The sequence below is a fragment of the Acipenser ruthenus genome, chromosome 24 (assembly GCF_902713425.1).
Source record: "Acipenser ruthenus chromosome 24, fAciRut3.2 maternal haplotype, whole genome shotgun sequence".
In the NCBI taxonomy this organism is placed as follows: domain Eukaryota; kingdom Metazoa; phylum Chordata; class Actinopteri; order Acipenseriformes; family Acipenseridae; genus Acipenser; species Acipenser ruthenus.
This window is the reverse complement of record NC_081212.1, coordinates 19,667,815-19,728,762: the sequence shown is the minus strand read 5'-3', so window position 1 is coordinate 19,728,762 and position 60,948 is coordinate 19,667,815. Positions and strand designations below refer to the sequence as shown.

Below are 60,948 nucleotides of genomic sequence, written 5' to 3'. Positions count from 1 at the left end.
TTAGCAGTTATTTAAATTTCAAAGTTTGTATTTACTGAAAATGCATAGTATAACCCAACCCCATCCCTAAGATAGTTCCCTTAAAAGCTTCCAGACCATGTTAACTTGGCTAAGGTAGTCCAAAATTGCTACTTTAATTACTTGTCCTAGGTTAGTGTTTCTTAAGGCTAAAAGGGTTAAAAACATTAAAAGTATGAGTCAAAAGCACAAAAACAACAACAAATGCTTGTTTCAAAACACTGTTTAATGGACATAAGAACCAACCATAGCTGCAGGTTTACAAAAAGAATTGCATATAGAATGTACTTTGTCAATAAATAAGGAACATGTAGGCAATAATAAAAAAAAAGACAGATAGTCACAGTCCATTAAAGGCATGAGGACAAGAATTGTTTTGCTGTTCAAAACAAAATGACAGACATTCAAAAAGGTCCACACAGGAGTTGCTTATTTCACAGATATATAGTGGAATTTGTAAATGAGACCCATAGACATGCATTGATGCAAGTGAGCCAGCAAACTGGTTTTATTAATAAAGCAGCAAGGAATCTTAGTCCTGATCCCGTACCCTGCGACAGATTTCATTTGTGAATTCTGAACATTTTGCATTTCCTCCAAGATCTTTGGTCCGCACCTAGAAAAAAATAAATAAATAAAAAGGTCAATGTTAATACAAATTTCAACCAATCAGAAAAGTGAAGAGCACGACCTAACTAAAATAGCCAGGACATACTGTTTCGCTCTCAATGGTATCATAGCAGGCCTTCTCAATTTTCTTGGCATGGTCGTGGAGTCCCATGTGGCGTAGCATCATAACAGCACTCAATAGGAGAGCAGTGGGGTTAGCAAGGTCCTTCCCTGCGATGTCCGGGGCTGTTCCATGCACCTTTAAAGAACAGCAGGTACAAGACATCACTGTGGTACTTCTTTTACACATAACAAAACCAAAAATGACATTTACAGAACTGCTTCACAGTAATCTGAATGCAAAGTTAAACTACACAGTATGATATGCATCAGAAATACAAGATATGACACTCCTGGGCTCCGTATGATGTGCAATATCATCTCGTAGTCCTTTTTTTCTACAGCATTCAAGCATGCAAGGTCTAATTTTGAGTTGACGACCTGTAGGACCACCGTAATTCCACCTACTGTGAAATACTATTTCACATACACTATTCCTTTTAGCGTGCCTTTCAACTTACCGATTCAAATATGGCAACTCCGTTGGCGCCAATGTTACCACTGGGTGTCACTCCAAGACCTCCAATCAAGCCAGCACACAAATCACTGCAATGAAAAAAGCCGTTTTAACACCCAAGACCAATTAATTTAGATTTTCACTCATGTGGCCGTCTAAATCTCAGCAGCATTTTTAGTGTGCTAACATAGTGTCTTCCTGAAAACATTTGAAGTTCCCTTATTAAAATTATTGTATTAAATAACAATGCATGCAATTGTATTGCTGTTTCTAAACATTCCATTTAAATGTGTAATGTAAAATATATATTTGGCAGTAGTAATCTCTTCAGTTTACCTTTTCACTGCTGTTTAAAAATTTCTGTGCATAAAGTATGCTTACATAGGATCCTCTAGTACCACAGAGTGATAATGGAATAACCCTTAGTGATGGCAGGTGTTTTATACTAACCTAAGGATATCGCCATACAAATTTGGCATTACAAGTACATCAAAACTAGTTGGGTCTTGCACCATCTAAGAGAGAAAAAAAAAGTATATTAGGAACATACATCCCCATCTTTGTTTTAAACACAAACTTAACAAAAAAAAAAAATTAAATCACTAACCATTATCTAGATCCCCCAAATGGACATGAAAACTACTCTCAATTACTTGTGGTAAAGAATGCTGGATAATGCAAGTGTGACACAGTAATAACAATTTGGCACAAGTGGCAGCCTCCCCCTGGGAGACTGAAGGCCAAAACGAGAGAAGGTTTCATTGTGCCAGTGTAACAAGGCGAAGGCTAGGCACGAACTGGCAACCCTGCGCACTGCAGATGAGTGTCTTAACCACAATGCAGAAGAGCCAGGCTTGTATGCATCCCTGGTTTTAAAGCGTTTAACCTCATCTCCCCTGACTGACAAGGGACATGACAGAATCACACAGCACTGCCCGTTACACCTGTCAGAATCATGCCTGATTGTAGGTAATGTCATTGTCTTTTCATGAATGCTAAATTCCCATGCACTAAATTGAAATATAACAAAGTTAATAATACTCACATTCAGACATACTGTGTCCAGGTACATTTCAGTGAATTTAATATCTTTGTAATTTTCAGCTACGTCCCGGCATTTTCTTAGAAAAAGACCATCTGACATGCGCCTGCAAAAAAAGTGCACAGTTAAAGCTGAAATTAAATATATAAGCATCTCATTACTGGCACAAAAAACGATTTACACCATTAACAATTTTTCTGCTGAATTGCTTGATTTTCTGAACTGTGTAAAATACTATATGTAATGGTTAGAAAAATGTCAAAATGACGCTTACATAATGTTAGCCTTGTGAACAGCTGTAACTGTGCTTCTTTGGTTGTTTCTGGCATACTCAAATGCAAACTGAGCTATACGCTGGCTGGCATTTTCAGTAATCAGTTTTATACTCTGAACCACTCCGTCAACAATCTGAAACAGGAATAAAAATAAAACAACACATGTTAGTAACTTAGAGAGTATACTGTATAGCCACCGTTATAAAAACATTTAATGTCAGTTCTACTATAAAAAATAAAAAAGTAGTGCTTTTCTAATTGATTTTGCACTTTGGGTGGATACAAAGACTGATGCAAATAAACAACCACAAACTTTTCACTGCAGAAATTAAGCGACAGCAAGCAAGGCACGACAAGGACATTTTGAGAAATGTTGTTTTACTTCAATATTATTTTAATACCAGAGAATGGGAGAGGGAAAGCAATTCAACTCATGATTCGATGGTACAGGAAACTATTCTAAAACTTGCTATATCGTATGATGCATACCACATGTTCAATCCCACTGTACTCTCCCTCTGTGTTCTCTCGAATTGTGACAAGGTCCACATCAGTGTAGGGGGTCTTGTAGCCTTCGATCGACACACAGGGACGAACGTTTGCATAAAGGTCAAAGGTTTTACGAAGCAACAGATTCATTGAAGGGTGGCCTGCAGCAATTGGCGTCTTCAAAGGTCCTTAAAGCATAAATAAATACAATCCATTACTGGGTGATTTTGAAGACTTTTCTTTATGATATTCCAATACAAAATGCAGTTGTGCCCAAGGATGAGCAAGAAATGCCAAAGTCTGAATCTTGAAAGTTAATATTTGTGTGTAATTAGCGTTACGGTCGCTCAGTCCATGTCCCTACCTTTCAATCCGATTTTGCTTTTATCCATAGATTCCTTAGCTTCTGGAGGAATCATCCACTTTCCACCTGGTCCTTTAATAGCCGTTACATTCCGCTCCTCCCAATGAATTGGAACCTTGAGTCGACAAAAAGCCATTAAAAATACACCACCTTTAAGACCCCATTGCTTATACAAAACCTAGAATTTATGTTTAGATATTAAAAGGTCATAAATAAAGGTCATATCCACACATTTGTCTAATCCACAGTAATTTGGGAATTTGGCAATGGTTTTCTTATTGTAAGTAGCTGGATTTATTGTGTACATTCAGAGAACTGTGAAATGGAATACACCTCACCCTTGGATTAGATATACTTCTAATATGACAGAACTTTCTGGGTCACCAAATCACAGACTCTATTGGGTAATGATTACACATTCTGACTTGCCTTAAGAGTTCCTTAATTTAACCCTTCAAAATCACGGTGCATTTTTTAATGTACAAGTGTGTACAGCTGAATCATTATCTTGACTACTGTCTTGAAATTATTCCTTACCTGAGCAGAATCAAAGATCTTTATAACAGCATCAGAAATCTCTGGTCCAATTCCATCTCCAGGGATAATGGTAACTGTCTGTATCTACAGAAAACAAAACAAAACAAAACAAGAATGAAACAGACTTATTAGGTAAGGCCCTCTGATAACCTGCGTGGCATTTAATAAGGGCATTCAGCTAAAATAATAATTTAAAAAAAAATTATATATCTATCTATCTATCTATCTATCTACACATACATACAGTAACAGGAATTGAAGCTTTACCCTTTACAACACAATACTAGCAGATTGAGAAATCTAAAATGCACTCTCTTCCTACTTCTAGAGCCCTCCTCATGACATTCTTAAAGATGACCTTTCTGAAAGTCACAGAGCTAATGTTGTTCTACAGACACACAGTGAAAAGAAGCGACTTACCCCACCAGCAAATCCTCTTGTGACTGACGTCTGGTTTTTCACAGCTCCCAGTACACGAGATACCTAAATAAAAAGGACAGAATTATCAGGCACATTAATACAATTGTTTTTTTAATACATGCCTAAAAAATGAAGTCTGCAAGTCCCGTTTGGCAGCAAATAGCTTCCTTTAGATTTATTTAACTAGGCTTTTGATGGTCCCAAACAGCATGTACAAAATATATATTTTGCTTAAAATATATTATGCATTAACTGTGCAAAAGATTTACTTTCAATAAGAGGCAACCATGGATTAATCTACATTTTTAACTATGAAACCATTTTCTTATGAAGTACAGGCAATGCATCACAGCCATAGTGTCTTCAGCTGACCCACCCACATGAAAACAAGTTCACATTTCTGATATTCAATGTTGTGTTTCTAGTCAAATGTAATTCCAACCATCTAGAACCATTTACATTAAACTAATATCAAACATATTACAAAATGTCAATCTGGTGTTTGAAGATTATGTTGTCATTGTTTTTTATTGCTGGTATTCCAAGCTCTCAGCTTCTGGGTGTTGTGGTTTATAAATACAATTACACGTTTTTAATATACACTATATAATGCCATGTGGTTTATTAAAATGGCCTTAACATAATGTATGTAGCAATATACCTATAGGACTTCTTATTTCTTACAAAAGAAAGTTGATTAATCCTTGGTACAACCAGCAATATGGGAGGCAATGAAAAACAGATATATAAATGCAATTCAGAACAGTATCCTTTCTCAGTCAGTGCCTTTACTTGTTTTTTCACCTGGTATTCATGTGTAATGTATACTACCCTTGGATAAAACCATTTAAAAAAATACATGGGGTTTGTTATGTTTACTACCAAAATGCACTGTAGCCAATTAGTTATGGCATAGGTGCTGCTTGCACCTAGGGCTGTACTATAGGTTTTCAATGATAACTTTTTTGTTAATACTAGGTGTTTAACCTTCAAAAAAGCTTCTCCTTTGCTTTTGCTCTGAAGAAGCATATTGACATAATTATTAATATTATTATCTTCCGTGTCAATTTGTAAACTACTGTATAATGTTACCATGACCATGGTAAGCTAAACCTTGTTTTTTCTAACGCGCATTCAAAATGTTAGTAGGCAAGTGTCTTTGCAGATACAACAATTCTTAAAATAAGGACACAAGTGACCTTGGAATAAAAAAAAAAAACAGCTATTCCTTACAGCAACCACAATTTATGAAACGTGACAGTAATCCACACAAAACAAGTTCAATACTAGCTTAAATTGACACTGGTGCCTGACATTTTTGGTGACCCTGATGAAACAAGGATACGGTACTGAATCTTTCCAAATCTTAAAATGACCAGTTTGACAGTTAGTAAACCTCTTACTTCCTGGGGCTGCGGTTTTTCCTTGCCAGCAAGCCATAACCCATATTTCCCCAATAGGTTTTGGATCTGCAAAAATGTCAGTGAAAACTCCGATAAGTAATTTTATAACACTGGTGCTGCTAGACATGCTAACACAGGCACAATCTGTGTCCAATATATATAGTATTGCGACATGATGAGGTACACATGGCAACCATTACGGACAAACGACTTGCCCTTGGCATAGGTCCGGCCGCACGACTACCTGCAACACCACCGGTATTGATATACCGTATCTGCGTAAGATTGATTCAGATCAAGGGCATCGCGCAAAGGCCTCTGCAGCCTCAGGGGTTTCTCACTCCACCAGAACGCATCCCTTGACTTTCTGATACATGTTAAGAAACAGCATCTTTAAAAGATGTAAAGGTTACTGTACTGCCGATAATGGTGGTGTACGTCTCTTACCGTTGACCTCCACGCGTTTCCAGCCATTCTCTTTCTAGTAGTAAAAACCCCTCTACTCAATCTCCAATGCTTTCTTGCGTCCTGTCTGTCACTCTGCCAAAGAAGCACCTCCTCCAAAAGGATATAGAATACAATTGAACAGTACTAGATGTTCCACTAGCGATATACAAAGACTGCGGGGAGTTATGGGATTGAAGAGACTCGAAATCACGAGGACTGGCGCTTATGAGGAAAGGCGTGTTCATAGATATAGATAGAGATATAGATCTATAGCTATGGGCGTGATATTTCTGAAGTATAAGCTAGTTTAACAACATGCTTACCAAAATTTGGAAACTGTTGAGCGGGACTCTCGTCTCCTGGCGGGGGCAGGGCAGATGTGTCAGCCGCACGAAGAGCACAGCGTGTGGTTTTCAATAACTACTGTGCAGAATAAGTGATTTTTTTTCTATGTAGTAAATAACGGGACTTTCTTCTGTGCATCGGAACGCGGTACATTTGCTAGGAAATCGGGAATGTCCCGACCATATAGGGACTGTTGTCATGCATGGAACAAACTACAGCACACAAATATTAGTTTGAAAGACAAACAGTTTACCAGATTACTTGAAAATATGTACAGTACTTATACAGTAATGATATTGAACAGGTAATGTTACTATAGTGGACCACTATGGCGAGTATGCGACTATTTAAACTGGCAGCACAAAATTAAAATAGCGGCACAAAACATTTTTCATTTAACCACACAGTTCACTTTCTCAAAACTGTAAGTCAATGAAATCAATAAAGTATTTATTTCTTCAGCCCTGATGTTAAACTACAGGCAGCCGTCTTTTAAATATATTTTAAGACTGTATAAGTATCCTATCACATTATTATTATTATTATTATTATTATTATTATTATTATTATTTTAAATCATGCATGAGTAAGACTTTTTGATTGATAAAAAGCATAGGCAGAGCTGAAGTTAATTTACTGAGAAATCTCTACAATCATAGATAATTACCTAAACAGTTTCTGCTTAAACTTTATCTTAAAATATCTTATATTAATAATAACAATTGTGATACAAACGCACTGATATATATATATATATATATATATATATATATATATACAGTTTTTTTGCTCTTATTGAATTTGATCTTTTTGCTACTGATTTTATTGTACTTTACAACCGCTGTCATCTGTAATGTGATATTTTGTAATGTGATACTTTGTACTGTGATATTTTGTAACAATTGTAAGTCGCCCTTAATAATAAAGAATAATAATAAATGTCAAAAAATATGTGTTGATCCCTAGGAAATTGAAGAATATAGTACAACAGCTTTTAATCAGTAAATTTAAATGTCTGCCATGCAAGTTTACTGTAGGTTAAAGTGATGCTTAATAACATACACTTTCCTAATATTTTTATCTGTGTTCTGTGTTTCTTTTAAGTAAGATTACTTTAAATATTACTTCTGAAAAATCTCACCAAGGCTGATTGTGGAGGTGAGGGGAGCACATCAGTGTGCAGGCTTCAGTAATGATACAGAACTCATGCAATGGGATATTAAGCAGGTAAGAAATGAAATACAGATGACATAAAAGTATCTCTTTAAATCAAAATGACCCAAAACATAATTGCCAGTTTCAGTTTCAAATGCGGTTCCATTTATTAATGCAGTATTCATTACTTTTCATACATAAACTTTTGTTTTACAGAACAGATCAAGCCCACATTGAAAAATCATTAATGATTTAGAAATACTAGAAACACCGCACAGAAATGCCCCAAACTACTTAATAAATGAGATGGGTCCTTGGCAACGTTATATCTGACATGGACACATACCATACTAATGAGGTAGACAGGTGTGTCTTTTAAAATGTTCAGATCATTAGTCATCACAAGTAGCAGATTGATTTCAACCATAAAATGAATGCAGACAATTATGTTTAAACTAACAGCATACGAGAAAGCTTTATTTTTATTTTAATAGTTAATCTTTTCAGTCATGTGTTAAACATAGTGCCCTGGTTGACCATAAAATATGTATCTTGTCAGTAACAATATGCAATACAATGGTAGGAATAATAACATTTTATTTAGCATAAAATATAGTAAAAATGCGCAGGTACGTTTCTTTGAAGAGATGTGCATGTACCAAAAAAAATTCTGATAAATAATGTTAAACTTTTAAATCATAAAAACACCCAAGCATACCTTGCTATGTTTTCAGTTTGAATGTCACATAATTAAATGGTCCCAGGTATTTAATTGCTTGGGATTTCATTGCCATGTGTAGATCTGTAGTTTAACAATGTAGACTACTCTTTGCCAAGAAGTGTGCATCCAAGTATGGACACTGAGGCTGTGTGCCCATCAAAAGGAAGGTCTACATAATGATATGATGGTAAAGCATGCATTTTGAGGAGTAATGGTTGTGTACCACAATGTAGTTACACAGATGTTTTACAGCACATAGTGCTTTGTTGGGTTCTTGTTGCTCAAAGCTCTTTCTGTTTGAGTAATTACATGGGAGGCCCTGTTGTTGAGCAGTTTGCATTCGTGCAGAACATCTGTTAAAAAAGAAAATAACAGCCAAAGTATTATACAGGTTATATCCAAATTAGAGGAAAAGATTGGACTTTTAGAAGCGCAAAATCCTTACCATTAAATTGTTTGTAGGCTTCGTCAATGATTGCATTGTTCGAACGCTTCAGATCCCAATAACCCTCTTCGACCCAAGGCTTGCAGTCTGGTATCTCTGCCACAGAGCTGTTTTTATAAAGACCTGTTTAGAGCACAAACAGTAAAATCCTCAAAACTCGTATTCCCTATCATATATTTAAGTCTAATTTCAGATATGCACAATACCGATGTATCCAAATTTACATCCAGAGTATAACAGTGTTTTGGATTTGTAATGTGTAAAAAGTGTAATTCCCTGGATCTATGCAGGGAGGTACTGCAGTTGACACCAGTAAGTGTTTTTGCATTAACTGTTCAATATGAGCATCCTTGACAAGTTTACAACCAAATGTATTCTGAATCTCCCTTTTTCCAGAAAATCAGCTGTTGGTTTTCAAAATCCTGTGAAAACAATGTAACCGGATGTACTTTGTAAGATGAATACCATGCATTTATTCAGTAAGTATCTTCAAATTTACTTGATAATAGTTCAAGATATGCAGACTAACACTTAAATAGCACATATTCTATACACAAATCATTGTATCTTTACATGTAACCTCAAGCTACCGTAAGTTATCAATACAACATACTGTACTTTATATAAACAATTTCAAACCTTTCAGTGAGTCATCGATGTCCCTGTATAACTGATATAAATCACTGCCTCTGCCAGCCACCCTTTCCCCTGTGAAAAACAAAAACATGTTTGAGATGTGAACTATGCTGTTACATGGCTCACTGCAATATTATTTACCTTCTAAGACATGGTTAATGTGGCAATCAGTGCAAGAAAGTGCCCAAATAAACGAAGTTTAACATGCTGAGGCACTGTACCCAGTCAAAGCAAGGACCTTTAACTCCTATCACAATCAGAAACGTCATACAAAGGGATATGTAGAGAGAATATATTACATGTACTGATGACTTGTAACATATTCTTATTAAAAACACACACACACACACATCCTCATCATCATTTAATCAATGATAGAAGAACTGTAATGGCAAAGTTCAGTCACTAAATGAATAATAATAATAATAATAATAATAATAATAATAATATAGTGCTCCCCTTTTATAAGGCAGTATGGCCATGGATCCCATTTGCCCCATAATGCCACTACACCAACACCAGTATTCTCGTTATAAGGCGGAACACAAACAGCATGGTCTCTTAACTATGGCTCCTGACTACAGTGTTATAAAAGGGAAGCACTGTAGTAATATCCATTTAATTTATATTACAAATTAAATTATAATTACATTAAAAAAAATAATAATAAAAAAACTTACCATCCACCACCTTGATATTTGGAAACATTTCTAGTATTATGTTTCTACAGGATACGTTCTTGCACACTGAAAAACACATTTCATAAAATATTGGTGTTTAAAGGATTCCTAAAAGTCTAAATGCTCTCACTGAAGATCATTTATGCAACACCTGTAGGTCCCTTGTAAGAGATGCACATTCAGGGATTGACTGAATAAATATATATTTCAAATAATCATTTTTAAATAAGGTTCTAGTGACACAATAAACCAATCTTATTTCACTTAAAATGTTGATCTACCACATTTTTGAAGACACACTTAAAAATATTAGATTTTTTTAATGTAATTGAAATCTACATTAATTTTACAAAAACTAGAACTTTATGTTCATCCATAATGTTTCAAGAGCTTCATTCTACATACCTGGATTGCTGAAGTTGTAGAGACAGTCCTTGAGTCTAATATTCTCCAGCTTTCTTAAACCCAGAAGACACTGTAGGTTTTCAATACTAAAATAATAATAATAATAATAATAATAATAATAATAATAATAAAAGCAAATTAAAAACCTCACGTTTATTAATTTTAGGGCAGCGATATTAAGATCCTCCACAGTTTAGATCATTAAAATCAGACCCAATCTGTGTCTCTTAGTATTCCGTTGGCTGTTGTCTTCATCAGTGCTAAAACGTTTGTCTACTTGAAACTTTTCTGTCCTTCGCTTTTTGATTTATGTAAACATGTATGAATGAGTGTTTTACGTTATGAATATGTTCTTATTTCTGAAAACCACAGAAATTAAACTGCAGTGTTACCTGCTAATAAGGTTGCCAGCCACATTGAGGCTCTGCAGATGGTGACAGTGGCTAATGGCCTCTGAAAAAAGGAACATGGCATGTTAATGTTAATGACAATCGCAATAAAATTAGGAAAAAAATGTACATTGAGGGGGGCCGTGAATGAAATCTGTATTGGTGGTAATTAGTAGTAGATTTAATGTGTCCAAAAAATATTATTTGGTTAATCAGTAACAGATCTTATTACCACCTGCCTTTACCTAAATTGGTGATTCTGTTTCCAGAAACATTGAGCACTTGAAGGAGTCTTAGGGAAGCCAGAGGTGCTAAGCTTGTAATGTTGTTTCCTGAAAGGTCCAATCTTTCCAGGTTTATGCAGTCTCCAATACACCCAAGATCATAGATGCCTATATTTAAAGCAACATCCATTAATTACTCTTCAGTCATTAGATGAAGCATCTGGATAGTTAATGACAGCAAAGCAACAACTAAAGAGGTACAGACAATTTTACTCATCATATGATATGCGAGAATGAGAATATATGCTGAGAATATTGTCACCTAAGGCAATGACTTTGAAATATCAGTAAAGTCCAAAAGAAATATAAAATACACACAATCAACCAAAAGAACCAGCGATAATACTGCTAGTGCTAATAATGTAAGAACATGGAAGCACTTCTTTAAGACAGTGGACGCTCATGGAAGATGACAGCTACCTGTTATTAAATAAGTAACAACAAATTAACCAAGACATTTCAAGCACTTGAAACAATCACTGCCTGTATTTGTCTTACCAAGACCTCTCAGCTTTAGGAACAAAATTGATTCCAAGTCAAATTCCCCAGTTTTCGACTTGAGTAACACATTTGTAATTTTTGTATAATTTTCAGTTTCTGAAAGACAAAAATGTGTTACAGTAAATCAGGTCACAAAGAAACATAAACAAAAATGCCTCTTCTAATGTGTCTAATCAAGCAGCATACTTGGCATACATACAGTCATGACTCATAATTGCTGCAGTTACTCACACAGTCAATGGCAGTTTTATTTAGTGACAGATGGAACTGCATCATATTATTTCATATTGCAAGAACAGAAAACATCTGCATATATTTCTTGTTAAGCACAAGTGAAAAGGAAAAGACGTACGGTACAGGTTCATAAAAGCAGCATCTCCCAGATACAGCAACCTTAGTCTGGATACATGTAATGATTTCAGCTGCAGCAGAATGTGAGGTCATCATTAGTGGCTGTTGTTAAGGCACCCTGTCTGAAAGCTAAGCTGCATATTCTAGATATCTATGCAACTTGGTTTGAGAAGTTTGGCTGTTAAAAAGGACAGCACTAGTATAATTTAGATTTTAAGGTAAGTTCAGTAAAAGAATAATAATCGTTAATGTTTTCTTAGATTCAGTACTGACACGCGTTGGTGTAATTATTTTCTAATTCATATATATTTTATGTTTAAAGGGCAAGCTGAGAAAATAAGCTATATTTGTACAGTTGATCCGACCCGCTATTTACACGGTAGTAGTTATTTTACAAAAGCATATGTGAGGTGAGACACGTGTGGGTTGTAGCTTAGGGCATGATTGTCTTTCTGTACACCGTATATATTCAATGTGACATGAATGGGCATTTCTGTTCCATTAGGTATTACATTCTAGCTGTAATAGAAGACATGTTTTTGCAAATAATATTCTAGATACAAGCATGCTTTTTTGGATTATATAGTAAAAATACGTGCATGAGCTAGTGTGGTCGTAGTGGCACTTTGAAATTACTATTACCAGATACATATTGTAGCTTAAAAGTACTTGTGGACATTGTTATTATATGACTATGGGTAAAATAGTAAGAACTGGATTATGAAATGTTATTAATTATGACAAATTACTTAGCATACATTCTACCCAGGTCTTAACATGTATAGCTACCTACTGCTTTCATCTTATAGATAGATAGATAGATAGATAGATAGATAGATAAATGACGTGCTTATTAATTTGTGTTATGTTGTAAATATATGTTCTGACATATATGTGTCATTCTGAATCGAAATCAATTTTGGAAATATGTTTTTTCTAAATCTCGACTTTCACGCTGGAATATGCCTCTCTCTTTTTCTGATGTAATTAAAACCGTGGCGATGGTGTTGGGGAAATATGAAAACAATCCTTCAAAAACATTAATAAAAAAATAAATAAATGGGCTTACCTTGACCTCGGGCTTTCTTCGAATCCATTGCTGAATATTCAATATTTTGTATAAGAAGTCTGATTTTTTTTTTTTTACTGCATTTTAATTTATTTCCCAAATTCAGAGAAAACCTCATCTGTTGCGATTATATTTTATATGTTTATTTAAACCTCCTTAGCAACTCATATCAAACTGTTCAAATGAGCCAGACGCCAGAAAGAACGGACACTGTGATATGCGTTAGCATTAACAAATAAAAAAATATATTTTAGAAAAGCCTATTAATAATTTATGTAAGAAGACACCCGGAAGCCATTTTTAACATGTTTTTTATGTGTACTCTCTAAGTGGTTACTAGGGCATTGCCAAGGGAACGTAGTTGGGTAACGCAAACCTCTGTCGCAAAAATATTTTTACAACAGAATGTCTTTATACACAACACTGGCCTTGGAAGGAATAACATGAAAACACGTTTGTCTGTGGTGGAGTTTTAAATTCACAGATTTAGTCCCGCTTCATAATGTCGAAATGGTACTCCTGTAATTTAGCTACTGTATACTTAAATTCAACAGCTCCTCTTTCGACTGTGTTGAATACTTGTCAGATTTCGAATGTTGTTTGTATATCATTAAATGGTAATGGAAAACGAGAAAATATGTTCCTGTGCTGTTGGTGTTACTGTTCGTCAGCTGTGTTGATTTAAGTTTCCTTTCAAGTCGAAAATAACCATCAAGTATGGGATATTGCCGTCAGGCAGTAGGGATTGGTTGAAGGTAAAATGAATAAAGTTGTTAGGATAATGTGTTTTTTTTTTAAAAAGCCGTGGTACGCTCCTCAACGTTCCCAAACAAGATATGCCTGCGGTTTCACAGACCCCAATTAGCACTAATGTTGGACTACAGCACCTAATGTTACAAGAGTCATGATTAAATCAGATGGCTGAACAAAAACGCTTGCACCCAGAAGACAGAGGAGGCAGATGTCATGTTCTCATTTTCATTCATTTGCCAGAAACTTCTCAAATGTTTTTGCTCCATGGAAAGCAATCTTGAGAAGCAGCCACACTTATCTGTGAACCTTCAAAACATAGCTTTGCCTTTGGTAGTAATGCTGTCCAGGTATGACATATAGTAACGTGGATTTATGAAGTAATTTGGTGATGCACACAAGGGGTAGGGCCATCTTACAAAATCGCATCCACTTAGGGTGTGAGTTTAGTGTAACCAAGACTTAAAATACCATGGCCTTTCTTCCTTGCATTCGTAGCAACATTATGCTGAAGATCTCTAACTTCTTTGTTTCTTTGACTTGCGTTTCTTCCTGGTACCCATTCTCTTCCTGTACTGTAGGTCAAATTTACCCCATTGGTTAACCTGCAATCACTAGCAGGGATGCATTTGAAAAATCAACATTACAAGCTAAGAAAATGGATATTAAAGCCTTGATTTTCACTCCTTTAAAGTGAGTGTGGCTACAGTAGAATGTATATAGGATAATCTATCAGGATTCTGTGTAGCAGAATAAACAGGATTAAGTAGGGGAGGTGATATACACAGAACCACCACATTATAGAAAAGAGAGGTGGATATTCCGCCTGATAAAAAAATCTCATTTTCAAAATCAGTAAAACATTAGTAAACCTGGAATAGGTTTTGTTACCGCTGAGTGCCAGATATAACTATGCCTGATATGGTATCTCACTCAAGAAAGCCCTTGGATATCTGTCCCCAGTGATTGTGTGGGACAAAACTTTAATCATATCTTAGTGAGACATTTTCTATCAAACCCCCAGACAACCTAACAGTAAGTAAAACAGGAGACAGAATGTATAAACCCCTGAAGGTCACCTGTTTAATAAATGGATCTGCATAAATGAATCGATTCAATATATTTCCCAGATAGCACATTGAGATATGCCTCTTACTGAGCTATTAATTTTAAATCCCTTCTTTGCCCTTCTACAAAATAAACCTAATTTCTGCATTAGGTTAGTGGCCTTTTGTAGACACACAGCCACAAACTCCTTTATAAATACTACATGGTCAATATGCCTCAACATCTAAATACCTTTGGGGAAAACAAACAATAAACAAACTTGTCAGTCCTAATGTATAGAAACATTTATAATGAAGCCTAGGGACCCTAACATTATTTTGGCGGTATACGATGTTACAGTATTTTTCATACTATAACACTCTTAACAAAATTATTGTAAACATAGAATGATATGGCTGACACGCACCTAAAGTATGACTGTTTCATAATCAGTAATAAACAAACTCTGTTTACAGTACATATTTTGTAATGTCTGACAACATATATCTGATTACAGCGGATACTACTGTGCATTTTTGTAAGCACTTGGCATTGACTTATTCCTCCACCTTCCTGACTCTTATTGCTGTCCAAAGAAGGAAAATCAGCTTTGTAATGTCTGTAAAGGGGCTGGACTTTGTCAACCATATTTCAAGCTTGTGTAAGGTACATATTTCACGCTCGACTCAAACCAGCCACCTGCTCCTTCTAACAGCAGGGGGAGTATGTGTCAAGCTGCGTCGTTAACAGATACATTCACACAGGCATACATACGATTTTAGATTATAACTGAGAAGCTGAACCAAGCTTTAAACTACATGTAAACTTGTTTGTGGTGGTGAAGTATGTGCAGAATACTGTAGGCAATCATTAGATTCAGTAATTACGAGTATCTTTGAATTAAATATGAAGCCATTAAAATAAATAATCTGTTACCTTACAATAAAATATTATGCAAAAAGACACAAATAATGTTGCTGCATGTTTGCAGCGTTTAATTACATTATAATGAACTCCTATTTTAAGCAGGAAGAAAAAACATCGAATAGTTTATTTTAAACTAGTATGTTTGGAAATGTGTCCAGTTTTATTTTATAAAGAGTGTTTTTTATATTTCATTCATACACAATGTAAATCAGCACATTATTATATTAAAGACTTTAATACACAACTAAGCTCAGGCAATACCAATACTGCACTGTATTTTATGAAGCAACTCAGTTATGTGCCAAATAAGGTATTTCTTAGGCGCCGCCTAGTGGCCGTCTGTTGGCTGTATTTAGTGTCAGTTCTCCAGTGGATGCGTGTGGAGAAGCAGTGGATAGCTGTCGGTGCTGAACCAACATTCCTCACAACAACTTCAGGATCTTGTTATTTATGGCTGGTTTTACATATTGGGAAAAAGAAAAGATTAACATCGAAACAGTTTCGCCTGCTGGACCCGACCTTCTGATTTCGCCATTCGCGCTCTAAAGCAAAGCATATTTTTCTTTTGCTCGGCATCTTAAAACACCCCGCAAACTGCTTCAGTGTGTTTCAGTCCGCAGGTAGTGAAATTCAATGCGGAGTTGTAATTTTCTCCTGCTCGTCCACGCCAAATACACATGCCCTAAATGCATACAACACGAAGAACGCCTGGAACCTCCAATGTGATGCATCGGTATAAAAGGAAAATTACTCGGTTAAGATGGGTAATAAACAAACGATATTTACTGATGAACAGCTAGATGCCTACCAGGTATGAGTTCAAATTATATTGTTTGAATTCGTCTTTCTTTTTATTATCGTTAATGTATATTTGGAATACCCAAAACCTAAACTGGTATTTTAACAGATTTGTGCCAAAAAAAAGTTTTTTGTTTTTTTTTTAAAGTTCAACTTGCAAATATACTGTATGTTGTTTTCATTTTATGAATTTTATATATAATGTTTATTATAATGTTTATATATATATATATATATATATATATATATATATATATATATATATATATATATATATATATATATATATATATATATATATATAGTACATCAGACTATTAAGGTTATTTAACGATGCTAACCATACAATTATGTATACACTAACATTGTACATGTACCGGTATTTAATTAATAACAAACCCAATACACTTTGCAGACCCAGGTAAAGGATAGCAAGATCCCCAAATATTTGCATGTGGGTGGATCCTCGTCTCTGCAACATTATTCTTGTGCCCCAGCGCGCAAATTGAGATTTCTACCCGGTGTAAAATGGTTTGGATATACCCAACCTTTAAATTGCGCACAATATTATTATTTATTTTATTTTGGATTCAGTTTCAATACACAACATAGGTGCACGGAGATGACAGAGAACACATTGTCAGTTATGTACTACAAACATATTCTTGACGTATATTAATATTATTCACAAAAGTTTAATTCCAAAAAAGCATAATCTGGCATTTTGAAACAGCGCGTGTATATCTTAATGCGGCTGTATCAAATACTGAATGCGGGTTGATGAAGTCAACATTAATATAAAACGTGGTAGGAGGGGTAAGGGTTTGGGAGATAAAGAATTCCTTCACAGTTCATTCAGTCGGTAGTTGATTTGTGTATTCTTGTTGTGTAGAGGTCTTCTTGCCTGGTATATCGACTGCTTAATGTTTTGATTATTGAATTGAACGTACTAATTGGTACTGGAGTGTTGCTAAATTAACATACCTTGGAGAAGCCGTACACGAGGGTAATCTGTACTTTTAGGATAATGCGGAACAGAATGATAGAACCAGGGTACTGTGATATTGATCACAGCAGAATAGCTAATTACCAACTTGCGGGCGGGCAGATGAAAATTACCTTTGCAATCTATTTTTTTCTCTTTTTTTTGGCATTTCAGGAACTCTAGATTTTTCCATAGATATTGGCAGTACACTTCTTTATATTCCGTTGTGCAAACCGTCTTACTTTAGGCAGTGCAATTGGAAACGCGCATAATAGCAAAAAGACAGGCACTTTAGAAATAAGAGTTTCTTTCGCTTCCCCTTGGAACACTACAGGTATTAGTAATGCACTTCAAATAACCTGTGCCTCCACCACGTGGCTCGGTCAAGACCGTAGTTGTTATTAACCTGTATTTAGATGGTTTTAAAAGGCATTTCACTACAGAGCTTACATTTTGGCAATGAAGGAAGCTTACCAGAGGCTGCTGTTGTGACATTTTGGCCAGAGAAGTTGTGCAGGCTTCCCAAAGCATGTATTACATTTTCAGCAGAGGCAGCTGATGTAAACCCCATAAACATTATTAATAATAACTAAGACATAAAGCAGATTCCAGTAAATATGAACCACCAAACCAGTTTCTCCAGTTAGGATGTGAAATCACAGTTAATAGTCAAAGGTATAGAGCACCATATATTTTTCAAATATACTTATGCAATGGCAATCATAATCCTATGCATTTCATGTGATGAGCAATGGGGTGTCATAGCTGTGGTGATATCTCAGGACATAGCCAGGGTCCTCTTTAAACTTATTTATGTTAGTTGTTTTTAATTTCAAATGAACTTATGGCCAATGTATAATCGCAATATATCTCTCCAGGGCGTGTGTCATAATGGGATATTGACACTTCTGGGGTGGCTGAAAGCACTCAGCTTCACCTTGTGGTTACCTAAGCAGCATGTATCACACAGCAGCCTATACAACATTCATTTTATTGTATATCTGAAAAGGTTCCCTAATGAGCCAATGGCAGAAATAAAAGAAAATTCATCAGCCTAGAGAATGTGGGAAGAAAAGGCAAACACTTTTTAAGCTGGAGCACATGTATAAATTGCATTATAAACCTAAACTAGAGGAATGTGCAGTAAATGAGCAGGCATCTGCATTGAGGAAGTAAACAAACTGAAAGATTAGGTCTTTCTAATTAAGCTGAGTGCACAGGCAGATAAACAATGGAAGAATGTTGTAGACAGACAGGAAAATAATGGGAACGTGCAATTCAGCTAAACAAGTTAACTACAGTACCAGCAGGAAGGATCATTTCAAAAACAGCCGTCATGTTTGCGTCATGAGTGTAATCTGTTTGAATAAACATGCCCGCTTGGATCAATACAGATAGCTTGTGTGACATTGTCTTAATGCTGTAGAGATTCCACTGTGTAGAGAGAAGGACCGCCACACTGAGATAGAAACATACATTATTCAATTCTTGAGATCGATGGCTCTTGAGAAATGAATGATCTGACAGCACTGGGCACCAGAGCTCGTCAGAAAGATTGGCTTTCTGCATCAGAAAAAAAACTCTGTCATTCCAGATGGATAATGTGTTATGTGAATTTATTAAGTGTGTACCGTCTGTACAAAACCTACTTTAGCCAGCTACATTTGGCTGAATAGAAAATATTCAGCAGTGGTTATTATTGTAATGTTAGTCATGGGAGAATAGCAGCTAAGTTAGTTATGCTTATGGAAATGGAATCATATCTTAAAACATTTGTCTTTAGTTAATTAATATGTCAGTGTATGGGATCATCAATCACTTATATCCATATAGTTAATAGACAATGAAGGAATTAAAATGATTGGTGGATGATTTATGTATATATGTACCAGTATGTGTGACTCATATGATCCCCCAGCAGCCTGTCCACATCAGAAAACCACACAATTTATCACAATTGACGGTTACTACCTGAGGAAGATATATGAATGTAAACGTAAAGCTAATTCCATTTAGCTCTGATGTTTAATAATTGTAGTGTATTGTTATAAAAAATCCTTAAAACACGAGTTTCAAAACAAAAAAAATCCTGACAAGATAGCAAACCTGTTTATTGCATCCCTGGGGAGCACTAAATCTGCATGGTTAGGTGTTTGTTCACTCAAGGCAAGGCTACTTCAATATAGCAACAAGCAATGTATTCTAGAAATAATATTGCAACCTGAAAACAATTTGTTTAGTGATTTTTTTTTTCTACAAATAAAGAGATTGACCTGATGCAATTATTTATCTCTTTGTGATAATAAATATTATTTACCGGTTGTATTGTCTTTGTACAGAACTTTAATTAGTCACCTGACTGCTGTTGCATTGTGATTGCATCGATTTCTCTTTGTTTTAAAGCTGGGCAGCATTGCTTAGCTTGCTCAAGGAAGCTGCAGTAAGACAGAAGATTGTGATGCATTAGAGGCTGTAGTTCTTATTCAGAGTCTCTCCTCAGCAGTCTGATGAATGGGCAGGCTTGGCTTTTCCTTGTAAGGTTATGGTCTAATACAAATTCAATTTGCTTTTATAATGTATTGCTTCCCCTGGCAACAGTTCATAATAGCTTTGTATTTTATTAATGTAAATAATTCCACAGTACAGTGTTGTTAAACCACTAAGGATTCAAAGACATATAAAGAGGTTTATTTAAAGTTTTACTTAATGATTGAGTGTTTCTTCAATGACAATATTACTGTAGCTGTCATACAGTATTTAGAGTAGTTATAAAGTTATAAACTACCCTTATAAAAGTTTACCACAGCAAATTTGCACATTGATTTTGCAAGTTATACTATGCATTTACCATAGTTTACCATGTCTTTTAATATGCTTTACCTCTGGGCTTTACAATGCTTACCTATGGTTTGCCGTGCTTTCACTGTGGTAAACTATGGTAAGGACACTTATACATACAGTATACCATTTTGCAAAGGTCCAGTAGAGTTGCAATGATAACAATATCCCTATTGCTAACAAGAGATAGGAAAATAGACCTTGCTTAGAAGGGATTTTTCACCTTTCAAGAACACCAAGAAAATTAAAACTAAACTCGAGTAAGCATTTGCCCCTTAGCATCATGGTAAAGTACAGGCAGTCTTATGATGCTAATTATTACAGGAGCTGCATTAGCTGTTGCCACCTGTACCACAGCTCATTATCCTGTTTCATTACAGCTTCACGCTTTGGAAAGAAATGGAAAGAGTTTGATTGTGTTTCTGACAGGAATATCACCTTTCTGGATCAGTGAGTTTCAAACACACAGCCCTGAGCCAAACTGGGATATGTGGTCTGGCAGGTGTTTGGCAAACTGCATGTACCACATGACTCAAGATAGGTTCCCAGTCTTCTATTGGAAGCTGTTTAAGAATTGTATTAAAGGGATGCTCAAAGCACATTACCCTGCTAAGGAGATTATTTCTTTTATTCGTGGTGAAATGATACAGTATACATTTCTGCTAAATAGTTGATTAACACCTGAATATTTCATAACAACAGGTCGCCACAGGTGACACATCTTATACAAAGAAGAGGTCATTGCTCAGGATGTTGGTTTGTCCAGTTGGCCCAGATGGACAATGTGCTGGCCAGTTTATTTCCTAGTTACAGGAGAATTGTAACAAATTTGTATTTTAATGAGCACATATCACATTTTTATGATAGATAAAAGTAGACACAATTACTACTTTTTGGCCACGTCATTTGGCGAACATTTAATAATTAAAATTAAGAAATAGGTAATTGTTATGGGATATTCACATATTGTTTTAAATTTATGTTATTATTATTATTATTATTATTATTATTATTATTATTATTATTATTATTATTATTATTATTATTATTTCCTGGACCTTAATAAAACATGTACTGTGTATGTTGACAGAAGTTCATTACAATTTCTCATGCGACAAGTCTATGTGGATACTGCACTATATGAAACATATAAAAACTAAATACGCTTTGGAACGCCCACAAGCCTATTATAAAATATGCTAACCAGCCCTCTACCTACGTAGTACAGTAGTCCTTTGGTTACATTGTAAAGGTACGATACAGGGCTTGTATGGTCATTTCAGAAGGATCTAGGTTGGGAATGGCCGATTCACAGTTTGACAGTGATACTTTTACAAACACCTCCATTATTCAGATAACAGAAGTCCCACTGTATTCATAATTGAAATAGCAGTACCAATCATTTTCAAAGTTATTAGGCCTATATGACAAGTGTTTCGGTCTTTTCTTTTTCAAGTCTTTTCTTTTTCTGGTGTTCTGCCCTCTTGATGCATTACTGCCAGGGTAATTAGGCTCCTGTTTCAGATTGCGTAGCTCCAGACTTCATGACATCACAGCACTCCATCTCCAGGAAGCCATCCTTTTGTTCTGTGTAACATATACTATAGGCTAAAGAAGGAGTATCTTCTACCATAGGGTATCGAGGGGTTCAGTGAAACCTAACAATTGATGCCAAGCAGGCTTGATAGCTTCCCTTGAAACTTTAGACAACTTAGATAATATCTCACTGAAGCCTTTAAAGTTACTGCTGATTGTCTTAATGTATGTTTTTTTGAGAATTTACTCAAGTAATTATCCTTGGAATTAGCTTGCTCAAAAGCAGCAATTTTTTTGTTGTAAATGTTCTAGTTTTAAAGATGAATGCCTTTTTATGAAGTATTTCATAATGTTTTTCATCTTTAACAGAACTATAATAGTTATGCATAGGAGACACTGGGGTCAATGGTTAAGTGTACTGTTGCTTTAAAGGCTACACATGTTTTGTCAAACCTATTGCTGAAAAAAAATAATCAAGCTTGATTCGCTGGGGCAGTATATTTAGGATCTGGCTAAGGCATGGACAAGGCTCATCACTTTACCGCTTTGAAAATAATAATAATAATAATAATAATAATAATAATAATAATAATAATAATAATAATAATAATAATGTGTTATTTTGACTATTTGTGAAGGGAAAATAATAAACTTCAACCCCTTGACAAACAGCAGAGGTTATGGATATGGAATATCACATGTATACTTGTAATATTACATTTTCCATACAAGCATAGTTCTTTGAGAAGTTTTAAAAACAGGTTATATTATTATGGAAAGTTGTTTTGCTGCTATAACAATTCTTCAGCATTTCATTCAGAACTTCTTCCTGTCACTAATACCAGGAGTAGCAGCAAGCATGTTTTAAGAGGGTAATGTAAACAAAATGGACTGCCAACAAGGTACGTTTTTGATAAGTACAATGGAACACTATAGAAAACAGACACTGAAGAGCAATGCAGTTAACATGATTGTGGAACACTGGTTACATTTTAATGAAAACAGGACAAGCATATGAGAACAGACAAGGAAAGGAACTTGCAGGAGATTTAAATATGTGCTTCAGCACTTTTCTCCTCTTTTATGTTTACAGTAGTAAACAAAAGTGTCAGACCTTAACAAGAACTGGTCTTAGTTTCAGAGCCATCAAGGACACAAGCAGCTCTCCTCAGCCTCTCTACTCTCCTTATATACACGGGGCCAAGTTCAATTGAAAAGCAACTGTCCAATTTAACCTGACCACATTCCCACCTGGATCTGGCTGCTCTCCAACTAATTCTGTGACTGCCAACACTGCTCAGAATTGTAAAACGTACAATATTACACATTGTCTGCTTCCACTTCTGTGCCAGTTTCTGCTCAAGATGCAAAGTCAGGATGAGCAGTTCTTGCTGCTTGATCCTGAGTCAGCAACGTGCTGGCAGGCAGGCAGGCAGGCTAGTACCCATTTTAATGGTGCAAGAAATTTTGGCTGCAGCTTTGATGTTATACTGTAAGTTGTTCAGGACACAAACACAGTACAGTATGCACTGTCATAATAATTTTTTGAACGAGGACCCTCGATACAGGTTAATGTGTTAAATTAATTTCCAAGTCTTAATTAACATTTGTGTTTACAAGCAAACACTAAGTAAATAAGATAAGTAAATACAGAACGATTGGGGTTTGAGCTTGTGTTACTCATTTTAGCTGCTTGGATTGTGAAAATCAGCATGTTATTTATACAATTGGGAATCGCTTGTATTTAAGGCAACAGTCCACCAGATCTCATTAGTTTGTATTGCCTATAAATTAAAGGGGTTGAAAGCAATAGATCTCATGTGAAGCACATGCAAGGGAGAGAAGATGGCACGCTTTCAAAAAGTCCATTGTCATTTCCCTTAGCATTTTTATGCAAGAATTATTTAGGACAAAAATGGTGTTGAGAGGAACAAGATACGAATCACTGAAACAAATTAGAGAGAATGGTCTGGGTGTTTGTTTTTTTTATTTTTTAATTTAACAACAGTTTTCTGTGGCAATATCTGCTTGCAAATTGTAATATATCTTTACTGTTCTGGCTGTGGTCTAGTTCGGGGTCAAGTCCCGGTCATGTCTTCTTGGATTATAGTCTTCTTGTTTTCTTAATTTTAAGCAACATGTGTTACTGCACTATATATCATTTTGCTCTATTACCTGTATATATATGCACCTGTAACAGGGCGAGGTGACCTGTACATTGTTTTGTTTTATTTTATTTTAGATCGGGGTCTCCCCCTCCGCCCCTGTGCAGTATATTTTGTATTTGTTTTGTATTATGATTTATTTATTGTAATTTGTGACAGCGTACCACCGTGTTATTGTTTTGTTTATTTTTAAAACGTGTCCTGGCAGAGGCGAGATCGGTGCTCGTCCTCTGCCAGGAGTAATGAAAAAAACTCGTGCAGAAGGTGGCCATCTCCCAAATTAATTAAGTGATTAATTTTGTTGCTAATCTGCTAATCGGGAGATGGCCACCTGAATATAAAAAGCCTGCAGCTCTCCAGCTGGGGGTGGGGTGTTTTAGGAGTGGAGAGAGAGTGAGAGGAGTGACGGAGAAAACAAGTGTAAAATTAACATAGGAACAGTGAAGGCAATCTGCCCAGCCTGACCTGTGTTTTATTTATTTTGTGTGTGTGATCTGTTTCTGTTAAGCCTTTTTATTTTGCTCTGTGAGCACAGTGTTTTGTGTTTGAATATTTTATTTATTGTTGTATTATTTAAATAAAACGGCACCGCCGTGTCCTTTTTGTTGCAACTGCAGTATTGGTGTCAGTTTATTTTCGTGCCTGCTTCTGCCGTGACGTCACCACTAGTCCACCCTGTCACAGCACCATTCAAAGAGTTAATGACATATTAATTTATTTTTTTATGTGTCTCTGACTATTTATTTTATGATGTCTGCTATCATTGAGTGGTTCTGGGTTCTGTTTTTTCAAGCAGCGATGAAAGGTTATATAGTGAGAGTCATTTAAAAAAAATAATTAAATCGCATTAATATTAACGTATATCTGATTTATATTTCCACAAGTGTCAGGTCAATGACTGAGAGAGGAGGGTGTTTGTCAAGGTGTGGAATCCAAGTTTAGACTGGCAAAGCTTTTTCAGTGAAATTCTTGGTGTGAGGTGCCTACTGCCCTAGATGAGTGACACTTTGGGCTGACTGACTCCTGCAATCAAACCACACACCATTCATCATGCTACCCTTCAGATAACAAATCCACGATGACAGCTCTGGACACCGGATCAGCCACCAATCACTTGTTAAATTGCCAATCTCAATCTGTGAGAGCCACAGGCAGCTCGCTTTTAGACCCCAGGTTTTGCACATCCCTGACTTTGCCCCCAGATGGTGAAATATTATAAAAAAAATCTCATGAAAGTGATTTGAAATCGTGTTCAGGTATGAAGTGACCCAATGATGCAAGTGGTGTATGAAATTCCAAACCAAAAGAAGGCTGATTTCAAAAGCAAACGGTTATCAGAAATAAGCAATGGGGGGCTGGCAATACCTGGCATATATGCGTTGAGTGTTAAATGTTTCTTTGTTTAATGTCTGGCTGTAAACTGCAGATAGAACATGCAGCCGCCTCCCTGGTGCCATGGATATAACCTGTACCGTCTCCTTTCATTTAGCTATTTCTAATAAAGCACGTTTTATAGGGTCTCTTCTAGGGTGCCCACTTGTGGCTCCTCCAGTCACTTTGTTCCAACCAGGTCCCAAGCCATTTAATTGAACAGCCCAGAGGTTTGTTGGTATTCAGCTGTTTCAGTGGACCCTGGGCCTGTAATGAAATACCTGGTGGAACAAGGGTCTGGAATGGAATTCCTGAATGAGCCACTGATTTATATTTAACAAAAGGCTTTTGAAGATATGGTGTTTCATTATTATTATTATTATTATTATTGTTATTATTATTATTATTAGTAGTAGTAGTAGTAGTAGTATTAGTATTATTATTATTACCATAGAAAATGTTCCGGTTCACCTGAATTTGTGCTTTATTGAACTGCTATGAAACGTTCTCTATTTTTTTGTCTTGCAGGACTGTACCTTCTTCACGCGTAAAGAAATCCTTCGGTGAGTGAGTATTTCATTTAAATTCTGGATCGTCATGAGTCAGCACATCACCGGATTAGATTTTTCACTTCTGGCTGGGTAGTAAACCTTTCCCCACCTAGTCCAACCATGTCCTTAATCAAATTTCTACATTTTGTATGGCCTTTTCAAACATTTTTCTTTACATACAAGTTATTTTGCAGCAAAATGACTAATAATATCTGATATGTGTTCCAGGGCTAGCTGTTGTTTCAAGTGTGGTGTCTCTGTGCAGCTTTTGGTACCAATGCACTCTTAAAATGATAAGAGGCGGCTCTGTGACACCTACTGTATAAAGATACAGTGGAATGGCTTCCAGGACCAGTCTTATCTAGCTGAGTTTGTATTTACATTTTTTATAAAAAGCAGAGTTAATTCATTCATTTTGGCTGGGCAACCTTTCATCTTTGTCTTCTAAACTGCTATTATAAATCAACTGGCTTGTTGCCATAATGTTTTATTTTTTCATTACAATCCTATTCCCATCTCATTTGAGACATGGCTGACAGTCTTACAATGGGCACTGAGCTGTGGTGTTTATTTGTTGACGCACGTTATACGTCATGTTTAATCAGCTTTCATCAACAATACCCAATAGGGCAGCAGTGTGGAGTAGTGGTTAGGGCTCTGGACTCTTGACCGGAGGGTTGTGGGTTCAATCCCCCGTGGGGGACACTGTTGCTGTACCCTTGAGCAAGGTACTTTACCTAGATTGCTCCAGTAAAAACCCAACTGTATAAATGGGTAATTGTATGTAAAAAAAAATGTGACATCTTGTAACAATTGTAAGTCGCCCTGGATAAGGGCGTCTGCTAAGAAATAAATAATAATAATAATAACAAGTAAGGGCCCGTGGTTACTTAAAAAGCCATCAATAAATAGCTACACATCAGTGATTTGTAATCGCATATATTATACTCTTTACAGGTAACCATCTATAAAAATGACAAACAAAATGCTATTAAAGTTGTGATGGTCATTGAATATAATTTGTTTTCAAGCTTCATCACAGAAGGCAAATGTCTGCCTACCTTATCAGGTAGAAGTTTGTTTTAGTTTCCGTTGGATACAACACAGACATTATTTGTGATATAAACTGACAAGCATTTTGTCTTTGACAGTGTGCTAGAAGTAAAAGCTGCTGCTTCTTCCTGATACAAAATCACTTCCTGTATCGCTCCAATGGTCTATCAGCAATCAAGCCATGGGACCTACAGCACAGGAAGTAATTAAATACATTTAGGAAAAGGATTATATTTATTTTTTAATTTTTGTATCTACAACTTAGCTCATATTAACCTTTTCCCCCGGTAAATTTGCACAGTATTTTTGCAAATACTAAAAACCTAAAGCTCTTCAACCCAAGATAGGAGCAGTAGTAATATTGCTAGTGATAATAAACAAAAGGAAAATGGATTTGAAAAGCTTTTAGAGGCGTGTACACACTTCTGTAGAAATTGCAGAAGAATTTCTAGCTTTGTTTGACTGTACTGTTGGTAATCACTTTTGTTCATTCAAATTTGTGTCTGTGTATTCTACACAATTCAATTACTTTTTATGTAATCAGAAGTCCTAAGCCCCTTATTGAACTTTACTGTACCGTTTATCATTTCATGCTTGTAAATAATACAGAGAGCCTGTGCCTGGGCTGCATTTTGCCAGGCGTTAGGTAATGTGTTCTATGAGGCTTGTTTGATTTACTGCTCGTGTGAACCTCAGAGGCTATCCTAGTTTTTTATTACCCTTTTTGCTCATTAAAGGCAGATTGAAAGCTGCTTTTTCCAAGATCACACCTAGATCCCCACCTCCCATAATATGTATATGTATAACTGTTAGATCTATATCACACATTTCTTTTAGCATTCTGACAGCATACAGTATGATTAAATGATAGCAGTGACTGATTCATTGTAGAGATAGGCGTAGCTGCTTGTGTCTTTGGAATTGAGTTCATCCATCCAGCTTGACTCTTTTTTGGCACTTTTGATTGTATATATTTCTCAGCGAAGCTGCTGATAAAGGGCTCTTTCCACCAATTTGGAATCAGTACATTGCAGAACGCAAATAAAAATAGTTTACAAACAACTTATGAGAAACGTCAAAGTAACTGTGTCGTAATAAACCTGGAGCCCGCAGCTTCAATAATTGCGATTATTTAAATAAACAGACATTTCGCAAAAGAAGGAATCAGGCTTTGTGTACAATACTGATGTTATGAAAGGATGACAGCTGTGGTAAAGTGGAAGGCGGTCAAGGCTGGTCAGTGGTGAGAACAGCAGACTCACAGGCAGTAACTGCAGTTCTAATGCTTTTGCGCGCATTTATTATTTCAAAATAAACTAAAGGTTTAAACTAAACACAGCACCCAAGCACAGCTATCACGGTACCTTCTTTCTGTCTTAATACTGTGACTGTTCATCTGTTGCGCAAACACTCACCAAACAAACATGCCTTAGTCTCCTTTTTCATAGGGTGTGGCCAGGGTTAACTGAAAGTCAATCAATACATTACATAGTGGACACATTCCACACTTTTCTAATTAATTACACCTTTAAACAATTCCATTCATTACTCCCCCCCCCTCCACACACACACACACACACACACACACACACACACACACACACACACACACACACACGCGCACACATGCAGAGTCTCTGCTCTGCCACATAGCCTATTTCTATAAAGATAGGACTCCTTTTAAAAAAAATGCTATAGTAGATTGTTGTCAAGAAATATTTATGATCCAGTTTTAAAATATAAGAAGACAATAGTAAATATCTTTTTTCCAGAATTTCCTTGTGCTCAACACCAGCTTGTTCATCAGTTCAACACCTTGTCTATTGCTTTTAGTCCTGTATTAAAATAATACATTTATCAATCACTTTGCTGATTGCTGGGTCATTAAACTGAGACTATGCAACCTCTGACCAATGGTATCAGCTAAAGCCAGGCTTTGGAGACAGATTAGATCAAAGACAGGCTCCATTTACTGTGCATCTTGTTCTGCAAGCCTGTGATAGCTCTTCGTAGTGTCTCTATCAAATTCTCTTCTGCTACTGGGTGGGAGTTGATAGCAAGCAGTAAACCATATAATGGGCTAAAGGGCACAGGATATCACAGCATAATTTGACTTAGCCCAGGCAGAATTTATTGACAGCAATATGAAATTTTCTGCTGGTGAAATTATTAGTCTAATAAATGCAGATTGTCAGTATTTTTGTTCTTTTTGATGCGTACAAATTGCATTTTGTGAATTTTGATTTCATTTTTTTTGTTACTGTTTTACTAGAGGTGCCATCAGCAACCAAATTGGTAATCGAATTTCAGACAGGTAAAAATCCTCAATAATCTATGCATTGAGAGCTCTGTAAACCAGCAGCTTATAAGTGAAAACAGACAGAGAGACAGGCTGCAGACCTTATTTCATTCTCCCTGCTCCACAGCTCTAAATCAGCCCTTGATGTTTACCTCTTTCAGAACAGCTTCTTTGTTTCACCCAACAGTCCACTTTGTTCTGGTTACACCATTCCGTTTGCTTCAAATCTTTATCACTCAGCTAGCAAAACAATTCTGCTTCACGTCAGCATTAGACATCGTGGCCTTGCAGGTGTATGGACTCCCTAAAAGTACATTCTCTAATTAACATTTTATTCAGTTCATACTATATTTAATCAAGCAGTGAGCGCATGCAACTTTCTAATGGAGATATATCTATATCTGTGAGTTTAAATCTTGCACAATGTTATTTATAAAGGTTGCATATGTCTGTGTCTGCAGCTACTGGCTAGCACTGCTAACAAACACTTCACTATGAAGTCCAGACAGCCTTCACATTGTGGAAGGTCACAGAGAATTCTTGTTATTAACCCTATCCTCATACCACTTTATGTTAAAGAAAATCAAACAGCATTTCATATTTAACAATGTAACCCAATGAAACTGAGTATGGACATTCCTTATCCTACCTATTTATATTCTGTGCAGGCAATGTATGTATGCTTCATTACATTTTCAAAATTCACAGCAAGCCCTTCACTCTCCCTTCTCTCAGCCCTGTTTTGAAAAATGTTGTGGCTGGTGTCACACTCTTCCTAAAGCATGATTTCTTCATACGATGAGCATCATAAATAATAAACCTGTAAGCTTTCAGTGGCCTAAAACAATGTGTATTTACCTATTCAATATGATGCACTCTGGAAATTTGGAATAATGTTACAATAATTCATTTTTAAGGGACGCGTAGATTAACATTCTATGGAGTTAAGAACAGTGGTGAGGAATTAGACTTCCATCATGCATGTAAAACCCTTAAGAAACCGATACCAATGCAGAGCTTGTGTGTGCTGTACAGTACACTGATTGATGGTATTCCTCTGCAAGTTAGCGTATGCTTTGTTTGAATTATTGATCCTGTTTAGTGCTGTGGTTTCGCAGCCTCAATGAAGTTGACATGAGTTATAGAGGAGAAGAATTCATCCTGAGCTCTGTTACAGATCAATTCATCCTTGGGTTATCTGAAATCTCACAGCCACGTCACTGGAGCTCAAGCACCCCAGCACGTCCGAAGAAGCACATTTTAGTTTTTCGCTATTCTCTTTTGACTATGAAACTCTATTCATATTAAAATTACAGTCATTTTTGGAGCCACTGTGTTTTATAAACACAATATTTCTATTTTATTTATTTGACCTGTAACCAGAAAGTTCTGACCCGTCTTAACCACTGGTAAACGTGGCAATAACAAAGGTGCACATTCTACCCTTGTACCTCTCCTATCTCTGCATATTTATTATATGATTATAGGAATGCAAAGAAGCTGTTAATACCTGCAGGCAGATTACAGCATCAGTAACGCTGTCTGGTTGGAGTTGTTCCAAACAGTGAGACTGAGTGGTCCTGGTGCTGATTGTGAACACAGTGTAGCTGTTTAGCTTGCTCAGATAGTTAGGAAACATGCCATTCAAAATGGATTTGAAATGGATTCAACCGTACAGCAGCGCAGGCGAGGCATTACCTCTGCAGTGCCTGTAGGACAAGAAAGGGGTGTGGCACCAGGAAGCTGACTGCTCAGCCAGGTCTGCCAGGTCCTCTGCAGTTCATACACACAGATGCAGGTTGCAGGTGGTTTGCAATTCAAATGCAGAGTCATTGCTATGGCAAGGCTATCTGATCTACAGTGTATGAGCTCCACACCTTACATTGTGCAGATTGTAAAAATATATTTCCCTAAACAAACCTTTGCTGACTATTAGAAAACTGTAGCCAGATTAATATTGTGGATTAGTTCACACCATTGTGATATCCAGTGAATACCTTTGCAGTTGCACATTTGCTGCCAAGGCCTCCAAGTACAGAACCATTGCATTGCCAGGCATTGCAAGACAAAGTCGTTGATTGTAGATTACAATAATTCATGTATGTGTAAGTCTGTTTTAACAAACTGGTTTTTTTTTGTTTTTTTCTTACATTGTTGCGTTCAGTTTACAGGCTGGGTTGCCACCTCTGGGATACAAAAAAAGGGAACTCCAAGTGGAAGGGGGGTTGTGAAAAGTTTAAACTCTCTTTAGAAAACCTATACACATTCAAAGTGTGCAAGGGTATCCTTGAGTATACATTGTACACAATGCTACTTTAATCATGGTTATGTGAGGTACCTACCATATGAGCTCTCTTACATAAAAAAGTCTCCTTACAGTCACAATTTCTAAGTTTGCTAGTACTTCCTAAACCGTGATGCCATTGGAGTTTTCTTGGCATGATGTTGTAATAATTTTTTTTTTTACTATAACAATTAATTGCTAAAAGAGGCCAGATATCAAGGCCACACATATAAATAAAGCAAATGACTTTCTTTAATTTCTAGTACGATTACCATATGCTGCTTAAATGTCAGAAAATACAGTTACTTGGCATTATTCGGAGATCAAATGACTACTTAAAGAAATTAAAACTCGATACAGGAGCCTAATGCACATTCTACAGTTACAGTCAAAGGATCTAATTAGGCTAATAAGGGAGGGATTTCAGGAATTCATCGGCTGTCTTCTGTTCCTCTGTGGGACAACTCTGTCGTAGCACTCCAGGGCATGCACTGTGGGTATAAATATTCTGCATGACACAAAACAGAAGGTTTCTCTGTAATTGTTATGATTTGGTATACAGACAGAAGGGACATGCTCAGAGATGAAGTTTGCAGGCTGCTAGTGTCACATGGCCACGATTATCTCCGTGATTGATCTATTTTTAAACTTCAGCAGTTCATATTAGGGTATAAAAAGTCCCTGGCAGTGGACCCCTGTTGAGGCCTGTCATTGTTAACACACTTCAGATGGCCATTCTGCTCAGTCCTCAGCCTCTCTGACTAACACTAATAATAAGTATGCTCTGTTAGTGCGTTTACATGCAAGTCAAACCTTTTGTAATGGATTCTTTTGAATCTGAAAACAAATGTTTACATGCCAAACGGAGGAATCCGTGCTTCAGAACCTGAAACCCAAATGGTTTAACATGCAAGCGGTATTGATGATTCTGGTATCGATTCATTACATTTTCAAAGCGTAACGGTAAATTAAGAGAATATGAATCACATGTTTTCAACGCCTGTTGAATGTGCATTGTTTATTATATTACAATTATTTCCATTCCTATAAATGCTAGTCTACTAAGTGCAGGTTCTGTACCTACTATACTATGTTCCTGATTAACACTGCCTGGCCAGTTTGCTGGGACCTGTCTGTTGATTGGATTTGGTATTGCCCTGGTTTTCCTGGTATAGCTATACTTATTCCCTTGATTACTCTGGAAGGCTGAATGACTGGTGTAGCAGTAGCTGCAGATCAAGTCCATCCAGCTTGTTCCCTGACGGCTACTTTTAAGACAGTAATGCACTCATCTGCCTTGACAGAGACTTCTTCCACAGCCACAATCTCCAGATCTCAATGCTATTTAGCATATTCACATTCATCATTGCAATCCGCTGCTTACCTCTGCATGCAGTGTTTTCATTATTTTTGAAATATATCCCTCTGTCATGGACCAACACCAATGTAAATTAGCTTTTTCAGGACAAGGAATTGCTCACCAATGGCTCCTAATTCTGTGCAACAGTGAGCCTTGTGAAATTTCTCTTCTGTAATGAAAAATTGTGAGAAGCCAAATGGGCCTCACTTCTGGTCAGTGGAGCTATTGGAGCTTTATTGAGTACAATAAAATAGGAAACATGATTGCATGCCAGTCTACTCTTCTATATCTATCAAGTACTGTACTGAGAAACTGCTAAGAATTCTCTCTACATAAATAACATGGAGCCATGATAAAAGCATATCATCCCCTAATAGTTATTGCAGTAATACTGTCTGCTTTCTAAAGGCTTCTTAAAGGATATAGAAATCCAGTCAACATTTACAGTAGCACAATGCTGTAACTCATACTTACTGTTATGAATACACGTCTCTGTCTGGTGATTCAAACGTCTACAGGCTATGACAGTAACATGTACCATAGGAGTCAGATAATAGATTTAGGACTAATTTCTTGTCTTTCAGCAGCAATTTATTATTTAGATACACAAGGCCCATGATTATGATTTTGTGATTTGTGTGTGTGCCTTTTGCTCCATGGTATTTTTCTTCCCATGCTAGTTTTTAGTTAATACCCAGTCTTGGATGCACTTATTAATGCTATGATAGGAATGCTCAATACAAAATGCTTTACACCCAGGAGCATGGAGGACTTCTGACAAACAATACAATTATAAAACTGTAAATCAGACATAATGCTCTGGAGTTCAGATCATTTCCGAGAAATACCATGTCTTAACTTACACTGCAAAGCTGTACTCGTCACATTTTGAACAACACCCAACACCAGTAAACATTTTGCACCGATATATTTAAAAATTGAAGAGTGTAGTTAACAAGATTTGAAACTAACTTTCAAGAGTATACTTTTTGCTCACTCCAGCTTTCTCATTGTTTAGTCAAAGTCTTGTTTCCTGGATACCACTGCAGTGGTTGCTGGTGTTCTGAATCTTGCCATTATTGTATGATAACAATGGCACAGTGGGGCCCCCCTTTTGGAAGTTTGTGTTGGGAATATGGATGTATTAAAGCATAACTTCGTAATAAATTCAGTGTAAGGTTTTGACATGAAGTCTCTATGAACATCTTTACATGTTTTAATCTTTGCCTAAATTGATTTTCAACTTTTATGTGAGCACTTATTAAAGAACATGGGGCCAAGTTAGTCCCAAACTAGTAACCGATTGAAATGGATGCATTTCCGATCACCTGATAGAATATTTTCATTGCAGTTTGGTTTCATGAGCATTTGTGGATTGAGGATTACAATTCGCTGTGTGATTGCACTGGGATGGCAGGCTTTAACCCATTGCGGTCCATTGTCGGACTGGGTCCGACATTGCAATTATTCCTCACAGGTCCTTTGTCGGACTGGGTCCAACATCATTATAGCAACGCAATAAACGGGTGTCTAGTCGTTTTTTTCTCCGGAAAAAGCTGAGAAAACATTTCAATTGCCGAGTGGGAGCGACAGGAGCCGAGACAAGTCGAAAAAAAAAAAAAAAAAAGGCGTATCTCATGAATAGTCATACATGGTATCTGGTATCAGATAACGGGGGCGGTCGTAAGTAAACAAGTTGGCTGACTGAATCAGCTCACAGAAAACACAGACATTTGCAGAGTTTTTTTGAGATGTTATAGTAAAAAAATAATGACTTGGATCGCATTATTGAGGAGTTTGGTGATAAAACGAGTGATCCGGAGATGATCGATCGGTATGTACGACTATTATTATTATTATTATTATTTATTTCTTACATAGGTGAACGCTATAGCAAACGAAAGGGTGGGGTGGGGCTGGAGATGCCTAGTGTGTGCTTTGTTGATATGCAGGGCCATTTAATCCCGTTTGACTGTGGAAAAAAATACCGCAATAACAGCAGTTCTGGTGAACGGGGGAAGAAATAAACAGTAAAGAGAAAAGCTCATGAAGACTTTAGGTTTTATGACCCACATAAAACATTCTTATGCTACGCCTGTAACTGTGCAGGCAAATGCCATGACACCATTATGTGAGGTCAGCAAAGGTCCATCTCGGATCATTATGAAATTACATGTGTAGTTACATGACTTGTCAATGTTTACTATACATTAAAATATACACCAAAGCGGCATTTGGCGTGCTTTATATTTTGAAATAACTCTGATATGGAGGATTTTAATCTTTATTAATTACTGATTTATTCTTTTCAGTCAGTGTCTGCTAATGCAGGTACAAATTACTTCAATGGCAATTTCCTTTGGTGACGCTATGGTGGTCTGACAGTGGTTTTGCCAGAGAAATACACTAGTAATATAATAGGCTGGGAATTGTACTTATCAGACTTTGCTGTGTGAAAGTAGATTGAACCCATAGTGAAGGATGATCATATTCTTCTTTTTTTGTTTGTTTTAGCTCTACAGGTTTAGGGATGGCTTGATCTAAATACCTATAGATACCATTGCAGTAAAATAAATATACAAGACAAATAAACCATTCACAGGAGTATCAGCAATGGCAACACAATGGATTAAAAGTGGTACTGCATGTGAGTACTGTATTTACTATATGTGAGAACGCCCACCTCTGCTCATCCATAGACGTGATGGAAAGAATGCCATCCTTTGAACCATCCTCAGAAGCTGGCATGTTTTGCCAGTCTCGCTATGGATACAAATGCGTCCTTCTTATGGATTGGTGCCAGTTTGATTCTGGCGCCAAACATCATCAAAACTGGCTCTTGCTGCCAAGCCGTCATGCTTATAATGAGTAATTATTCAAGCAAACAAAGAGATTCAGTTCAGACTTCTTTACTGAATTGCAGTGCTCAACATCATGGAGAGTGCATGTCTGAAGTTCTGTATTTTTCAGACACCTGACCTGAGTTATTGGATTTGAATGTAGAGAGGAGGGGTGATCCATCAAACATCCCTGAATAGAGGTGTGCAGCCCACAATTTCCATTTCATCACAGGCATACAATGTACATATTACTGTCATTGCCTGTTCTGTGACAATAAATAACCATGCAGTGGACCTCTTTCACAACATTTAATGTGCTAAACTTCTTATAGCGTTCTATGTTGTTTTAAAAGCCATTAAGCTCTTTGAAAATGGGCAGTGCTACAGCGGTTTCTTGTGTTTTTAACAATACTAAAGAAATGAATAACAAACCACTTAAGATTTAGTTTTGTAACATTACATTTTTTTATTTTCACAAAGTGATCTTGAAAATTGTAGCCTGGATCTCATCAGAAGCTAAACAGTTGGGTCTGGTTTGTATTGAGTTGGGGGTTACGTGGAGGACCAGAGAAAATCCAGTGGGTTAGTGACTCAACTGGGGTCAGTAATCCACCAATACCCCTACACATGAGATGTTATGCCAAGATCTGGTGTGCTCAACTCATCTTATTCCAAGACAAAACTACTCCACTGCTATCCCCTGAGTGAACTGGGTGATTCTGAGATGTTTCAAGTTGAAGTTGGGCAGGTGGTTTTGGAGGGTTTAATACTGTTGATAGTGTTTTGTGCCAAGTCTGGAATGCTGGCTAATTCATGGCTTGACCAAATGGTCTAGATTTGTTTCTTCCATCAACCCTTTTAATTGCTCAGATCACTACACTAAATGCAAACCTAATCCCTACATGTTAAATGAAACACATGATGGGTTTTACTAAGTTGCACTGATATTAATAACATTTGGGGTATTTTGTATTCTTTTTCATGTAAAATTTTGCAAACACTCCTGCTTCATTTACAAAGATCCATGGTAATGCGCTGCAGATGCAATTCATAAATCAGCTGTCTGTTGTCAGCGCTTTCATCTTTTTGGATGCTGTTGTCTCTTTTCATTATAGGCTGGGTACAGGGATTACAGCTTCTTGCACATAGAGATAAGGAGGATGGGCAAATGTAGTAATCACTGTTCATTAAATCCTAGGTCAGTCCAATTGCACTGTATTACGTGTACCCAATAAAAAGGCCCCTATCAGTTTTTAACCAGCTTTCGTGAAGCCAGCTAAATCTGTATAGATGGGATCTTAATAAAAATCAGTGCAGAAGTGAGGGTTTATTGCATTTAATCTCCAGCCTGTTTGGGATTTGTGAAGGGTATTTATTTCAGTTAAAGGTTATGTTCACTGAGAAAGAAAGACAGTTTTGCGAGCGTGCTGTGTATTGAAGTGCCTTAGCAATATATTGATAGGACTGGAAATGCTGGCAGAATGACTTTACTTGTTCATGTAGTTATTGTACTTTGTTGAGATGCTTCACTAAATGAACTCCTGAATGGAGACTTTAAATATATAGTATTTCTTTCAACCTCCAAAAGGTGTAAATAGGATAAAAGAAGCAGTTAGATTAAATAAATGTATCAAGAAATCCTCATATTTCTTCAGGCAAAATTGTGCACATGACTGGATGACTTCATTTAGTGAGCAGTTCCTGGTTAGCGGAATTAGTATTTGAAAAATAAGTAAATCAAAGACTAAACACATGGCAGTATGGAGAAGGTATGGAAACCAGTATTTATCAGATTGGCTCAGCTTTGTTACCTAGTTATATCAGTTGACAGGCAATATTATTTGCAACAGTTTAGATTTGTTCATGAGGAGCAAATTAAAGTTTTGTGGGAAGAATGAAGAAACCATGGGCTAAAGCTGGAGGACAAGAATAGTAGCTGCATAGTGAAATACCTGCCTATACAGATTAGTTTTGTTAATAACCCTCTATTTAGGGCTACCATCTGCTGTCAATTTGGAATGAATGTCACAGTCCACAAATGTTTTTTTTATATTCATTTAAGTCGTTGTGTTTTAAACGTCCAGCAGGTGGCAGTGATGTATATACTTATGGTTAGTTCTGAATGTAGGTTTTCATTTGGTTTATTTGGAAGCTAAAAAGAAAGCTAAATGTTTCTTCTTATCTTTTGCAGATTGCATACGAGATACCACGAACTGGCACCTAATTTAGTGCCAATGGACTACACGAATGATCCTGATTGTAAAGTACCTATACAGCTCATAATAAACATGCCGGAACTAATGGTAATACCCAAGTTTCTACAGACCTTTCTAAGAATGAGGTAGCTTCATATAAATCACTAGACTGTGGTTTGGGTTATGTATGGTTTCATCAAAACAAAGAGTATAGGGGAAGATGGTCTCACGATATATCTTTATATAGTACAGAACTGGCTTTATAACATGTAAGGAAAAAGTTTTAAAAGCCAATATGGCATCCAGGAACTAGATTGAAAAGTTTTTCAAACTGTGAAATATCTATGGTATGCCTTTTGGTTTTGTCTATTTAATTGCTAGAACAATCAAGATACTTTTTTCAAAATTCTGTAACTCAAAGCTAACTATTTACATTTCCCAGTTGGCATTAAGTTACTAGTACGGCAAGGAATTGTATGGTTAGAATTTTATTTATGTATTTAGAAGCATACAGTAGTTGTTACTGATGTTGTTACTGGTTTTAATGGGCACTTCTAATTACCAAGGATGACGAAAACAAAAACATACCTACAGCAATACAGAAAAGGCATGTAACCGTTTTCTACATTTTAAATGAATGAAATGAATGAAAAGTTATAGCCTAATTTCATTCAGCTGCTGATGTGAATCACTAATGTAACTGGGAAGATATCTGAATCGTCCACACGTCAAAATGAAAATTGCTTAATTACCTTTTTGCATTTTTAAGAGGACCCAAGATTTAAAATGTAAACAGTTGGAGACATTTACGAGAATAGAATTTATGTGAAATGTAAAAAAAATATAATTTTGGCATTGCGCCACTTTCCTGTAATTGAGGTGCCTATAAAATGTCTTGTCAATGTTCTTAAAACTACTTGAGAACTTTAGTTGTAGGAGACATTTTTCCAGTGTCAATCATATACATGTGGAAGAACATATCAGGAACGAAAAGAGGTCGTTGGGCCTGTCAAGGCTCATCCAATGCTAGCACACCATATGGCGTTGAAATTTTATTCCGTATGGCAGAATTTAGTATTTTTTTATGATTGAATTTTATTCTTGTTATAAGGCAGAACGTAAATTGCACCGTCTCTTATCAATAGCTTCAGACTCCAGTGTTATAAAGCACTGTATTTTAGATACTTATTTAGTGTCTGCTGGTTTTCATTCCAAATTACCTCTCAATTACTTAACTAGACCCTTAACTGATAATTTGCTTAATTAGACCCTTTTAATTGTGTTCAGCTCTTAAATAGTTACAGTTCAAATTACTTATAAAATGTTATAGCTAATTTGAACACTGCAACAGTTTAAGAGCTGAAAACAAGTAACAAGGTCTACGGTAAATCAGCCATGAAACTAATTATGACCAGTGCCTTAATGTGTGTCAGCGCTCTTGTAGTTTCACCTCAGAATTCTATGATTGGGTGTTTGGAGCGATAGACATTATGCACATGCTGTACATCGCTAGGAAGGTCTCAGAAATCTTGGTCAAACCAAGTAAATGGTTTCCATGACATCCTGGCAGCAAGCGCTTAATAACCCTGTCCTGCAAACCACATCCTGTATTCTGCTGAGTCAGCGTCAATGCGTTACAGGAATCAAGAAGAAACAAGCAGGACTACATGCACACTAAAGTCAGTGTGGTGCTGTATTACAAAGGGCTTACATTTGCTCGATGTGGACAGTGTCCTGCGTTGACTAAACTAAATGACGTTCAGTTCCAGACTCTGACTTTTTTTTTTAATGCAGACACAAAGCTGGATTTCACACGACTGGAAGGAGTTTGGATTTCACACGTTAATTAGTTGTTATTTTATTAAAGGCTTAATTGATTTTCCTGCTGTCACAATTGAATTACCTTGAATACCTCAGATTCCCTCTCAATACATCACATGGCATGTTTGGCGCTGGTAATGATTGTTCTGGTTTGTCAGGATTAGCTTCTGCCACTGCAGCATAGAAAGGTAATGGAAAAGTAAAGTAGGGAGGACTGTTTCTGTAAGGACTGATTATCAGGATTTCAAGTACTGCCTCTAGAACAGGCCTCTACACATCAAAAGACAGGTACATTAACATCATTTTGTTACAATTTATGAATATTTGCTACATGCACTAAGCATGAAAATGTGTGACTATGATCATGCATTAACTTCATGTATTAAACAAATTGAGTTCCCTGACCATATCATTTTGTTATATGCATGCATTAAATAATGCAATAAAAAAGTAAAACTACAGTGTAGTAAATGTATCTTTAATTTAAAGTCTATCCAATAATGTATAGAATAGACATGCTATACCCTGCTATGGTGTATGGTACTGGATATCCCTTTACAAGGGAAATATAGTGGCCAACTACTTCCTCCTAAACATGCTTGAACTGCTCACAACATAATGTTATCTTATCATAGTCTGTCCTATTAACAAAGCTTCAACACATTAGTTATTAACAGGCTTAAGCAATAAAGTCTGTTTTTATGCAATTGTTTGGGGCTGATGTGAACGAAGAATTTAGACCAGTTTCATGACTATCAAACTTTATTTTATTACAGAAAAGAACCTTTCAAGAACATATTCTTTAAAAATCTCATTAGGAACTAGTTCAGTATGATTTGTAATCTGGTTTAATTCCCCCTCTCTTCAGAAAATCAAAGTGTATATTACTGTACATTTACAATATGTTGCTCAAACCCCTTGACAGCTGTTGCTGAACAGTTAAGTGCAATGACACATGGTCCAATTCCAGCCTTGAAGAATTGCTGGACAGCTACATTATTCAGCCGTCTCAGCTCTGTCAATACACTGCCTTTGATAGGCAACTGAGATCAATGAGATACCTTCTGTAATTGAGCTGCTGAAGAAGTAATGGATTACAGCACACAAAATAGGGGGTGTTTTGCATTATCAGAATGGTCACCAATCTATGGAATAATCGCATTAATATGACAGGCCAGACTAGACATTGCAGTACGGTAGAACATCTAGTATTCAGTTTGGTTCTTTTACAGTGAAAATGTATAAAATCAGATATTGATGAAGGGGGGAGGGGCACTGATATGTACTGAGAGCTGGGAACCAAGCAATTCTCTATAAGGCACAACCAACTGATTTCACAGAATGCATGTTTTAAGTAGCACAATACATAATGAACATTTAGTTTAAAATACTAATTACACTGAAAACCTTAAAATAAACCATATTGCTGCAATATACAGTATTTTTAAACTTAACCTTGATTGTCGGAGAATACATTTCATAACTTTCACTCTGGAGTGTTCGCGAAAAAGAAAGAGATCAAATTGGATTCAGTTAATGCTCCCTCCTGCAGCAGTGCTGGTGATGTCATTGACATGACTGGTGCATTGTGGGAACAGAAGGAAAACATGCAGCGTTGCAGGAGGGAACAAGATCTAGATACGCTACGATGCTTTCACTTACAAAATAAAATCTAGAAAACAAAACATACCAGTTCTGGAAAATAACCCCCTTGGCCCCATATCCATTTAAATGTATTTTGGTTTATTTTAAATAATACATGTTAGGTTTAAAAAGCCAGTGTAGGATTCATCTGTGAAAATCCCAACATCCATTAAAATGAATATGGGACTGAGGAAAGTACGTATGCATGCATGCTGTATGCTTGGGAGAAGTAAGGGAATGTTTTTGTATTTTTCAAGCTTTGATTATTACACCTTTAAGAGTACAGAAGCAGCTGAAATATTCATGACAGTGAATTGCAATAACAATTACCTCATAAATCAGCGGGGGATGGTAATGGGGCATTCGTTAGTCTAGTCATGCCCAGATGACTGGGAATCTATTCTGTGTAATGTTCCAATTAAAACTGCATGCATCATATTATGATGTACTCCCCTTGCCCTGCCAGCACTCGCCTTACTGTTTATTTAATATGACTGCAAAGGTAGAATATTAAGACGGCACAGTGTGAACAAAGGATATTATAGACAACAGTACAGCATTGACTTATATGGCCTTGCACCCTGTCCTGTATAAGTATCTTTGTCAAATGACCATTTTCCTGGATCAATTGGCTCCTAGAAATATATCTTAAACTGATAACACTTATAGTAATAAGTCTGTAGGGCGTATTTTACCAAATTCAGAGTAGATTATAGAATGCCTAGTCATTAAAAAAAGTATCAATGTTAGTTGACATGTATCTTCTTAAATGCAGTCAAACTCAAGGCTATACATGGCTATAGAAAAGTGGCCTTTTTAGCCACTGTAATATAAAGAAACATTACCTGATGTAATTACATAGTAATACAATGGTGCAGGCCTTTTCCATGGTAATTGTTAGAAGAGCAAGGTCCATTGGTAGTTACCCACTTATTGACATCTTATTAAATGGTTATGTATGTATTATTAGCTAAACACATTTAAATGTGATACCTGTTTGTGAAAAAAAGAATAAATCACTAGCAAATTGTTTTTGTATGGTAACTATATAATGTAAAGCATTACGTTTGGTTTTAACTTCTAGAATTCCAGCCATTATTATGAATACTGGTGTCTGGAGTATAATACTGCCTTTATATGAGTGTAATACTCATTCTCACATTTTTATATTCATGATTGTAATGCAGCCTGGGACTCTGGACAAAACTGACCACTTTAGTGGAGATTGATGAGGCCACTAGAGCAGAACATAAATCACTTCTGTCGTCACAGAGATGTCTGTCTTCATTAGCGTTTTAAAAACTGCAGTTACACTGATGACCCTGAGAAAATCAGGCCAAAAAAATGATAGTCTACCTGCTGTAACATTCAACAAGCGCTCAGTGTGTCTGTGTGTCTCAGAGACGACAGGTTCTTTTGTATTTCCTTTTCCTGTTCACTGGACCATTAGGATGTTTTTGGAGCACTGAATGTGATTTGGAAACTGGGCTGCATATCAACAGCACACAGCCAGGATACTTGGACATAATCGCAGGAAGTCACATTTAAAGCAGAACAGCTTTATATTTACATTGTTATTCTCAAATAGAATTAAGCTTCTTTTTATTACAGTTAAAAAAAGAATGCAGTGGCTAGTATAAGTGGTCAATGGTGATATTTTAATTTGACTTTTTCAGTTGAATTGTGTATAATTAATATTGGCTTTTTAATGTAATATTCTGAAAAAAATGAGTATAGGAAACCACAAAATTCTATTCATCCCCTAATTAATTCTGGTCAAGAATAAACCAATAATTCACATAGCATATTAAAGGGAATGATATCTAGTTTAGTTCAGATTGGTACATGAGCATTTCTTGGTAGGCTATTACTCAACAGTATTGACCATTTTACCTGGTAACATTAAAATGATTATATTGTATTACTTCGGTTTCATGGACTAATGCATCATGTCAACTGTTCTTTCTGTATTAGCCTGCCTGTGATTTACACTGCTAACCCTTCCATTGTTCTCTTTAAGGAGAGTGCTTTCAAATGTCTGAGTCTCCTTCACTTGTTTCTCCCTGAACCTGCACATGTTTACTGCCCTTGCTTTAATTACAGCAATCCAATTTACACACTGATTGGGCTTTTCAACACTTGTTGATCTTCTGAAGAGTTTCTACAGCTTTTGTTTATTACTCTAGTAAAGCAGTCGCTCAGGTGTCGTTTGTTTTTTGTTTTTATTTATACTGATGGATAACACAGTAAATTGAGCCCTGAAGGATCATTGACTGTTTTAATGTTGTTCCGTGATAAGCACCCTAATGAGATTGTTACAGGGGAGATGGTGTGTTAAACAAGGCCATCTGTTTCCACAGGAGAATCCTTTTAAAGAGAGGATCGTGGAGTCGTTCTCTGAAGCTGGAGATGGGAACCTCAGCTTTAATGATTTTGTGGACATGTTCTCTGTGCTCAGTGAAATGGCCCCCAGAGAACTGAAGGCCATATATGCATTTAAAATATATGGTAAGTCACTTATTTTACTAAAATCATACCCCTTAACTTCTGTTAATCCCACCCTCCATTTATTATCACCACATTGACACGTCCTGGCCACAATGTCTTATATTATTACCACAGCCCAGTTAATAGTCATACAGCTGATTTCATCCCCCACTTGATATCGCTTCGGAAATAGAATAATATTACAAAGTGCAGATGTAATTTGCTGTACATTATAGAAATGTTATGTAAAATATGGAAGACATTGAGAAGCCTTTGTTTCTTTTAGCGTTATTACATGTATATTTGCGTTCCACAGCAAAACAGGCATAGTTGGCATACATTTCTTCTGTGTTTTAATGCTTATTTTGCCAGGTTACTGGTGAACTCCTGATAAAGCTAACTGATTATTATCTTCATTTTGTTCTCAGTCTCTTTGAAAGGTTTGACTTTAAAACTAAAAGAGACTAGAAGTGAATAGGGTCACATATTGTACCATTGTGTTATAGCTTTGAGAACTCAATTTATCAATCTGCTTGCTTAACCTGGTTGTAACAAAACTATATATTTATTAATATTAAATTAAAAACAATATTTATGTATATAACTTTGAAGAAAATGAATGAATTGATCTCAATCCCAATCTGTTACTCGTTTGAACTGACCTGCATATTTCACTGGAAAATGACAATTAATTTGAATGCCTCTGCTTTAGACTTCAATACAGACAATTTCATCTGCAAGTCAGACTTGGAGCAGACCCTGAATAAGCTGACCCGAGAGGAGCTCACCCCGGAGGAAGTGAACCTGGTGTGTGAGAAAGTGATTGAGGAAGCCGATCTGGACGGAGACGGCAAGCTCGCATTTGCTGACTTTGAAAATATGATTTCCAGGGCACCAGACTTCTTAAGGTAATTAAAAAAAACTATGATTCATATCCAGATATAGACGCATATTAAAATGTCACAGGGTGGTTTTAAAGTTGCTTGACTAACCCTATACATCGATCTTGGAAGAAAAGAAGAAAAAAAAAAACAACCTTAGATTACATTTCGCTTTCTAGACGTTCGATCAGTAATGAATATATGTAAATTAAGTTGTTAAAAATATTTCTTCTTTAGTTGCTAAAACACTATGGAATGGAAAAGCTGTATGTTGCATATTTGAAATGTTTAACTTATTACTGCAGAGTGGCACTGACACGTTTTGTCAAGAGTATCTCTGTCGAATTTGGATGGTGGTTGCTCCCAGTTTGGGGTCATAATTGTCTGTGGTAGACTGAATTCTCATTTGCATTCAAGCAGGCTTCTTATGTTTTTATTTATTTGCTACACTGGTAACTGTTGCCACTCCATAGAAATCCACTATCATCAATGCAGTGGGCTGATTATAGGTCAAATGCACAGTTTTAAAAGAAACACATGGTATTGCAAACGTGTATTGTCATTTTAAAACATCTGGTACTGCACTAGGTTAAATAAATCTCTGTTTGCAAATCTTGCTTGTTAGTAGCCTTGCACATCATTGGTAATTTCCCCTGGAGAGTGACACTGTCAACACCCCTTCTCATGAACCAACTAGCTACTTCCACTATTAATTGACATGCGTTGTCCCAACGACAGTGCTGAGGAGAAATGATCTGGGAAGTGAAACAGTAACTGACTTCCTGAAAATAAGGCATGCAAACTGAGACCTTTCTTTAACTTAGTCTAATATCAGGTATAATGTTTTAAAAATGAAATATACTTTCTTTCAAAACTGCTCATTTGAGCAAATAAGTGCACAGCACCTGATCTTTCTGAGTTCATTTGTTGGATACACACACTTTGAACAGTGTCTTCTTGTTGTACGCCACCTAGCCTCATATAACCCTAATAGTTTTAGAGTTTGATTAACAAACAGCATGTCTCTGTAATTTCACAGTTGAGTGTTACAGGATTTGATGGCATGACAATTCCCTTGGTCTCAGTTTTAACAGAAACAGTATTAATCTGTGCTGATAGGTCGCTTACCTAAAGAATGCCATTAATGTGTAGATGAGCTATCTCTTCTGCTTTGGGCGGAGCAGGTGTCCTGTATTACTGATCACTAGCATGTTTATTTCACACTGAAATTTTCTCATTAGCAGCCTGCTTGTAGTTTAATGTGAGTATTCGCATGTCGGTGCTGACACTGGCTAAGTTATCTGTTCTAGACTGGCTGCATTTTTCTTTCAGGAAATTGCTTTGTAAATCATTACGGAAACTAAGACTTGTTTCAGTGCCAGAGTGGCATAAAATGCTTTTAAATGGAACAGGCAAGAAACACATAAAATACCAGCGAGGATGAATCTGCCAAGATCTCGTAAAGCAGGAAGGAATTGAACATTGGAGCATGGCAATATGGGTGATTCAGTGAAACCATCTCATCAGATTATGACAGCTTTATCACAAAGCTGTAGATTTCTTCCTGTCACTGCAGAAACAGCATCAGTCCCTTTGATCAAATGATGAAAAACGGAAACCAACTTTTTATCAAAGCTTTAAATGTTCAAAATACTTTTACAAAGCTAAAGATATTTATGTTGTAGGAACATTTTCATATGCTAACGCTCTGATTAAATGATTGCAGTGGCCCTAATCTGCAATGTATGCAGATTTGTGTGTCACACAATGTGTTTTATGAGCCACTAGACTTGTGTGCAGCTATTCAGCAACAAGCATGCGAAAACAGAAAGATGTGACTTCACAAGGGGTATTAGAGTGGGTGCCAGTGGAACCAGCATTCTCCTGGGTGTTTCTGGAAGTACAATTTTGGCAGAGAACCACCACTGGAAAATAGTGGATCATAAAACCCTTATCCACTTATAAAATGCATTTAAGAATTATGTATATTTGAAGAACATTGATTTAGGCTATTTGGTTCCAATTTGGACTGTTCAGAAAACACTAATGTCAATATTAAGTAGTTTGAGATTTCAAAATTCTGTCACTGCTGTTTCTGGTCCTGGTTAGCTACAATTTATCATTAAAATGTTGACTTAACTATTCTGTGAACCACACATATCTTAATTAGTTCTGGATTATTGAAAAAGAAAGCCCACTTACAGTGAATTGTCACTTCATTTCACAACAGCTAAATGGGTTTATTTCAATCTAAATAGTGGCAGTTCTTAATATTACAACCCTAACGTGTATAAACCTGCTTTTTCACAAACCTCATGTCATTGTATTTTTGTTGTATGTTAATGTGCGGGTCAATAATTCACCCCAGAGAGAAAACCACAGCTGCATTAATTGTTATGGCAATTTAAAGCAGACCCCAAAATCTGTTCAATTCCTGCAGGGTAAAAAACATGTGAACTAGTTTTAAATGTATGGGACTTACGTCGTTTAGTGTATTATTTCTCATACCTTCAGAGCTAAACAAATGGCTGCCTATTAAAGTAAAATCATTTTGATCAAGAAGTATAAACCCTCAGGCTGTTCAATTACTAGTAATGTGCTTTGCACAGATGCTGAATGATGCAATAAAGGAAAGAAAGAGACAAATCTAGTCTACTGCATGTAACAAATCTAGTTTATTATGAATTTCTTGGAAGCATACGGTAGTTTATGTGTAATTGCCTTATATTCTGAGCTTTTGAGTGCTGTACTATTTTGTAGCAGAAGGACTGGGGTACATGAAACCAACTTTGAAGCAAATGAATGAACCTTTTGCTGTCGGGGTCCCTGTCTTGTCACCAGCTTTTACAACGTGTAATGATTATTTGTCATCCTCTGCAGGTAATAATTAGGCCTATTGGAGAGACCACATGGGATACAGATTTCATATCAGGAACAGTTTTCTGGTAAAAATCCACTGGATGTGGGGTAGGGGTTTTAGGACTTAGAGAGGGATGCTGGTACATAGTTATAAAGCCTGTGCTGTGTTTATGACCACCTTAACGCAGTGCAAAATGAAGACACTATTAAACCAGGCCAGACACGCGACTGGCTTGTTTAAGCGTGTGGCAATGCTGTCGAAGCAAGTCAGAGTTTACCAATACAATAAATGTTTTTTTTTTCTTTTTTGCAGCACCTTTCATATACGGATCTGAGAAAAGCCTAAGGAGAACTTGCAGACTTTGTCACCTGCTTCTCCTGACCTCAGGCAATTAGGGATGCTGTCATCCTCTACTACTGTGGCTCACAGTACCCTCATGCATGGGTTATTATGATGAACCATGCTGTACTGAGGGACTAGAAGCAACGCACCACTTCTCCAGTTAATGATCCTATAAGTCTACCAGTGTCGTTGTACTACAACAGCTGTCTGCAAAAAAAGAGAAGTTTGCTGCCTAATTCCCTGTTTGTATCTTGAATGATATGTATGTAAAATGTGGTAATACGCTGGGTAGCAGGACACTGAAGGTTGAAATGTTATTTTTAAAGGAAGCACAGGCCTATCTAGGCCATTTCAAGTAGCTATTTTATCAAGAGAAAACAAATGCATGTCTTTTCATAAAATGTCACAGCTATGTTGAGATGTAACTATGTTATATACAAAATATGCCTTGTGACCCCCCCCCCCCCCCCCCCCCACAAAAAAAGGAGACTAAGACTTGTTGCTTTCCCTCTCAATGGTTACGATAAACACGACTGAATCTGTCAGCTTCCTCTTTTTTATATCTGTTGCATATTGAAAATAATATTTATTGGATACTCTTGAAATATGTTCGTTTTTTCTCAAAGTGGGTCAGCCGACTGGAGAAGATCTCAAAGCCGGTGTGCATCAAGGAAAAAACAAACAAACAAAAAAACTAAGGAAATAAAGCACAGCACTGGCTCCAAGGACACAAAGACAGTTTTTGTAACAGCTATGCAATCTTCCCCATAAAAATGCATGAACGCAACTGTATTCTGTTGCCTGCTGCAAATTGCTTTGTCATTTTAATTCCAGTACTGCTTACGTACTGGAGCATGACGACAATCATATATAACTGTTCTCCAGTTGAAAGGAAGGGCTCTCTCATTTTCACTGCATCAACTCCCAAGTCAACCACTGACACCCGTTGACGTTACAGTGTGCTTTGATACTTTTTTGTGTTAAACTGTCCTTTAAACGATTTTTTCAGTATTTGATGTAATATAAAACATTTGGCTAAACTTTGAATATATACATTTTCTGTTGCTTGTTGACTTAATGAATCTACTTTTGAAAGCAATCCTGGTCTCCTCATGATTTTCTTTAGTTTTGTGTAAAATATCGAAGTGGATTATATGTCAGTGGCCTGAAAATGCTCATCTATTTTACACCCTCCAAAACTAAAAGCCCTTACAGAAAATGGAATACAAATGAAAAAGGGTGATGTTCTGTCAGTATACTAAAAAAATATAGCTCACCACTGCAACTTATCTGCAGCCTGGAGCCTGTATGATGATATTGTGTTGTCAGCTTCCAGCTACAGCCACATTTTCGTCCTAATGGTAATCTGCAGGGACACTACAGTTTTTTTAAGTCTGGTCTGAAAATCGACTACAATCTCAAGCCGTCTGTTCTAAAAGGCTACCAGACAGTGTTGAGAAGCAATTATAAAGCCGAACACAATGCTTCATTATATAGTCAAAAGTGCAGAGTACAAATAAAAGGAAGTGATGTCTACATTATACTGCTCTGGTTTGAAGAACTTAGAATACTGCGCTCACTTGTGGTCACAGCAATACAAAAATGAGCAACCAAACTATGGTGATAAGTTGAGGGAACTGAATGTACAGTGTTTAATCTATGGTAACTGTGTTTAGCCTGAAACAAAGAAGAATTATCTGACAAAGTTGACCCTGGCCAATACTTTAAACTCAGCACAGAAACCAGAACCAGGGGACAGAGTTGGAAGTTAAGCGAAGACTTAGAACAGAAAGTAGGAGAGACTTGTTTACAGAGGTTACCAAGCCAGCTTGAGAACTCATTGAGAACCTTTAAGACATGACAGTGTTTTGGGATTAATCACTTACTAGGAACCAGACAAGCATTGATGGATTGAATGGCCTTCTGTCATTAGTAAATTATCTTATGTTCATATGTACTGTACATACACAATAATTAGACAAAGTGTGAATACAATACCTACGAATTACCTGTAAAACAACTGCAAAGTAGATTCAAACAAAGTATTGTATATAAATGTCCAGTTTCTTGAACCAAATCTCTAAACATCCTTAGTAAATGAAAGAGACAGCGATGTCATGAACCCTATTTACACTTCTGTGAACCCAATGAATAATGAGTACAACCCCACTGACTGGACTGCCCTTATCTAAAGGTTAATGAGCTGTTTAGGCAGGGTCACAGAGATTCCTGGTGTTCTCAACTTTTATACTCATTTATAGCAGTGGCACAATATAAATGGATACAGAGGGTCTATTGTTGCAGGATGCTGCAGGAAGGAGCATGATCCGGAAACACTATGCTGCTAATAAGAGAAATCATCTTTCATCTGGCGAACGCTTCCGAGCAAAATCTGAGAAATGTATTTCCAGCTGATTTAAGAGCTGTGACATTCAATTACAAAACAACTGGGATTGTGTTGAAAGTGTCTCGCAGCTATACGGTCGTTGTTCATGTTATTCTGTAACCCTTTAAGTTGCCAGTTCTGGTAAGCACAATCAATAAAAAGCAGAACACATAGGATTACAGGGCTTCAGATCAAATCTCAGTGTTGTAGTGGCAAATGAGATTGATCTCAAACTGATTGCAGCTAACAAAATATTAACATAACTCTTACAGGTATCAAATATTCAAACAGCCTTGTTTTCAGCCTGGACCATGCTTTGACTCAGAACACACTGGAAGTGCAAGTGATTTTCTGAGAGTAAGGCATGGAAACCGATAACTTTCGCTATCTTTCAAAACTGCACATACATTGTATATACAGTGCCTTGCGAAAGTATTCGGCCCCCTTGAACTTTGCGACCTTTTGCCACATTTCAGGCTTCAAACATAAAGATATGAAACTGTAATTTTTTGTGAAGAATCAACAACAAGTGAGACACAATCATGAAGTTGAACGAAATTTATTGGATATTTCAAACTTTTTTAACAAATAAAAAACTGAAAAATTGGGCGTGCAAAATTATTCAGCCCCTTTACTTTCAGTGCAGCAAACTCTCTCCAGAAGTTCAGTGAGGATCTCTGAATGATCCAATGTTGACCTAAATGACTAATGATGATAAATAGAATCCACCTGTGTGTAATCAAGTCTCCGTATAAATGCACCTGCACTGTGATAGTCTCAGAGGTCCGTTTAAAGCGCAGAGAGCATCATGAAGAACAAGGAACACACCAGGCAGGTCCGAGATACTGTTGTGGAGAAGTTTAAAGCCGGATTTGGATACAAAAAGAAGAAAGCCATTTCTTAAAGATATCCATAAAAAGTGTTGTTTACAGTTTGCCACAAGCCACCTGGGAGACACACCAAACATGTGGAAGAAGGTGCTCTGGTCAGATGAAACCAAAATCGAACTTTTTGGCAACAATGCAAAACGTTATGTTTGGCGTAAAAGCAACACAGCTCATCACCCTGAACACACCATCCCCACTGTCAAACATGGTGGTGGAAGCATCATGGTTTGGGCCTGCTTTTCTTCAGCAGGGACAGGGAAGATGGTTAAAATTGATGGGAAGATGGATGGAGCCAAATACAGGACCATTCTGGAAGAAAACCTGATGGAGTCTGCAAAAGACCTGAGACTGGGACGGAGATTTGTCTTCCAACAAGACAATGATCCAAAACATAAAGCAAAATCTACAATGGAATGGTTCACAAATAAACATATCCAGGTGTTAGAATGGCCAAGTCAAAGTCCAGACCTGAATCCAATCGAGAATCTGTGGAAAGAACTGAAAACTGCTGTTCACAAATGCTCTCCATCCAACCTCACTGAGCTCGAGCTGTTTTGCAAGGAGGAATGGGCAAAAATTTCAGTCTCTCGATGTGCAAAACTGATAGAGACATACCCCAAGCGACTTACAGCTGTAATCGCAGCAAAAGGTGGCGCTACAAAGTATTAACTTAAGGGGGCTGAATAATTTTGCACGCCCAATTTTTCAGTTTTTTATTTGTTAAAAAAGTTTGAAATATCCAATAAATTTCGTTCCACTTCATGATTGTGTCCCACTTGTTGTTGATTCTTCACAAAAAATTACAGTTTCATATCTTTATGTTTGAAGCCTGAAATGTGGCAAAAGGTCGCAAAGTTCAAGGGGGCCTGTGGCAAAGTGGTAATGACGTGCAGGTGAGTGCAGTGCAGAAGAATCACACAGACAACGTTGGTACAGGTGCAAGGGTGTTTATTTAATGTAATAAATGTCCAGAGCCTTAAGGCAAAACCTGCAAATAATAATAGTGCTGGAAGTGATACAGCGGCGTGTATCACTTCTATTTGTAAATCCTACGGGTTTGACCCACAACCCCAAGGTCCCGTCCAGACACCCACACTAAACACAAACACAAAGACAGTGCGTGATTAAAGTGCTAAAGGTGCAAACAAAAGACAGTTGTGTAGTGAAAAGGTGAGTGGTGAAGTCCGGGTTTTTCACTGGCCGGCGGCTGCAGCTCCGGATCGTGCTCAGTAATCTTTGTGAGAAACGACACACAAGACAAACAGTGTAAATACACAGACAAGCAATCACTCACGGTTTTTGGCACAAACAAGACGGGCTCCTTCTAGGTTATTTGGTTTAACCATCTGCAAAGGAACAGATCACTCAAGCCATGCCCCCTATTTATACCCTCGCCCATGACCCCGAGGTTAACGAGCGCATCCGCTCCTCCAGTCCTCGGATGCCACACCGCTTACCATCTGGGTCACTGAGCTCGGGTGCCATGGCTCCGCCCCCTTCCGAACTGACCGACTTCCATCTACCCTACGGAATAAATTGTCGTGCCATTTCATTAAGGGTACTCTGTTCCTCGTATACCGTGCTCTCACAGGTCGAGAGGGAGATCTAACACTAAGACTCATTCGATCTCTGTCTCAGGGCCGAATACTTTCGCAAGGCACTGTAGCTAATAGACATGCAAAGATTGACGGAATTAGCTACAATCACTTTAAAAGCACTTGACTATACACACAGCATACCACAGTGTGTCAGAGTCCCATATACACAGGATATAGTATGCATGTTAAGCTCTATTTTTTCTTTGAAGTCTGGCAGCACAAATCTTCACAATACAGATCAAAAACTGATTATGTCCGTCCACATCCCTTCCCATAACCCGTAATGACTTTTTAAGCAGGCTGAGATCATTACTAGCAAGCTGCCTCAGCATTCATGTAGTTGATTAAGAGCTACGTGTGAGAGATTGTAAATCTCTTGTGGTGAAGTTAAGGGAACTGTCCTTGAACATATTAGGTGGAGAGATGATTTATTTGTTTCTACTTTAGCATGAATTGGGGTTGAAATTGATCCGAAACAAAGCAGCAAAGGAATAGCCATAGTTACCGGTCAGTTAAATTTAATAGCAGGCAGTGTACCCCAGCCCTAGGTCACTGCTTGACTCAGCAAAGCTTCAGGTCAAAGTAATGATGTGCTGTGTGTGTGTGCTAGGCATAGCAAAATATTACAGCACCAAAACACAAATGGATTTTGTGTGAGCATTGATTCAAACCATTAGGCAAGTGCATTAGAGGTTTCGCAGTGGGGTGTTTCATACATTTTAAAGCTAGGTTGTCACACTGTTTTTACTGAGCATTTCGAGTAAGCCAATACCGCATATGCTTGAATTTAGTTCCAAGCTATTCAAGTCTATTGTTTTGTGGTTAAAATCACTACACAAGAGAAATAATTTTCTACTATTACAAATATGTTGGGGTAAACAAACATTATGTTGAAATTTGGTACCTAATAATACCAAATTCAACATAATCAGGATTTACACTGCCTGACACTTGATTACTGGATTTGGCATCATCGCGAATTAGAGATGCAAATGAATTGATCATGTGATGTACTGTAGTTTACTTAACCATCAACAATGCTGCACCTGTACCCTGATGACGATGGCTACTTTCACAGTGATAATTTGCTGTGTTAGCATTATGCACGAATGGTTTGAGAAGCATGACAGACTTCAGGCATCTTCCACGGCCACCGCAATCCCTAGATCTCTATCCAATCGAGCATGTTTGGGATGAACTTGAATGACACACTGCAGTCATCAAGATCCTCTGCCTACCTCTCTGCACCAATTGCATGCAATATTAATGACTGAATGGATTAACATCCCCGAGACAACTATATTATTTTCTATTACATATTCTACCATTTAGTGTTTTTTTATAGTGTACAAGAAGCGCACAATATACACAAAGCAGCGTAGTCATATGTGTTATATACAGGGTGCACGTTATATTCCAAATATTACAGTCTCTCATTTTAAAGACTATGTAGGCGAAAGGGTTTTAAAAACCTGAAGCTAAGAAAGGGCAAAGAATAGGAGCTGGATATAGAAGAAAATGACAAATGAGCACATTTGGCATATAAAGCACAAAGCCATTATGTTAGGGCAGCTAAGAGGTTCAGCAACAGCTGCACTTTGGTGGCACTGTATTCATTAAATGATAATAGAATGGTAATTTTCTCTTATTATTAGTGAAATATTAGCGAAACATCACCCTAAACTCTTCACGGCAGCCTCTCTGCTAGTTTATTATCTTCTAGCTTTACTGCAACATTTCTATTTGACATGCCTGCTGCCCTTTCTGATTTCATCTCTCATGAACTGTTTGTATTTCAACTGTACTGTATGTGTTAGTTTAGACCAAGCTGGCTGCCCTTTCTTACATGCTATTTCGGCTTTACAAATCCTATCCATGTTCATATGGAAGGTTTAAACTGGTGGAGAATTTCCTTATTCATCGACTGTGGAAAAACATTAGTAAAGTGCGGTATAACCTACTGAATGTAGCGTAGGGAAATCCATGGACAACCCAATATGAATGCCCTACTGCAAAATCAAAAGCAAAAAATGAACCTAAACAACAATGTAACCTTCAAACTAAAATATTTCTTTGAGTTTACAATGGTTAAAAAAGGGCTTGTAACCAGGAGGTCCCTGGTTCAAATCCCACCTCAGCCACTGACTCATTGTGTGACCCTGAGCAAGTCACTTAACCTCCTTGTGCTCCGTCTTTCGGGTGAGACGTAATTGTAAGTGACTCTGCAGCTGATGCATAGTTCACACACCCTAGTCTCTGTAAGTCGCCTTGGATAAAGGCGTCTGCTAAATAAACAAATAATAATAAAATAGGTACCTTCGAGTCAAGACCATGCAGTCTCTCAAATGACTATGGCACGGTTGAATAAATAGACCTGGTCCTTCGAAGGCTTGGAGAAATGCCTGTTCTGGGGTTATAGACAACCTTTTATGTTTTACAATGTCTGCCGTGACATGTCTAATTACATCAATCTGGAGCACAGGGGATCTTGGGATATCTGTAATACAGATGACCTAGCCCTGAGGTCATAGGGTAAAGCTTCATTGTTCCCAGCTGATGATAAGTGAAGTGAACTCTGGGCTCGTAAAAGGGTAGTTTTTCCCATGTATTATGAAGGGTGACCTTATATACAAAAACACTGTTAGGGATGTTGGTTTTTATAACCCTGGTACACAATAGCCTTTTTTCTATAAGATGTAAAGATACCGTATACACTTATTAATACATACAGTATCACTCTGTAATATACTGATGCTGTTCCTTAAAAAAATATTTTAAAAACAGCAGCATCTCTAATAAAAAATGCACATAACAGTTTCGATCTTTGACGCACAACAGCTGTTAAAATCAAATGTCTTACATGGACAACTAAGGTTAATATTACGAATGTATCAATACAAAACATTTATGGAAAACTCTTGATTATTGGGAATTGCAATAGAAGGACCTCAAGAATTACCTGGAGACCGAGAGTAATGTTCTTTTCCCTGTGAAAAATATAAAATCGTGTTCCTTTTGAACCTTTTCAGCGCCTTTGACCAGCCATCCTAATGTGTCAGTAACAGAAAAGTTTGTACATTGCGCAAAAGTGTGGTCTCTTTAAAAACACACTGCCTCAATCTGGGCCCGTGGAAACCTTTTTTTAATCTTGCTAAGCAGATTTAATGGAGTTGGGTTTAAAATACAGATGCCCTGGGTTGCAGCAGTGGTTCATCTGAGGATTATAAATGTGTAAAACACATATTAGAAAAACCCTTACAATGTAATTTGTTTTATACAAATGTGTGTGTTTTTAACAGGGTGTTTCTAAAACTGACAGCACACGCAGTCATAATCTCCCCACAGTGTCTACCAATCTCTGATGTTATCTGCACCAGAGTTTTTTCTCTTAGATTACATTAACAATATGGTGTTGCTTTAAGTTAGTCTTGCACTTATTTGATCATTTCACCTAGAGAATTACATTGTCATAAACCAGACAGCTGTTTACCCTAATGACTGAAATGCTTTGCAGCCCAGGAACATGGTTTGACCCCTGCTGAAACACTGCTGGGACCTAGGAAGTGAAACAGTAACAGACTTCCTGAAAGCTAAGGAAAACAAACTGAGTACTTTCTTCAACATCATATTTTGTAATCGTGAATGGAAGTGGGCAAGATGTTAGATTTATGGACTTATTTTGTCAACTTCAGCCACCAAAGGCATTTCTAAATGTTGATTCCTCAGGGTGGAGGCAGATTGCGGGTTTGCATAGATGGGAAATATGATGACACACTAAAAGCTAACCCCAGAGAAAACGATAAACTCTGTAGTCATTACAGAAGACAGCCCACGCTAATATGCAGTTAATTCCTCATTCTATTAGTGCAGGCTCCCTTTATGATGTTAATATTCAGTCTAGAGAGATATTACCCTGACAGTGCGGGTTAATTTAATTACAGCCTACACAGTGAACATCTGCTGATTTAAATTCCAATATAACCGTTTCTGTTTGAGCCTGATACTGTTTAGGTCACAGTGGCAGTAAACCAATCTAAGCAACATTGATCCCCATTATACTGCATGAGCTGCTAAGGTAGCTTGTGGAGACCTTTCTGCATTGCCTCTCAGAACAAAGGTAGCCATTTCATTTACTTAGATAATCCATAGATTGCAGGTGGCTATGGTTTTAGAACTGTTTTATTGATAAGCAGAAGGAGAACCATTTAAAATGTTAAAGGTGCAGTCCCCAAGGTTTTCAAATCCATTTCCTTGCCATTAATTATCTTCAATACCATTCCCACTGTTCACTTCATCCCATTTCATTTCTAATACAGTTTCTTCACTTTTGTTTTACACGGCCGGCTAATGTTAATATCACTCCTCTATATTGGTGTTCCCCCATGTGGTATTAACTTCCCTCACCCTGCTTCATTGAAACTGGGTCAGATGGATGACCAGTGCTTCTTCTGGAAATCACACGCTGGCCAGTATAGAGAGCACTGAGGAGCTCTTATACAGTACATGTGGACTGATATGGAGGTGAGGACTAATATCCTTTTCATAATATATATGTATAATAACACAAGCCATTGTTATGCCCATTTGTCAACCCAATTTGAAATGCCCAATTCAAATGCCCGATTAGAATGAGCAGACGGCCTCCATTCAAGCCACCTCTTTCTCCTCCACCAAAACTAAGCAGCGTTATCAAGCTCTTGAACCCTGGAGACCAAAGATGTCTGACCAGTAGGGGTCATTGAAGCATGATGAGGTGAAGTATGCCCAGTCGCTTTTCCTCCCCAATCCAGTAATTCAGCTCAACCAGGATTGGAACCAGAGAGCCTCTATCACTCCCCTCCTCAAAAAACCTACCCTCGACCCCACCTCCCTCCAGAGCTACCGTCCTGTCTCCCTCCTACCCTTCCTCTCCAAAACCCTTGAGCCGACTGTACACTGCCAGCTCTCTGCTTTCCTGTCCAACCACTCTCTGCTTGACCCTCTCCAATCTGGATTCCGCTCTGCCCACTCCACTGAAACTGCCCTCCTGTCTGTCACCAACTCACTTAAGTGTGCCCGAGCTGCCTCTCTCTCCTCTGTCCTAATTCTCCTCGACCTCTCTGCTGCCTTTGACACTGTTGATCACTCTATTCTACTATCATCTCTTGCTGACCTGGGGATCTCTGGCACTGCTCTGGTCTGGTTCTCCTCCTACCTCTCCAACCACACTTACCAGGTAACCTGGCGTGGAGCAACCTCCACACCTCACCCTCTCTTAACAGGAGTCCCCCAAGGGTCAGTCTTGGGTCCTCTCCTGTTCTCTCTCTACACCCGCTCCCTGGGCCCCCTCATCGCATCCTATGGTTTCTCATACCATTTCTATGCTGATGATGCTCAGATTTTCCTCTCCTTCCCCACCTCTGACTCCACCATCTCCTCCCGTATCTCTACCTGTCTATTTCCTCCTGGATGCACTCGCATCACCTCAAACTCAACCTCTCTAAATCTGACCTCCTTTTCTTTCCCTCCTCCTCCCCCTCCTCTGATCTCTCTATCTCTGTTCCTCTGGAATCTACCACACTCTCTCCCTCTTCCTCAGGTAAGAACCTTGGAGTCACCCTGGACCCCTGCCTCTCTTATTCCCAGCACATCTCCACTCTGGCACGCACTTGCCGATTCTTCCTGAGCAACATCCGAAGAATCCGACCCTTCCTCACCAACTACGCTACCCAGCTCCTGGTCCAAGCCCTGGTACTCTCCCGCCTAGACTACTGCAACTCCCTCCTGGTTGGCCTCCCTGCGTCCGCCACCTGTCCGCTCCAGCTCATTCAGAACTCTACTGCCCGCCTGGTGTTCTCTCTGCCTCGCTTCGCCCACGCTACTCCACTACTCCGCTCGCTCCACTGGCTCCCGATCACCGCTCGCATCCAGTTCAAGACTCTTGTACTAGCCTACAGATGCCTTGACCAGACTGCACCCAGCTACCTCCAGACCCTCATCTCTCCCTACACCCCCACTCGACCTCTCCGCTCCGCCTGCACTAGAAGACTAGCTCTACCTTCGCTACGCTCCCCTGCCTCCAGAGCCCGCTCCTTCTCCACCCTTGCTCCGCAGTGGTGGAATGACCTTCCTACAGATGTCAGGACTGCCCAGTCCCTGACCACATTCCGGCACCTCCTTAAGACTCACCTCTTCAAACAGCACCTGTAGAACTCCTCTGTTTGTATCCTGGGACACTATCACCCTTCATGTAAATGTGCTTTATTTTGCTCTTATCTGCCCCCTATTTTACTGCATTTAATCCTGTACTTCAGAATACTGTAATCTGCCAAGTGTTTAACCTGTAGTACTTTGTATTTAATCATATCCTGATGTAACTATCACTATTTAATCATATCCTGATGTAACTATCACTATTATCTGCTGTATTATTGAATTGTGGTTTGTCACACTTGTACTTTGCTTGAACAAAAGTTATTGTATTTCTTGCTCTTATTGTATTACTTGTATTGTAACACTTGAAATGTATTTGCTTACGATTGTAAGTCACCCTGGATAAGGGCGTCTGCTAAGAAATAAATAATAATAATAATAATAATAGAGAGCTCATGATTGTATGACTCACCCTGCACTGTGAGCACTACACTGGATAAGCCCCTTGAACCTTAAAGATTATTCAATGTATACATGCAACATCAATAAAAGGTGCATAGTTTACTGGGGGTTATAGGACTTTATATAGTCTATTACTGTATATTGGAAATCCTTTATTATCAATAATTGGTGTAGACTTCATTATTGTATTGTACTGAAAAATTCTCATTGATAATTGTATATTAGCAGCTAATAGCATTTCTGACAGTCATCTATAAGTAAAAAGGATCAGAACTACTAACTGGGGAGAAAGATAATTAAGATAACCGTGATTATCATGAGAATTTTTAGCTGATAATCAATAATTGCAAATGTCATTATCCAGGCCTATAGGAGATGTGACCAGACTGTTCAATCACATTGAGTTATGAAAATCAAAGTAGTGTTGCACCTCAAAAAAAAGTTAATTTGTTTACAGAACAAGGGCACAGTGAGAGGGTGGAGCTAATTAGTAATAGGAACATGTGTTTTATTACCTTAGTCACAGCACATTTGACACCATGTGAGGAGCTCTATTAGACTGCATTTCCTTTGATGCCCATCTGAGCACTTAAAAAGGATAGCAAATTCCAATGCACATTCAATAACACGATTTCCGTTTTACAGTTTTACAATTGTTTCAGCTTTTCAGCTCAGCAGTATTACATTACTTAGGGTTATTATTATCTTTCTCTAATCAGATTTCATGTTTTGTTTTGTCATCTTGAATTACGCTTTTGAAGTGTTAGAAGGATCTGTTAAAACAAAAACTTGTGATAACAACAAGACACGCTTCATAATGTGGCACCAGATAAAACTATAGAAATAAATATTTGCATAAACACATCTATCACTGCCATTTCTTGAGTCAGATACTGTATCCACAAGATCATTTCACTGTCTGATTTTTTTCTGAGCCCCTTTTTAATTCTTTTTTTCTTGTCTGTTACATTCAGTACAGATAGTTATAAAAAAAGGAATGGATTTTATTTCAATGTATTAAAGTTCAAAGTTCAAGTACTACATGTAGTTTTGCTGTAGCTAACATTTACTAATATGTACTCTCTGTGCACTCTCAGTACCGGTATGTGATTCTAGGGCTGGAACTCCAGACATTAAAAACATGTTTTTAACTAAGTTATTTTCCCAGTTATACATTTGTGTTGCAGGTATATATAATACATCATGTAATACATGTGTAATTACAGATAAGCTAGTTAATATACTGTGTCATTTATTTTAAAGTGTTTATTCTTAACTAAGCTTCCA

At 37.3% G+C, this 60,948-nt stretch overlaps 3 protein-coding genes across 6 annotated transcripts; 1 reads left to right on the top strand and 2 right to left on the bottom strand.

The window, feature by feature from the left end:
* Positions 1–225: 225 nt before the first annotated feature.
* LOC131696516 (isocitrate dehydrogenase [NAD] subunit alpha, mitochondrial) lies at positions 226–6,355 on the bottom strand. The gene is made up of 11 exons (XM_058998599.1): positions 6,182–6,355; positions 4,332–4,394; positions 3,912–3,995; positions 3,375–3,489; positions 3,011–3,198; positions 2,521–2,654; positions 2,250–2,352; positions 1,655–1,719; positions 1,209–1,293; positions 734–886; positions 226–634 (listed from the first exon to the last, which is right to left on the bottom strand). Exons 1-11 carry the CDS (start codon positions 6,206–6,208, stop codon positions 551–553), a joined length of 1,101 nt encoding a protein of 366 aa, XP_058854582.1. The 5' UTR covers positions 6,209–6,355; the 3' UTR covers positions 226–550.
* A 1,468-nt stretch (positions 6,356–7,823) lies between these two features.
* On the bottom strand, positions 7,824–15,899 carry LOC117429853 (leucine-rich repeat-containing protein 61). 3 transcript variants are annotated; one of them, XM_034049736.3, is made up of 9 exons: positions 13,163–15,890; positions 11,740–11,838; positions 11,203–11,349; positions 10,961–11,021; positions 10,569–10,654; positions 10,164–10,229; positions 9,487–9,555; positions 8,848–8,970; positions 7,824–8,755 (listed from the first exon to the last, which is right to left on the bottom strand). In XM_034049736.3, exons 1-9 carry the CDS (start codon positions 13,278–13,280, stop codon positions 8,649–8,651), a joined length of 876 nt encoding a protein of 291 aa, XP_033905627.3. In that variant the 5' UTR covers positions 13,281–15,890; the 3' UTR covers positions 7,824–8,648. The 3 variants fall into 3 exon arrangements, with proteins under 3 accessions (XP_033905627.3, XP_033905628.3, XP_058854579.1); XM_034049737.3 differs by lacking the exon at positions 13,163–15,890 and adding an exon at positions 12,095–12,226; XM_058998596.1 differs by lacking the exon at positions 11,203–11,349 and having other exon boundaries at positions 13,163–15,899.
* LOC131700566 (calcium and integrin-binding family member 2-like) lies at positions 12,221–49,284 on the top strand. Of its 2 annotated transcripts, none has more exons than XM_058998598.1 (6): positions 12,221–12,311; positions 26,108–26,142; positions 38,158–38,269; positions 43,987–44,134; positions 44,826–45,021; positions 48,167–49,284. In XM_058998598.1, exons 3-6 carry the CDS (start codon positions 38,201–38,203, stop codon positions 48,186–48,188), a joined length of 435 nt encoding a protein of 144 aa, XP_058854581.1. In that variant the 5' UTR covers positions 12,221–12,311; positions 26,108–26,142; positions 38,158–38,200; the 3' UTR covers positions 48,189–49,284. The 2 variants fall into 2 exon arrangements, with proteins under 2 accessions (XP_058854581.1, XP_058854580.1); XM_058998597.1 differs by lacking the exon at positions 12,221–12,311 and adding an exon at positions 16,262–16,697.
* Positions 49,285–60,948: the final 11,664 nt, after the last annotated feature.

Bases quoted from the DNA above. Each gene is read 5' to 3' on its own strand.
- LOC131696516 (XM_058998599.1), bottom strand. From the start codon at position 6,208: ATGGCTGGAAACGCGTGGAGGTCAACG. The intron at 4,395-6,181 runs GTAAGAGACGTA...CTTTTTATTTAG, and splicing joins GAAACGCGTGGAGGTCAACG to GTATCTCGTGTACTGGGAGC. The intron at 2,353-2,520 runs GTAAGCGTCATT...CTTTTTTTGCAG, and splicing joins GTTCACAAGGCTAACATTAT to GCGCATGTCAGATGGTCTTT.
- LOC117429853 (XM_034049736.3), bottom strand. From the start codon at position 13,280: ATGAGGTTTTCTCTGAATTTGGGAAATAAATTAAAATGCAGTAAAAAA. The intron at 11,839-13,162 runs GTAAGCCCATTT...TTTGTCTTTCAG, and splicing joins GAAGAAAGCCCGAGGTCAAG to AAACTGAAAATTATACAAAA. The intron at 11,022-11,202 runs GTAAAGGCAGGT...TCCTTTTTTCAG, and splicing joins AAACAGAATCACCAATTTAG to AGGCCATTAGCCACTGTCAC.
- LOC131700566 (XM_058998597.1), top strand. From the start codon at position 16,647: ATGGGTAATAAACAAACGATATTTACTGATGAACAGCTAGATGCCTAC. The intron at 38,270-43,986 runs GTAATACCCAAG...CTGTTTCCACAG, and splicing joins TAAACATGCCGGAACTAATG to GAGAATCCTTTTAAAGAGAG. The intron at 45,022-48,166 runs GTAATTAAAAAA...TCTTTTTTGCAG, and splicing joins AGGGCACCAGACTTCTTAAG to CACCTTTCATATACGGATCT.